Source organism: Tachysurus vachellii, chromosome 3, assembly GCF_030014155.1.
Source record: "Tachysurus vachellii isolate PV-2020 chromosome 3, HZAU_Pvac_v1, whole genome shotgun sequence".
Taxonomy (NCBI): Eukaryota; Metazoa; Chordata; class Actinopteri; order Siluriformes; family Bagridae; genus Tachysurus; species Tachysurus vachellii.
In genome coordinates, this window is record NC_083462.1 from 21746248 (window position 1) to 21818336 (window position 72089).

General features: G+C 36.2%; 3 protein-coding genes and 1 long non-coding RNA gene across 4 annotated transcripts; 1 reads left to right on the forward strand and 3 right to left on the reverse strand.

Annotated features, from left to right (window-relative positions):
• Window positions 1–4248: 4248 nt before the first annotated feature.
• Window positions 4249–10010, reverse strand: pax1b (paired box 1b). Its single transcript, XM_060866273.1, has 5 exons — window positions 9871–10010; window positions 8680–9294; window positions 6640–6770; window positions 5801–5960; window positions 4249–5527 (listed from the first exon to the last, which is right to left on the reverse strand). Exons 1-5 carry the CDS (start codon window positions 9872–9874, stop codon window positions 5427–5429), a joined length of 1011 nt encoding a protein of 336 aa, XP_060722256.1. The 5' UTR covers window positions 9875–10010; the 3' UTR covers window positions 4249–5426.
• Window positions 10011–21880: 11870 nt separating this feature from the next.
• Window positions 21881–23590, forward strand: nkx2.4b (NK2 homeobox 4b). The gene is made up of 2 exons (XM_060864976.1): window positions 21881–22265; window positions 22962–23590. Exons 1-2 carry the CDS (start codon window positions 21881–21883, stop codon window positions 23588–23590), a joined length of 1014 nt encoding a protein of 337 aa, XP_060720959.1.
• Window positions 23591–24846: 1256 nt separating this feature from the next.
• On the reverse strand, window positions 24847–45737 carry xrn2 (5'-3' exoribonuclease 2). Its single transcript, XM_060866274.1, has 31 exons — window positions 45487–45737; window positions 44048–44175; window positions 43818–43929; window positions 43042–43153; window positions 42769–42827; window positions 41288–41377; window positions 41133–41205; window positions 40623–40673; window positions 39570–39727; window positions 39417–39491; window positions 39132–39265; window positions 38813–38870; window positions 38613–38720; window positions 38431–38475; window positions 37349–37492; window positions 37100–37144; window positions 36689–36783; window positions 36023–36158; window positions 34694–34801; window positions 34487–34576; window positions 34325–34397; window positions 34067–34150; window positions 33439–33536; window positions 33175–33254; window positions 33011–33067; window positions 32756–32824; window positions 32466–32594; window positions 31589–31740; window positions 28311–28371; window positions 25277–25412; window positions 24847–25097 (listed from the first exon to the last, which is right to left on the reverse strand). Exons 1-31 carry the CDS (start codon window positions 45559–45561, stop codon window positions 25035–25037), a joined length of 2898 nt encoding a protein of 965 aa, XP_060722257.1. The 5' UTR covers window positions 45562–45737; the 3' UTR covers window positions 24847–25034.
• Window positions 45738–58523: 12786 nt separating this feature from the next.
• LOC132843148 (uncharacterized) lies at window positions 58524–66852 on the reverse strand. The gene is made up of 3 exons (XR_009648103.1): window positions 66673–66852; window positions 62733–62918; window positions 58524–62201 (listed from the first exon to the last, which is right to left on the reverse strand). It is a non-coding gene; the product is annotated as an uncharacterized LOC132843148 (long non-coding RNA).
• Between the last annotated feature and the right edge of the window lie 5237 nt (window positions 66853–72089).

Consider the following 72089-nt stretch of genomic DNA (forward strand, 5'->3'; position numbering starts at 1 on the left):
CCACTACGTCTGACACACTGTGTCCACACATCTGGGAGTGACGCTGTCTGTTAGATTTAATAATGTATGAATTGATTCTGATTAAACACGTGTGAGCTCAAAGGTGTGGGGAACAATCATATGAACAGCATGCATGCTGTAATACCTCACAATTAAAATGTCTGTCTTTGAAACATCCTCTTTGTTAAGGTGCTGTCAGTTTGTTCTTTTGCTGATAATTAATCATTACTGTGTGTAAGAGTGACAGCTTTCTTTCAGCCAAACACACACTAAACCTGTTTGCTACACAACTGGTATTAAGGAGATCAAGCCTTTCACACTGTCTGCACTTCTTAAAAAAGTACAAACCTGCTCTTTAAATCCATTGATGAAATCTTAACTGGTGTGGAATTTGTGCAGAGCTGAACTCAACTGAGTAGGATGATAGGAGCTTATAGGAAAATAATAACTGGTTAATAATAAAAACAAGGATTAAAGACAATGCCAAAAAAATTACTGTTGCAAAGTTTGATTTAAGAAAATAAAAACGTTTTAATAAAAATGTGGTTTACATCACAGACACTGTATGACCAACAGTGGCATAGCCTTGGATGAGAAAATAGGCAAAATATTTCACCACATGATAAACATCACGTGCTCATGGATTTCGAGTGCATGCCAGACAGTAGCAAATGGTGTGTTTTTTTTTTTTTTTTTTGCATTATTTAATCCATGATCCACAATCGACCAATCTTGCCATACTAATCAATTTAATTTTATAAAATAAAATACCCTAATGCAGGTCCAATTTCAGTTTGTTTTTCTCCTTCAGTAAATCTTCAGCACTTTATGGTCTCAGAGTGTAGATGACTGGCTTGTAGTGACTTGCTATCCATCCTGTTTCTCAAAATAGCAGCTGGAAGCTAATTAAATGTAATTATACTGATCACCTCATTGTCTTTATAACACTATAAGAAACATACTATGCAAAATGTTGTTTGACATGGACTATGTAATGTAGTAGTGCTTCGAATGTGTTATGGAAACCCGCCACAACTATACAGGCTCCACCCCACATATTTTATTTTTTTCTAGAATAGCTTTAAAAGAAATTAGCATAAATCTACAATTCAACAGTCTAGGTTGTATCTAGCTAATAGGATTTTTGCTAATCAGCTAATTAGGTTGAGAGTTTGGAGTCTGACAGAGAACACATGGAAGCTAAATGAATATGAGTTTCTAGTTACAAACTTGTTGTTGCAGTTCTTTGGCTGCTCCCTGTTTGGGGTCACCACAGCAGAGCAACCAATATAGATATTTTACTTTATGCGCATTAACCTTCCTGATACAACCTTCCCATTTTAGCTAGGTTCGGTACCAACACCTAGAGTTAAACCTTGAGGGTCTGGGCAGGTTCTCTGCCTGGCGGGCTGAGAGCAAGATCCTGTCACTGGACCACCAGGGACTTAATATTAGCCACACTGTATGGCCAAAAGTATGCTCACTGAGCATATTTTTATAAAAGCATTAATACGGAGTTGATTTCCCTTTCCTACACTTCACTTTCTGAAAAGGCTTTTTGGATTGTGCTGTTGCTGTTTACTTTTGATCAATCAGCCACGTTAGGCACCACGTGTGAATCGTGGTGCAAAATTGGTGCTCATTCCAAAGGTCTTCAGTGGGGTTGAGGTGACGGCTCAGTGCATGACACTCAAGTTCTTCCACTTCAACCTTTCAACCATGACTTTATCAGAGACTTGTCATGCTGGAACAGGCTTGGGCCTCTTAGTTACAGTTAAACGAATTGTTAATGCAAAAGCAAAGACATTCTACTGTATACAATTGTGCACTTCTATCTTTGTGACAGCCCTCATATACATAAAGGTGTTATGTGTCCACATTCTGTATGCTTGGCCAAATAGTGCATAACGGAAATTTAATTAATTCTATTTGTCACTTTGCTGTATTATAACACTCAATAATACACAAACATAAACACAAGAGGTAGCTCAGTGGCTGAGATGTTAGACTGCTTCAAATCCCGGTAATGCCATGCTGCCATTGCTGGGTCCTTAACCCTCAACTTCTCAGCTGTATAAAAAATAAATATAAGTCTATCTAAATAAGGGCATCTGCCAAAATGCTGTACATGTACAATTAAATGTAGCACACAGACACACTAGCAGTGCATTTTAATTATTCATTAGTCAATTAATCTACTCTAAATTAAAACATGAAAATATGACTATCAGGTTTTGTTAAAAGAGATTCTTTATTTTCTAGCATTTCTTAAATGGCTGACAGTCTATAAGAGCACAAACAAGAAATCAGAATTAAATGTTCTTAAATTAATTTTCTAAAGATTTGATCTTTAAATTTATAGCATTAATTATATGTATTAATAATTTGTACATAGTTCAAAATAAAGCATGGTGTGCAAAATAAACATTGCAGAATCTTGATTTAAAAATACAAAATTTTTTTTAAATGGCATGGTATATTAAATAAAAAGATTGCACATACACTCATAAAGTTACCTGCATAAAAAATGCATGAAAAAAATGAAGAAGAAAAAAAGCAATTCATGCAAACCTCAAATCTTATACGTTATTATGCAATAACACTTATTAATCAGACCTTTAACACAAATTTTCCAAAGCTTGTCTAAGCAAAGAATACACAAAAGCACTGCAATTCTCATTTTTCACAACTAACTGTAAAATAACTGTAGACTGTAAAATTTAACACAGTGTAGGTTATTTAAATGACAAACAAGGATCTCAAATTTTGATATTGCTATATTACAAATTCTCAAATCACGCTCTGTATTCTTAGTAGATCAGCAGTTATTTACACTGGGATTCCAAAGTAACATAATCTGCATTAGTCATAACCTTATTGTGCTGTTTCCTATTTCGGAGCCATTATTTACCTGGGCTTTCTTTGCCATGTCTACATTCAGTTTGAGCTGTTTACTCGGGTCAGTTTACACCTCCCATTAGCTAGAGTTGTCAGAACAAACACACAGTTGACCTTTGAGAGCCTGAAGAATAGAGCTTGAGGAATTACTTCCTCCTGTTCAAGTTAACAAACACAACGAGTCTGAAGTGTTTTTGATGTCGTATGTGATTTATAAAATGTTGAAATTTGACTAATGTTTATAATGTTAAATATTATAAATAGAAAGATTCCCTACATTTTCTCTTTCTACAGTTGTGTGTTTTTGACACTTTCTACAAGTATATACAATTCTATTTTGTTTTTTAAATGATATCAACTAAACATGAATTCTAAATTCTACTTCATTCTGTTGAACTATTCTGAATTTAACACTATACAATTTCAGAAATGCATTTTATGTGTAAAGCCTAGACCATACCAAGAGTAAAGTCTGTGTTTAAGCCTAATTAAAGACTTCTTATCAGACTTGCCTAATAAAGCCTACTAACACTGTGTCTCTGTTTGTCTTTTGCAGTGAATTAAAGCACAATGTGAGAGTGCGTGTGAACGCGCGCCTGCGTATATGCGTGTGTTCTCACTATTAAAGCTTCCTCTCCCCTCATTCCACTCTGTGTGTAAAAAACACCTGCATGGCTGTATGTGGGACAATACTTGTTTTTTTCTTATTTAAACATAATGCCAGATCCAAGAGTGTGACAAAAAGCGATATAAAAGCTGCATTCGGCAAAACGTTCCTTGATTTCAGCAAGGCGCAAATTTTCACCTTTTCCACATTTAATTTAACTGCTTCTATAAAGTACTCAGACAAATATAATAAAACAACCGATTATTATTGCAAAATTCTGATAAATTCCGTTTCATTGCAAAACGCGCACAAACAAATAAAATAAAAAATAATAGAGAACTGATCATTATTTTGCTTCTTCTTCTTCATCATCATCATCATCATCATCATCATCTTCTTCTTCTTCTTCTTCTTCTTCTTCTTCTTATTATTATTATTATTATTATTATTATTATTATTATTATTATTATTAGGAGTAGTAGTAGTAGTAGTAGTAGTAGTAGTAGTATATTTAGATGGTTTACAGCACTGTCTCATTCTTATACTTATTATAACCTGTAATATTATAAATATTACACTACTTGTACTCCATAAAATCTTTTTTTTCTATAAATGATTTTGGTATAATTTTATTCGAAATAGAAAATGACTTTAAATGAAAATCGACAGAATTGTAGCTTAAAATAAAATATTAACTTTTCATTGTATAATTTTGTGAGAAAATAAAACCAAACAAAAGTCAATTTCTTTTGAACATGCTTTTATTAGACACAGATGAATTTTGACTATAAATAATGTATCTAGGATTTGTGGGCATCACAATAAAAAAAAGTTTCACCTTTGTCATTGCATTTTGAATTCAGCCTACAATTATTAATATAAGGTATATATTTATGCTTAATTGTATAATTAATAATAGTTTTAGGTAAATAAAAAAATCCATATTCACAAGACATAGGCTGCCAGAGATTTACCATTTTTTAACACAACAATTTCATTGTATTTTTTAGGTTTATCATTTATTGTTAATTAAAAGTATAAAATTAAATGTCATTACACTGTCCAAAGAAACAAAACTGACTGCAAATATTGCAGAAATCACCTGTGGTCCACAGTTCCAGCAATTAAAATTAAATTAATAACCGATTTTAACCCATTTCAAACTTTCTATACAATTAAAGTTATACTAGTATAATAACCCACTTTTTCCTGAACTTTCCCTCTGATAGAGACAGGAATCAAGGATGCTATGTTAAATTAAGCCAAATGTTAAAAATCCTCAATAATCCAACACCACCCAGAACAGACTGTAACTTTTAAATGAATTTTTAGAAAATATCACGAATATTCGATATTACTTTATTACTTTTACGTTATAGCTGCAGGCTGACATATACTTTTGTTTCCTGAGTTTTATTTAGAAACAATAGCAGTTGGTTGGAGCATCAGGCTCAATTACTATAAATACCTAGTTAACGAATGTTTTGATGCTTTTTACAAGTTTTCAAGTAATGCAATCATAAACATTAAAATAACCTTAAGTATATAACTAGATAAAATTACTCATTTTGTCATGTTTGCCAAAGCTTTCAATATTCGAAATGTACATTTTTAATTGTTTTAAAGATTATCAATTAATTATTGTAAAAACTTTTTTTTGTCCTGTAATAGCAATTTAAATGAGTGAGGTGACCAATTTCATGACGCACTTATGTCATTTCAGGAGAAGTTCATTACACGCACTTGACCTTCACAATTAAAATATTTTTCCAAGTTATATAACAACCTGCGCTCGTGTTTTTTTTTTTCTTTTTACCAGTTTAGAATTTCACTGAACATTTACGGCGTAGCTTTACTTACTATTTTAAAATAGGACAACAGGAGATGCGTTCATTTGAACTGTGTGGGCGTGTGTCCGTGTTTATGAGGCTGAAGTGGGTAAGACCAGGTTGTGAACGCTGCTCAGTGCCTCATGCTGCTGCTGCTGCTTAATCAGAGTACTCGGGGGTTTTCTGTCTGCCACTGCAAACCAGATGTTGGCGAAGTTTAGAGAAATAAATACATCTTTCATTTCTTCCGTGTTTGTCTAAACCAAACCCACACACTGAGCTAACAGCAGCCCGATATTGTCTGCTTGCTGCATTAAAAGCAAGATGGATTAGGTGCGTTAGGCACACAGAGGAGTCTCCTGCTGAATTAACATGCATTATCCAGCAACATTAAAAGCACATTTACCACTAAATGTTGAACAGACCTGTATATAATCCAACCAAACCACTATGTATTAGAACTCACCATTTGATGTAGGTTTGAAGTTCATGGCAGTGTGAAGGTGTGAGTCGTTGTGCGCCAGACCTGTTCCCTGAGGCTGCCAGTGATGCCCATAGTTTCCCCCGTAATGACTGGGGGAAGAATAGGGGCAGGGGGGCATATATCCGCTAAGACTCGACGGAGACTGTCAGAGACACGAATACAGCATTAGTTTGAGTTTAGAAAGCTTAAATAAGGTCAAGAGATCGTGAATAGGTGAAAAGTTAAAACTAATAACGGGGTCAGCAGTATAAGCTACTAACATCTTAAAATACCGGTAAGGTATCCAGTTGGATTAGAAAAACAAAATAGGGCAAGATGAATGTCTAGAGAGCATTTAAACAAGTCTAGATTAACAATCATGCAGGGTTTCCAGTAATCAAGCCATGAATTATTACTAGAAAACCTCAACAATAACATATCATGTCATGAGGACAAAGGAACCACAAAAAGCAGATATAACTCCTTATGTAATGTCATGTAATTATGGAAAATTATAGAAAAATGATAGAGAAATTCAGCAGGTGACTTGTTTTCTTAATAAAAATCAATTCCCACATTATAACCTCGAATGTCATATTAATTTATCTCGAGTTGTTGAGGTAATACTGAAGTCATACTTTTAGCAGCATAGCAGAATAATTGCATTTACTTATGTCCGTCATATTCATACCATTTGTTTTTTTTTTGACAATTTTACTGTTCATTCTGCGGTGTTAGAATTAAGCTTATATAACTTGTAATTCTCACCAATTTGCCGTGAAATGGCTCACTTAACAGGACAGAGCAAATAGATATACTACATATTCAGATGCATTAAATACCTGATTGTATTTTATATCTGTGTCTATAGATGATCTGTCAATGCCGTTAACTGTATGCGGGGGAAATGAAGTTCTGTTTACGCATGGCCACTCCTCCATTTTCTGCTGATATCCCTCGGGTCCAGCGATGGCTACGGGGAGAATCAGGAAACTTTAAGTTCAATAATATGTGGCCTCCAATAAGTGCATAGTTAAAATGCATTATTGTGAACTATGCCATATTAAATACAGACTCACTGCTGAAACGATAATTACAATAATAAATCAGTAATAATGATACACATATTAGCTACTACTAAAAAAAACAGTAAATAATAATAAATAATAGGACTTTAAAACCTAATCAAAACGCTATGATGTTTTTCACAATATACAATCATTCATAAAATTAATGAAGGTCATTCGAATCGCTCATCTAATGGTTACTGAAGCTACTATTATTTATTTCACATTTGTAACATATTTATTATTTGTTGTTTATTTTTGTCATCTAGAATCAACTGGAGTAGCTATAGTAGCTGTTACTAGTAATAACTGTTTTATTTGCATCACAGTTTATTAGAGTTATTACATTAATTGCAACTGATTATTGCATAAATTGCAGAAAATTGGTAATGAAACAAAAAGCCAAATCAATGATGTTTATCGTACGGAAAAATTCATTCAATCCTTTACTGATTATTATGATGATGAGATAAGCCTATAGACAAAAACCATATTAAAGTGAAATGATATAGGCTATTATTTAATATCAGATAAAACAAGGGGCACATAGCCTTGTCACCTAAACATATTTATTTGTTTTCTTTTGTTTTCTTTTATTAACCATAGAAAGAAATGTAACCATGCTAGACCAGGCCTAGATTAAAACAAATAAAAATGATAAAAAATAGTAAGCGTAAAGTTAAGTAAAGTCAATAAGCGGGTATGAGGTGGCAATACAGTGAGACGCAGAATGTACACACACACACACACACACACACACACACACACACACACACACACACACACACACACACACAGGGAATTTCGTTGCCCTACCTTACTTTTCAAAAAGTCTTCTTAGCTATGTTTAAATGCTAGCCTATATTGCCTTTTATTTCGAAATTAATTAATTACTTATCTGTTGTTAATATTACATGACCATTAATATTTTGCCATGATGTAAAAAATTTTTTAAAGTTTCTTATACCTTAATACAGAGCCCAATATACTTAACACACTTTTTCCTATTACTTCCCTGTCACATTAACACATTGTTGATATGGTTTACAACTAACACGCCTTTCCTAGCACCTACTAAACTGCAAATGATCACCTAACACACATTCCAATATTAGCCACACAGTGCTCCTGTAATAATCCATGTCACTGTAGCAAATGATTTACTCTAATTACATTTTCTCAGTTCCATTATGGTATAAACCACATAATCAGTTCTTACTGTATACCATATTACCTGGACATATTCATTTGCTTGCTGACCCATATTACATTAACAACACGCTACATAGATCCTGCATAGGATCACAGAATGCATCCTACATCCATAGGCACCAATTCCTTTTTATATACAGCATCGCACAGTATTACTTAAGATACAATAATAATAATAATAATAATAATAATAATAATAATAATAATAATGATAATAATAATAATAATAATAAATGCAATCAATTTATATTTTGTTTGAAAATCTGTCAAATTAATATTTTCACATTTTATTAACAATCACAGTTTCATTACTTTGTTTATATTATTTATATTGTTATATTATTTATATTGAGTAGATGTTTTATTTTTCGTTTTATATTTTGTGTTTATTTTGCATTCTTTTTGCATTTCTTTGTACTTGTTATTTTTTTTATTTTTTTATTTATTTATTTATTTATTTATTTATTTATTTATTTATTTATTTATCTTTGGATTTTCTGCATTCTGGATTCGTCTGTGTATTTTAAAGTAATAAGACTCTGGTCTCAGATTTATTTCCTGCTTTAAAAAATGAAGAAACCACTAAAGAAGTTGGTTAATTACCTGAAGGGTCCATGAAAGCTCGTATCCCTAAAATATTGCTGACGGTGTGCACTGAAGGCCAGGCCCGAGACAGACCGACACCGACACCAGGAGGGCCGCCGAGTTTTGTGCCAGTAGGGGAGATGGCGTTGGGGTAGGGATAAGCGCACATCGGACTGTAAGGAATCGGCGGGGCGTGAGGTTTTACGCCGGTCTCGTGCTGTCCGGGCTGCGACAGGTTCCCAATCTTATTCCTCAGGATGCGACTGATGGAGCTCACCGACGGCACGTTATACTTGTCGCACACACCGTCGGCCAGCAGCCGGTCTCGAATCTCCCAGGCGAACATACCCGGGTCCGCGCGCTTATACTCCCGTATGCTTTTCACCACGTTGGGTGTGGTCACGCGCGGCTTGCTGCCGCCTATTGCACCCGGCAGCACCGAACCTGTCTCGTGGTAACGTGCCAGGATCTTGCTCACGCAGCCGTGAGAGACCCGCAACTGCCGGCTGATATCGCACGGTCGAATACCGAGCTGCGCGAGCTCCACGATGCGCACGCGAATGGCGTTCGGTAGAGGCCTCCCGTTCACAAACACGCCGCCCAGCTGATTCACCTCGCCGTAGGACGGTTGCTCTGTAATAATAATAATAAGAATAATAAGAATAAGAATAAGAATAATAATAGGAAGAAGAAGAAACTCCACGTACTGCATATGCTTAATATAAAAATGTAGACATCAACTTGTAAAATACTGGAGTAATAATTTACTATATTATCAAAGGTCTTGCATGAATAATTCAATGCCTTTTATAATTTAAGTTCATTAATTTGCAGATTGGTAGAATAACTAAAATTACTGATCTTATCAGTATGCACGAATAGAAGTTTATTCATCTCCATATTGACTTCACGTGTATAAAACAATATTTGCAAGATATGTTTTTATTAAAGACTACACAGTACAAAAATCTCTATTTGCATTTATTAAAATAAGTAAGTTATTATTATAAAAAATATTAAAATGTTACAGCCCAAGGAAATAAAACTGTGGGCTCAGGCAGTGTGTCTCTAAACTAGGAATAAAATAATGTAGTTATTGGACGCATAAAATTATTTTGAAAAGCCAACAATTTCTCACGTGTAAACTGCCTATTTAAAATATTTTCCTTTTCATCTCTATATTTTCAACAGAATATACAATACACTTACCCATTTGCAGAGACTTCACGATGTTCACTCTTTACTCTGACCTTGTCCACATTGGAAAAGCAATTTCTTCGTCTCCCGTTTACATCTGACCTCCACTTTCCACTGAATGAGAGTACAGAGGAACTGCACACATCTCCCTGCACAACTTCTGGTTTGTGTTTGCGTGGATTAAACTCCTCCCTTTAGCTTAAGCTATTCATCACACTTCCTATTGCATGCTGCTCCAAAAACATAGGTTCATGCAGCAGAAACAAGGACAACCACTGGGTATTAACCAGCTCAGTTTTTCCCCACAGACAAAAGTAGCCTTGGTCATTAGACATCATTTATATCTTATTATTAGATATCTTATTATTCGTTCAGAAAAGGCATATAGGTCATTCTTTTCTTATTTATGAAACATCGTACTATATAAACTGCTTATTATCTTTCTGCTCCTATTAATAACACTTTTTACCCAAGTAACAAAAAAATCTCTGTTCCTGTACAAATATTAACTGTATGATCTAACATATCGTCATGCTTTTTGTTTTATTGTTGATGTTTTTGTTTAAATCTAACCAGACTGTACAGCAACTCTATGGGGCAGCATGTTAGTGCATAGGCCACGCTTTCAAAAACCACGCATGCGCAACCTGAAGATCTGTTGTGCTTTCGCTGAAAGCTATATTTTGAAAACGTAAAAGCAGACTCCTAAAAATAAGGAACACGGGGCAATGTTAACAGCTTAAAATGGATATAATAATAATAATAATAATTATTATTATTATTATTATTATTTAAATAAAGTGGTTTAATTAATTTTTATTTTTTTTATTTAAAAAAAATTACAAAAATTACAAAAATTATAAATTTATTTTTATTAATTTTGTTTAAATCAAGTAAATTTAAATAGATTTAGTATTATTAATTATACATTTTAATATACAATTCTATTAAATTAAACTATGTAATGTTAATAATCAATAAAGATAAAATATGTACTGTACAGTTCTTTGTGCATTGACGACCAAACATATAAAGCGTGTCTGACCTCAGATTAAAGATTTTTTTTTTTTCATATTTAGCCAGATGTTAGACATCAATTATTAATTTCCTTTTTTTAAAAATATGTTTTTGAGCATTTTGATGAAGCGGAATCAAAACTTTTCAATATGAAATAAAAAAGCAGTCCAATCTAACAGGTGCTTACACATATACAGTATTTTATTTTTCCCAATGATGTACTATGTTTTTACATGCTTATCAATAAAGTGAAGGAATACCTTAATTGTTATATATTTAGGCTGTGTAAATGTGCAGATTCCGAAAGTAAAGTTGTATTATTTCTCTTTAAATGCAGAAATGAAGCTGGACTGATGTGTTCAATAATAACATTTTCAATAAATTGCTGTAGACTCCTAATAGTGGGAATTTTTCCTTGTATTTTCCCCTAGTGGGATGTGATTTCCTGTGATTTCCTATTTATGATGTGCAATCACAATACTCGAATAACTGTTTTTGACAAATTTGACAAGAATTCTCAGAGAAAATCATTCTAAGTGAAAGGTCAATGAGAATCAATATTTCATGGTTCAGAGGTGAGGAATACCAGAATACCAGATAAATTGTTAAACCACACGTTATACTAGTAAATACATTCTCTTTATCAACGTGCATGCTTTGTAGTGTGTGTATATTTTGCATAATTTCTCACTTTCTTGTTTCGGTCCAGAATTTAAATACTTTCTACCAGGTTTTTCTAGGGCAACACTTACGCTGTACATGTTTTTATTTAATTTAATTTATTTAATAAATTTAATTTATTTTATTTAACAAACAAACAAATAAATAAATAAACAAATAAATAAATAAATAAATAAATAAATAAATAAATAAATAAAAAACAAACAAACAAACAAACAAACAAACAAACAAAAAAACAAACAAATAAATAAATAAATAAATAAATAAATAAATAAATAAATAAATAAATAAATAAAGGATGTTAAATAGAGGATGTTAAGGATCCTATGACCAAAGTCTTATGGTGAAGTGCATAAGCACTTTGCTTTGCAAAGCTGATGAAATTCATTTGTTCTGTGTATTGTCTCTCTACAAACCTTGTGTACTGTACATTTGTTGTATATTTACATACATATGCATGTTTGTGGGTAGGTATAAGAGTATGTTCAAGATTCATGACCTACTTTTGAGGGGTTTATTTGACAAAAGCGTCAATAAAACAAATACTTCAATGAGAAAACAAATACTTTCTTAGGGCAAATATTGGCGTCTGAAGTGTAGCTGAGTTGTAATTGATCAGGCTTCATGCTTCAAGGATTTAAATTGATCAGGCTTCAAGGATTTGCCTTATCCAAATGCTCCCTCGTGTGGACAGAATTATGTCGTGTCACTTTTGCTTTTGTACTGAAAACGTCTGATTCTTCTGAAACTGAACTTTAACACATTTCACCACAAAGAGAGAGAGAGAGAGAGAGAGAGAGAGAGAGAGAGAGAGAGAGAGAGAGAGAATATTTAATAAATATTTACTTATTAAATTACTGTTTTTTGTCTTTCCTCCATTAAGATTGATCATCAGTGGCTTGGACATTCAGGATCGGCTCCAGAGATATACGGTCTATGTGGTCTAAGGTCTGCAGTTGTATACAATGTATTCTTATGCTTTAGCATTAGTTTCCCTTCACTTGGATTAATATGCCCAAACTTGTGCCAGTATGGCAATGCCCATGTACACAAAGTGAGCTTCCTGATGACATGCTTTAATGATGATTCATTCAATTAATCAATTAATCAATCAATCAATCAATCAATCAATCAAAAAACTGTTGGAGAGGTACTGGTCATTTCCCAAAGGTGTTATACTATTTATAGGCATATTAAAATTAATCTAGATTACATCCTAAAAAGTTTGAATTAGGCATAGTGCTGATTATTATGTAGCTATTATGCTACATCACTGTAAAGATTTGAAGACAGTTTGCTTTGTAAATTAGACTGTCAGAGCCGATCGGCCCTATACGCTCACTACGCAAGTTGCGTAGGGCCCCGCAAATTACGCAGGGCCCCGCCTCCCCTGCCTCATTTTACAGCGCGTGTTAATTTTACTGTATAGGTGACAACATGAAGCGGAGCTGTCCATCTGGCCATGAAAAGAAAAAAGAAACAAAATGAGAGTGAAATGCGAGAACAGCAATCAGGTAAACTTGTGTTCTCTTCAAGTTTGATGTCAGCAAGAGCAAAACAGTAAAGTTAAGTTGATGTGATTCTGTCTCTATCTGACTAGCTAAATTAGCTGTGCAGTGCTGCCGGTGCATCTCTTGCTCTGTCTGTCTGTCACACAACAATTTATTGCGTGAACATTCGCGTGAATAAACGCCCAAGGGCAACGGTGATTATAAACGGCAGCTCGATAACCGCGCCGCGCGTGAACATGCGTTCATATGCGCGTGCAATCGTGCACGAAATGTCACGCGCGCTTTCCAGCAGCAACATCTGTGTGGGTACCAGTACAAAAAGTAGCGTGATATCACTCCTAAATGACAATGTTTATAGTCTCTCAATCAAGGTTACAACAACGTTAATGCAATATGGAAACCATTGGATTTTATACATTCACATGATATGGATTTTTGATATCAATAATTCAGTTTTCAATACTTAAAATGTAAATATTAAGAGTGTGATTTCTAGTAGTAACCATATTTTTGATATCAGAAATTACATTTAAATTCAATTGCTAATATTCAACTCAAAATTCTATTTAAAATATTCCGTTCAATAAAGATTTATACCTCATTCAATTCTGTATTGTTTTACTCTTTGACTGAGAGATGGAGTAAACTTTTTTAAAAGGAGGGAGGTTTGTAGTGGGAGCAGTAGGGTGTCAAGTGTGAATGTGTGGCAAATGGTTTACATGGCTCACGGGTCAGGTAAGAGGGCCCCTTAGCAAAATTTTGCTTAGGGCCCCAGGGAGGTCAGGATCGGCTCTGCTAACCGTAATAATCCAGCCAGTATATATATTGTGACTGTACTTGGTTCCTTGTTGTTTTATGTAACTTTATGTCTTTATGTATAACTAACTTTCTGTAGGAACGTTGTTTCATGTTACTGTTTATGGTACTGCACCAGCTATGGTTAAATGGCTATAAAAACTGAACTTGAACTAATTCTGCAATGCCGAGACCCACCACGTGATGGCAGCAATGTTCCTTATTCAGATTCATTCATTCATTCATTCATTCATTCATTTTCTACCGCTTATCCGAACTACCTCGGGTCACGGGGAGCCTGTGCCTCAGGCGTCATTGGGCATCAAGGCAGGATTATTCAGATTCAGTTACTATATTTATAATATAACAATGTGTTTCCAAAATAAGTAAAACGTGAGGCAATTTCTTTTGTGCGTTATATTGTGTATGAATACAATGAGTAAACATAAGTACTTAACACATCCAATAAAACAAACATTCGTGTTTTAAAATAAATTTGTATCTAGAAACCTTTTTCCCTCTAAATATATATCTAAAATCTGTTTAATTTTAAAGTAAACATAATCTTTAATCATACTGCTGCATTACCTTTAATTGACTGTGCATTAGTCTGAATGCTCTGCATGAAATGATTTATTTCTTTAAATGGTGTTTATAGAGACTATGAATTAATAAGTCTACATAGAGTGAGACTTTAACTAATCATTTATAATAAATTACTACTACTACTACTTTTATAATAATAATAATAATAATAATAATAATAAGGTTGTATAATTAGTAAAGGGGTTGTACTTAGAACCTTCTATGAATGGTAGCCTTATATACATTTGTAGAGAAAAAAAAAAAGTAAAAATAAAGCACATAACTCATAGAATGGATACACAGAAGAACCCTTTATAGTTCAGGTTCAGGGTTCATCTGACCTACCTTTGCAAAATTACCAGTGTGATAAATAACAAGCCCAAGTGGCAACATCATATTTCATAAAATATAATCCTCCAGTAGGTTATTAACACAGTGTACATTTATTTATTTATTTATTTATTTATTTATTTATTTATTTATTTATTTATATTTTCACTCCCTAACAAGTTGAACATAAAGAACCCCAGTGAAGAAATTTAGCATATAATCAGATTTCTTTATTAGATATAATAATGATGGATGACAACAATAAATTCATGATTTTTTTATTTTATTTTTTATTTTCATTATCATGAATTTGATCCTAGTCAGCAGCAATGGTGACAAACCCATTAATACTACTACTTATAATAATAATAATAATAATAATAATAATAATAATAATAATAATAATAATAATAATGTTTCATATCATAGTTGTTTGTACACTTGTATTCAAGAAAAGACAGATAAAAGAAAAAAAATGAAACAGATTTTTATACAATAAATTGGCTATCAGGAACGTTCTGTCATATTCTATACATAATACCTTTAAGACTACCTCAGAAAGACACACCAAGACCAAAACACACTTCATCTTTGGGTGATACATTAAAATTTATATGTTGTCATTTATGAGGGAGTAAAACAGTTCACTACAATCATCACTTATTACAGAGACATTTAGTACACTATAACACAAACTCCAGAATCATTGCACATTTTGTAGCTATATTCTAATCTTAGGACTTCAACATTTAGGCATTTGTTCCTTATGTTTTTTCTGAATACTGTTCTAGCTGTGCAAAATATACTGTAGAATCATTTTATCTACATCAGCTCTGTGTAGATTCACATTATTGATAGCTGGCATTGTTTTTCCACGATGCTTTATGTGTATTACAAATATGATGTTTCAGTATTGAAATGCATTATTATACAAAATAAAAATGAATTTCCTTTTTTTTTTGGAGAACAACTTCAGCAGAAATCACATAAGCATATGTGTTAAAAAGAAAAAAATATTTGAAAAAAAAAGGTGAACCAGACACAAAAAAGAGTAGTTTTTACTTATAGACAACTAACTAATAATATTTTATGTTTTCATTGCTAAAATTAATGTATTCTTGTAACGTATTGTGGGTAATATGTACTGTCCCTCAGTCCTCATGTTCTACAGTATCTGTACTAATATTTGGGACAGTCCTTGGATGAAGTTCAATATTTCCTAAACATAAAAAACATAGCAGAATAAACCCATACTGTTCCAAGAATACATAATGAACATATTTAGAAAACACACATACTGTAGATTTATACAGATTTAATACATAGATCAGAACAGTAATGTGAAAGGACAATAAACCTGCTTGGCTTCAAGAGAAAGAAAGAGATCTGGAGCTAAACTACCTGTCAATAGCTACTATAATGTAAGTGACAACAGTAACTAACTTGTTTCATGGATATTCCACAACATTAACCACATTAATTAATAAATAAATAATAAATATACAATCGTTGGCAGACTGATGTGAAGTACTTTGGCACATGCTGATATAAGAAAATAACCTATTTTTGAATTTATAACTTCATTCATTTTTCCCTATAACACCATTCCCTGTTGTGTTGCATTCTATACTTAAGTAATTCAATCAGCAGTTCATGGTTTAATTATTATTTTTTTGATATTAGATTCATATTCATTTATATATTTAAATATGTTCTTGTTTCTGCGATCACAACTTACACAGCGACGCATGCTGGACACTCCACATATTAAACTGTTAGTGTCGAGTTATATACTGGTTAAAATACTATTTAATTAATAAAAATTTACAGTCTAGCATTCTGGGGATGTTTTCTGTTAATAAATATATAAATGTTCAATGGAATGGTCAATAAGTCTGTCACAGCAAGTTCATGGCAAAGAAACTTGGCAAATTGCTGAGGTATGAGAGCAATAAAACGGTTTGGGAGATGTGATTATTAGCTTTAATTGACTTTGGTGTACCGAGTGTAAATCTGCCATACATCAGAACTCATCACACCACTGTGGTTGATTATTTTCTAATAACAGCACACTAATCATGTTTTATTCCATAGTTAACCAAATCAGTTGAGGCAGAATATAATACAATACAAAACCTCCCATTTACCTTCCAGAGGCTTAATCACTGATTTAGCATTACCCCCATTTTTCCGTTTACTTCTCTAAGTTATATAAACAAAAGTAAATAATAAAGAAATCTATTTGTGGCATGCTATTTTTGTGACATATTATTCTAGTTCTCTGAAGTAAATGAATTAGTTATTTCTGGCATCTGCTGGGACAAACAGGTGGTTTGAATTCTAGCTTTAAAAAGGACATAGTGGGTTCAGGGGAAACACAGCTGCTTGGCCTAGTGCACTTCACAAGTGCTCAGGATTAAACAGAGTGACAGAGAAAAAGAGAGATGAAGAGAATAAGAGAATGGGAGGGAAAGAAAATAAAATTGGGAGGTTGATTAGCGAGTGAGTCAGGAAAAAGGAGGTTAAAATTCATGAATTGTGATATAGATGTAGCTTAATATTTAGCATTAAGATTAGAATAAATTAAATCCAGGCTCCATAAAAAATAAAGTGTACAGATGACTTGGTTGGGGATTGAATGGTAAATGAATGTCAAATGGATATTAAATATACTGTATAGTAAATAGGAAAAGTACACTTCTTGTTTATAAAACTCGACTTTTTAATCGAGTCATAAAGATTGTTATTCATTTTTAATTAGACACACATATAAAAGATGTTCATTGAAGATACATGAAATTTAAATTGACAGAAATGAATGCTGTTATAAAACTAAATATTGATTATGTTATTTCTTTTTTTAAATAATGAAGGCTGTGAATCTTTTTAGGCTAGAAATGGTTTAAGAAATGAATACAATCTTTTGCCTGGCAATAGACAATACAGGACTTCATGGGTCATGGCTTATGGTCCAGCAAATTCCACAACAAACACTCAATTATGGAACTTTTCATTAAGAAGAAACTTGATTAGAATTGCTGAATATGTATATATTTTACTCCATATCGACAGATGGACTTGTGTCATGTAGAGAACTGTGGGTTAATCGGGTGGTTGTTTCTTATTAATTCTCTAACTGGGTCGCTAAAAAAAACATGTACATATAGTGTTTCATAATAGTGTGGAAGAAGTCATTCAATCAAAAAGCCGTGGCTTTGGAAAGAAAAAGTGGCGATTTGTTTATTTATAAGAAACAAATCATCCATCATAAAAGATTCAATTCAAGTCAATTCAAGTTCATTTCGATCATAATGGGACTGAAAGATTATGGCAGAGTCTGCAGGGTTTAATTAAGCCTGTATTACATTGGGGCATTAATAGCAACCCAGACAGCAAAATCTACATCCAGTGTTCGAATGATGTCTGAAGTATTGAATACACTCTTTATACAGTGTTTACTTGAAATTATGAGAAAAATCAATCGTTTTTTTGTTTTTTTTACAATAAAATCATTTTAATCTAGCAATTTAATATATGAGACACCGATGTCTCCAATTATCAAATCAAGAAATATGAATTGAGTTTAAAATATCAGCAAAACCTGAAAAAGAGGCGCGTTTTTTTGGTGCTTCCATTAGCATCAGACTCGATCCTTAAATCACATTAACTGCTGGAGAAAAGGAGGAGGACGGAAAAGAGAAAAGCGCACTGAAGTGGCGGCCATGCGCGCGCTCGACCTTTTCACCCCATCAGAGAGAGATGAAGCCCACCTGGGCACTTTCACTACACACACACACACACACACACACACACACACACACACATATACACGGGGTGGGGGTGGGGGCAAAAATGCCATTTGAAGTGTATGGAGCGCAAGGACACAAATATCCATCAGCAATTAAACGATCTAATGGAGCTCAACAATGAAATCTAGCATGATTTAACCCCCATCATCAGCTAAGGTCCAAACAATCCATTTTTAATCAGTAATGAACATAAAATCCATTTTCAAAAATCACATTTATACTAAAGACACAGCTCATGACTTCAGCCGATTTTATACCTAAGGGAAAAAAATACAATTTCAGTCGTGAATTTGGTTAAAGTTATATAACACCTAGTTTACTAATGAAAGACTAAAGGCTAAAGTTGATAATCCTGCACCCAAACAAACCAGGTGGTTCGTGTAAATAAGTACAAATATCGAGCAGATGCCCAGCTGTAAAAAAAAATTAAACACTTTTGTCTTGCTTTAAATTATTAAAAAAAATAATAATGTAATAAAAAACATGTGATATCACGTGTCAATACAACAGATGAGAATAGTGTACACTTTATAGCATATACAGTCATACTGCAGAAGGCGGTTCATTCGCGCATTTTTTTCCAAAAATATAGTCTTTATAAGGGGTATGTTTTTATTGCATTTTAAACTATGCAACATTTCTCTAAACCGCTACAAATATTTTAAACTTCACTTCTGATCACAGACTTTTCACCCAAACCACACATCTGGAACCCTGCCTGGAACCTATATATATATTACATCCCCATCCCATATCTCGCGGTATATCCTTTTGCAGTATCTATTTACATTGTGCTTAACTTCTAACATCATTCTATTTATCTGTATTCTACTCTGCATTAATCTAGATAGCTGCAAACTTTACTAGTTGAACTGACAAAGCTTCATCTAAAAAAACATATATAGGTTATATAATTACAGTGCTGGCTGTCCAGTAATGCGTTATGATCTATAAGAGTTTGTTGTTGAATTTTAGGGGCACACGATGGCAACACTAATTAAGCAGTGACGTTACAATGACCAATTAATATGTTAATTCGTAATTAGTCAGCGGCTTAGAAGGTAAATAAATAACGTGCATACATTCGTAGAGAATAATAATAATAATAATAATAATAATAATAATAATAATAATAATAATAATACTTCATGGGTTAAGTATTTACAGCTTCACTTATATGTTTTTACTTAAAACCTATAAAAACATAGAGAAAGATTCATTAAAATAAACAACCTTTACAGGTTTTCTCAAGAGATTACAGGAATATTTTGAGGAAAAAAATATCTAGAACTGATTTGCAAAATTCCAACGAGTACACAGAATTTTGGGTGAAAGTCATACAAAGTTGTAAGAAAAGCTAGCACAGATAAACCATCCCCTAACCAAAACCTGGTAAGTTTCTGTATCGAGGTGTATTGAATGAATTTCTTCATAAATCGCAAATTTGGAGTATAAAGTCAGAAGGGATCAGAAAAGCTGGATTTATTGTAGCTCAGCCATGTAAATTTCTGAGAGTTGAATTATCACGCACAGTAGTTTATCCAAAAGCACACATCAAACACTGTAAAGGGTTTAACACTATTACTAGCAGTTATTTCAGGCTCTAACAGCCTAACAGTCATTTTGCTGTTCATGTTTCTTTTTAACATTACACATTAGGTTTAGCAAACAATGAGAAAACGAAGACTTATAGGCTTATCGTTTGTGATATGGGTTATAAAAAAGATAAATTCAAATCACTTTCATTAGAAACACTTCATAACCTGTAAGACATGGATAAAATCTATATAAAAATACGTACCTGACATTTTTTGCCAATCTATCCAACTTGCTATATGCTATATAACACCAAAACACACAGAGGATTAATTCGTCATGGTTTTGTTCAGCACTGTGTGAAGACTTGGGCGCCATGTGGTCAGTGTGTGTGTGTGTGTGTGTGTGTGTGTGTGTGTGTGGTGTGTGTGTGTGTGTGTTCAGGAGAGCGCACCGCCCTGCACTGCACTGATCAGACTCCCACTTTCTATAGCCTGTAACTAGAAATCCGCACAAGCAGATGTATAACCCAAGTGTTTTCACCGTGAAAAGCCTACACGCTACAACAAACAATAAATAATTATTAGTCATAAACGATACATTAATATAGAATATTATTACATTATTAATACTGTCACATTCATTTATTAGTCTAGTAACTTGTAAAAAGTACATAATAATAATAATAATAATAATAATAATAATAATAATAATAATAATAATAATAATAATAATTAACAACAACAATAATAATAATAATAATACTAATAACAACAACAACAATAATAATAATAAAAAGTAAATAATAATAATAATAACAATAATAATAATAATAATAATAATAAACAATTATTATTATTATTATTGTTATTGTTGTTATTATTATTATTATTATTATTATTATTATTATTATTATTATTATTATTATTATTATAAGTAGTAGTAGTAGTAGTAGTAAGATTTTACCCTACATAAATTATGATAGCATCGGGATACAGTGTATAGATTTTTCAGCTTTATATAAAATTAATTATAGTTATATGTAGGCCTACAAGTAATTTTTCAGTGAAGTAGTAACAGTATTTGAAATTTACCCTAAAAGTGTATTATTTGAAGCAAAACTCTTTCTAACGCCTATTCAAAAGAAGAACAAACAAATAAAAACAAAGAAATGTGTTAGGATCAAGGTTTGTTGGACTAGCTTTGGCTATCTCAGACTGATGCAAACATTTATGCTTCAACATCATTAAATCTGACTGCATGTGAGATAAATATTAAACATTACGGTCTTGCTGATGACTGTTGTAAAGGAGATTAAACTCTACTAACTGATATTGTAACACTGTGGGTGTCCGGGAGGATTTTAACGTGTTGAAGATCAGACAGAATAAATTAGAAACTTTGGTACTTTATAATGTAAAGCATTATGAATGTGTCCTAAATGTAACAAAACGCACGAGGCAGGACCCACGCCATCCTTGGGGGTGGAATGCGCACGGTAGTTTTTTAACTTCCTGTTGCTCCGCCTCCCGTGTTTGTCGTATCCCTCGCGCGCAGTTACGAACCATGCAGTGAGATAAAGACGGCTCTTTCCCTTCCTGTGTCGATCCGCTTGGAGCTTTTTTACCGTGCAAACGAGTAACCGCACAACGCCATCACAGGCGTTCTACAAGGGATTTTCTGGGGTTTTTTATATTGTTGTGTCGGACGGTCGGAGCGCGACCACATACCAATCTTTGCGTGCGCGGGGGCTGAACCATGTCCCTGAGCCCGAAACACTCCACGCCTTTCTCCGTGAACGACATCCTGAGCCCGCTGGAGGAGAGCTGCTTTAAAAAGTTCGCATGCATGGAGGGCGCTTACCGGCAGCCTCCTCCTCCGACTGCACAGGGCGCGCAGCATCAGCACCACCACCACCATCACCAACACCACCACCACCAGCAGCAGCAGCAGCACGGAGTGAGCCACGGAGCTTATCACGTGCCGCACGGCATGTCACAGTTCTCACACGCGGCCGTGGCGGGATACTGTAACGGGAGTCTCGGCGGAGTGGCGGAACTGCCCACTTACCAAGAGAGCGTGAGAAGCGGCGCTGCAACCGCAGCCTGGTACGGAACAAACCCGGAGCCGCGTTACGCAGCCCGTGAGTTCATGCAACAAATCTTATAATTACAACAAATGTTATCATTATTTTTGAATGAAAAAAGCCACCCTTGCATTATTCTATATAACAGCATATTGCTTGTTTAAAGTGGGCTAATTCTGTAAAAGAAAACAAATACCTAGAAACAGCTACATTCTTAAACATGTCAAAGAAGAAAAGTTGAAATTCCTAATAAAATAAAGTAAAAAAGAAAACAAAATAGGCCAACAGAACCGTATTATCATTACATTATTAAGCATTATATATATTATACACACACACACACACACACATATATATATATATATGAATTTTTCAAAAAAATATTTTATTACAAATACAAAAATGTAATTTTAACTAAATACATTTTTTTCCAAATATTTAAATTAGTATTGGTTACAACAAATTGCAAACACAAACTGTACCTGCAGTAACCTATAAAATAGTCAAGGACACTAACAAGGGGAACTTGCTACGAGTTTTATTTAGATTATACTAAGGCAAACGGATTTGAATGTAGTTAAAAGGGTTTTTTAGTTTTAACATTGGTATTTTAACTAATTTATTATTATAATTATGATAGCATGTTGACTCTGACAAATGCACTTGAAAGTTTTATAACGCATCTTAACGAGTCTTAATTTATTTTTGTTGTAATAATAGCCTACTCCTATTAATATCCTGTTTCTTTTGAAGTTCCTAGGTTCATGGGCTCCTCCAGTGCTATGAACATGAATATGGGTGCGCTCGCGGGAATGGACGCCAAATCCATGGTGACTCTCCACGCGGCTCCGCGCAGGAAACGTCGTGTGCTCTTTTCTCAGGCGCAGGTGTATGAACTCGAGCGCAGATTCAAACAGCAGCGCTACCTGTCTGCGCCCGAGCGCGAGCACCTGGCCAGTCTGATCCACCTGACACCGAACCAGGTGAAGATCTGGTTTCAGAACCACCGCTACAAAATGAAACGTCAGGCCAAAGACAAAGCGACACGCGAGCCGCAGCAGCAGGACGGCGGGGACGCGTGTCATCAGCAGCATTCACCAAGGCGCGTCACCGTGCCTGTGCTCGTCAAAGACGGTAAACCCTGTCAGAACGGATCCGACACACAGACTTCAGGCCAAAACGTCGCCATGGCTGCGGGGCCACTTCAGCAGCGTAGCCAAACAGTGGAGACGTTAGCGTCTGCAGCGGATGAGCTTGACGACATGGCACCGAGTCCGCCAGGGCTGCACAGCGCGCACCTCCCCGGCCTGTCTCACCTGGACTCCGCCCTCCTGGAGTACAACATGGCGGGCTCGAACCTGCTCTACGGCAGAACTTGGTAGGCGAATACGCGTTTTGTACGAGAGCCCAGACCAGGAAACGGCCTCTAACGACTCCGGAGAACAACTTAAAACACTAGACAGAAACAAACGCGCATTTCAACATGTACAAATGTGAGGATTTTATTAGATTATATCCATCCAGAAATAATATCTCACGGCTGGAGTTTGTAACCAAGCTGTATTAGGGTGTGGATGGACATGCAGCAAAAAAAAGGCTTGTTATTTTCACACATCTCTCTCTTTCTCTCTATACTATTGTTCATGAAGCTTTTTTAAAAAAATGCTTTTCAACTTGTTAGATGAACTTGATGCAGAAGTATAAAGGACACATTTGACACCGCAAGATTTTATGCTGTTCACGCGAAAACTTTTTGTAATTTAAGAACATTTTAAAGTTTCTTCTGAAACTCCTAAGAATTAAATTTAACAATAAAAACATTCTGAATAATTTGCAGCTTTTTACTAGGCAATGGGAAATTAATCTTTTTATTTTGGGAAAGATATTAAGTTGAAGATTTACAGTACGGGTTTCAATAAATGTTAACACAGCCATTAACGACTCTGATTTGTTTGGTTAATAATCGTCAGGAAATAATACGCACTGCTGCTATAAGAACAGTCCCTGCATCTCTCCTATCACAAAAACTGGTTTATATTTCCAAATATAAACTGATTAACACCATCAGCCAGACTTAATTGATGACAATCTTTTTCAGGGTGAAACTGCAGACTCTCAGTCTTGCTCCATAGGCTGAAAAGCGGTCATTAATTATTTAAATTATTTTATTTAAAGTTTCCTTGCACTATGGCTTTCATGAAAATTCATAATACCACTTTAAACAGCTGCTATCCCATCAGAAGTTTATAATAAATATTTTCTACAACAAATAATTCCTCAAATCAAAGTACATCACAGACATATTTAGGGGGCAAGGTGATAAATATTTAAAACTAGTTTTTATTTTTAACTAAAGCGGGAGAAATGATGCAATCAATTATTTAGCCAAATGTGGAGATGCATCTGAATTCCGATTATTGCGACTATTGTCCATTAACCCAATTATTCTTTTCTCATTTAAAACAGTGTTTTGACTCCGAGATCTACATTTATAATTGTCCATTATAGTGAACCTATGAATATTCAGCTGTGTTTGAACACACTTAATATGTCCACTGTTTGGATTCTCTCTCTTACAAAACACACACACACACACACCCCCCATATGGAATATATAAAAAACAAAAACAAACACGACTGTATTTGATTGTGTATTTCATAAATTTTACAGGAATTACAAAAATCAGTACATAAAAACTGTTATACTGAGTAAAACCAGGTTTTTTTCCTTTTGTTTTAAAACAAATCAACAGCCCACCAAAAACAAGTTAGGTTTGAAGAAAGAAAAAAGAGGGATACAGAATCCTCCTTTGAAAAGGCAATCATTCAGTTCCAGTTGTAGCGTCTTGCAGGTGGAGGAAGACCATAACCTCTCGATGAATTATAACCCTGGGTGGGAAGAGGTTTTTAAAAAAAAAAAAAATTAATTAGCAACATAATTTAAATTATTTTAGGCTCGTTTAAGTACTGGAATTTAAGGAGTTGCACAAAACAACTAACTGAATAATATTGACCAAGACTACTATTAACTAACTATAAAACAAGGAGTTCAATAAACACACACGCACCTCCTGTGGTCTGCGATCATCCTGGGGACGCTGCTGATAGCCACCTGCTCCTCCACGACCTCTATGCATGTTATGCTGGTATGCAGAGACTTGAGACTGCATTGCACGATCCCATCCATGACCACTGTGCTGAGGCCTGGATAAAGAAACATCAAGAAACAAAACCCCTCACACACAAAGAAGTAACTGCAATAAAGATAAATCATTAGCTAAGCTTGGTTTAAGGTAATTATACTAGATATTCTGATTTAGCCTTAGCTAAAGTGCTGAGCTAAGGGTGTGATGTTGAAAATGATTACAGTAAAAGCATTTTTATGATTCATGGAGAAAGTGGGGTGGAAGTTAAAACAACAATCAAACAAATAAACAAACATGATGGATCAATACTGAAGGGGGGAGAAAAAAAAAAAAGAAAGAGCAGACAGGAATTACATTTGAAAAAGAATGTTTAGAGACTTTAGAGAAGATAAAAAAGGGAATAAATATCAGGGTTAGGATACTTAGGAAACACAAAAAACCCCCACACATCAACAACATGGAATGTTTCAATACTAGTGTCAGTAAGACAGTGTGGTATTGTGCCATATTCTTTTTTTTTTATACCAAATGTTTCATGTCTTTGTTCTACTACATGTAGTAACAAGAACCTGGACCTTACTGATAATTTACAGTTATTATTAAAATGTACTGAGTGCCATGGAAGAGGAAAGAAGGGGGAAAAAAAAATGTTTTTTTAAGAAACCCGAATCAGACCTTATCTTTTTTTTATGAACAAATGTGTTGTGTGTGTAATATGTAATAAAAATAAATAAAAAAAAAAAAAAAATGTATATATATATATATATATATATATATATATATATATATATATATATATATATATATATATATATATATATATATATATAAATAAAAATTACACACACTTTAGACTTTAAACAACTAATTGCTGGGGACTGGTTTGCAGATGGCAGTCTTCATCATGTGCTGAGACAACTCTCACTTTAAAGCCTTCAGGAAGCCAGTGGGATTGCATGTGTAAAGTATTACAGGATGTGAGAACACGTTGAATAACAGATTGTTTGAAATTGGCCCTCAGGTTTTTTTAGGTGTTGGAAATTTGACTGTGTAGCAGATTTCAAAGTTGAAATTGAAGGCACTCTCTGCATATTGCACCATTTTGAATTACAAGATGCTGATTTCCCCACAGTTAATCTGCCTTACTGAACAAGTTCAGCATATATTTTGATATTTATTTGGCATTTAACTTTTGTTGCATACAATGGTGATAAAGAAAAACAAGTTTGCATGTGTCAGTAACAAGGCAAATTCTCACATGGTATTAAAGAATGTGTTAAATAAGGAATTGCTGTAGTGGAGCATTTCTATAAAGATCTTTTTGTGATTGTGGACATTACTGATGTAGGTGCTTCTAATCCCATTCAAATTATCATTAGCCCTATGTGAACAGACAAGCAGGTTAACTGATCTTGTCTGCAATTAATTTGATGGAAAGTAGTCCAAAGCTCTAGTGTGAACAGAACTGGGGAAACGTGGGAAGGAAGTCAAAATGTTTATTTCTTAAACCTTAAATAAAATAAGTTAAAAAAAAAACAAAAAAAAAAACAAACAAACAAAAAAAAAAAACCATCTTATTCCATCATGGAGTACCATTTAGTTATTCACCAAAATCCTGTTTTGAACCTACACAAGACTACACAATTCCAGAACATACCGAAAGGATTTTAAAAGCATTTTAGCTCAGATTATTGAGTCACCAGCGCAGCCTTAGCAGAATGAGCATTTCCTTTCTGTTCCACATTCTGGCCTGCAACACTGACAGAAGGACTACTAAACCCTTACAGACTAAATGAAAAGTGCATGAGCAAAACAACTTACAGAGCAAGTGAAAGTAAAAAAAAAAAAATCACAGAAAATGCTACCTTAGATAAGAAATTTATGAGTAAAATGATGGTGGTAGGGAGAGAGGAGAGAGGAAATGGGGGGGAAAAAAAAAAAAAAAAAAAAAAAAAAGGCGATTTTTTTAATACCGTCACCAATCATGTTTATAGACAGGAAACAGCCACAGAAATGTGATGGAGCATTAAAGACTTGTTTTTAACAATATAAATAAATCAAATTAAAATAGGCAATGGGGGGGGTCTGATTCATGTCATTCCCCCACACTTTCTGGTCATTTCCTACAAAGCTCAAAACACTGTTCGTTTCTATGAATAGCAAATCTGCAACATGTGGCAATCCATAAAGCAGGACACCAACGCCACCTCTAATCCAGGCTCTATAAGACTGAGCAGAGAATAAGAAAAGAGGAATCCTAACCATCCCTCATTACTCAACCATGTCACAGCCTTCCCAATGCCTGCCTTAGCAAACAACAGTGGAATCCATAATCCCTCCTCCAGGTTCCTTTATGCATTTCATTTGTGTCTGTCCTGAGTGCTTAAAGGAAATGCGCACAGTCGCCACTAATAACTACTGACCTAAGGTGACACAGGCCTACAATAGGCCTGGCAGGCCTAAAAATTTGAACCCAAAAGAAGCTGATTAGTGCCTGAAGAGGTCTGGAGCCAGAATCAATGGCCGGTCTGTGTGACCGCAGCGGCCCAGCCTCCGAGGCGATATTGGACCAACAGAATTAGTGCTGCCTCATTAAGTCCTGCAAACCTCTTCAGAAGAAAATTTGTTTAGCCTGTGCAAAATAACCAATTCCACCCTAAGCCCTCCCACAGTGGACAGGAAAGGGAGAAAGAGACCAAGTATTACCAGGAAAAAAGGATTTCTATATTCAAAAGAATTCAGTAAAAGTCCCTTTGCAATACATTCTGATCAATCCATGCGGCACTGCTGCATATGTATGAGCAAAAATGTATAGATATTACACGTATGAATAAGTCCTTCAGGAGATGAAATGTATGTGTGATGTCAGAAGGAGCAATCGCTGACCTTAAGCACGAGTGGGGTGAAGTTTAAACATGGTGAATATGGAACAGATTGAATAAAGTTGGAAACTTACCATGGACTCTGCTGTGAGTGAGATGGCGGTGCATTTCTCAGAAATCCCTGCTGCCTGGAATCTATTAAGAAAGCAAAGTGTATATTATTTATATGCCACACAAGGTCATGAAAAAATGATTTCCTATACAACGGCATGTAAGAAAAAAGCATCGTATTTTCAGTCTGACTGAGGCTTTAAATCAGTTCATTTCAGATTTACTGGTTGCAATCAAAATATTGAAAGCCAAGCGATTTCAGAGATACAATTAAGCAGGAGTGATTCTAATGACAGCAGTACCTGAGGGGGTGGAGGGGTTGGGGGTTTTAGGTCTGCATTTGCATTTCTTCCCCTACAAAATGAACTAAGCATTCATCTGGCGACATTGTGCCGAGCTCAAGTGCTCTAGTTCCAGCGAGGCAAACCCCTCGACAAAGGCACACTTTCAAAAAAAAAAAAAAAGTAGCGAGTGGCTTCGACCCAATCTCTCGTTGCCAAGGCAATAACCAGCTGCAGAGCTCAGACTTGTTTGTTTTATAGTAGAAGACTTGGTGAGTGGCTGAGACCGAGTAGAGGGAGAGAGAGAGAGAGAGAGAGATGTAGGGGGAAGCAGGGAGTAAAGACGAGAACTTCGGCTGTCATTTACAAACATAGGTTCCAATCTGCTCTAGAGGGAGGGGGAAAAAAGGAAACGTTGCCATGTTTGTTATAATCAGTTACACCTGCAAATGGACGGTGTCCTATTCTGGATGCAAATGACAGCGTTAAGGCTTGCAAAGACGCTGTCCAATTCTCTCAGGTTCAGAGATACTGACCAGAAAAAGGAAAAACAAAAGGGACCACCCACTATTAGCCTAATTATCTTCCAACACCCCCACTTGGGCTGAGCTCTGTATACATCCTAAAAGACGGCGTTACAATCAGTTCATCCATAATAAACCCAGACTAGACTTAGAGGACAGAGGCGCAGAAAGGATCTGAACACCAGGTGACAAATGGGATTACATCAGCAATCCTCTGTAAACTGTCTCGTCATTAACTTAACACTGGGATTACACTGTCCCAATGCACATCTTGTAAACACAGACATACTGCTAGCTCTGTAATAGACCCACAATGATGGCAATACCAGTTCTATACACTGAATACAATAGTGTCACGTTTACAGGGTCTGATGACCTTCAGTGAATCAACAGAATCAGTGTTAAAATTAAAAATTAAAATTTAAAAATTAAAATTAAAACAGCATATCTAAACCCATCATTTTAATTTTCCTATATAAAAAACATGGAGGAATAATCACCCATATTCTATTCTATAAGTGATTGGTAAAATAATCTTAGCAGTTTAGCTAGCGCTCCTGCATTTTTTTTAATGAAGGGTTTTCAGATAGTGGCTAGGCTAGTGCTTGCCATCATTTTCAAAAGATGAAACTATAGCATGTTGTTAAACATTCTAACAAGATTTAATTTGAACCAAGCTACCTCTTTAGGGACATGAACGTTCCTGGTTGTGTTGCTGTGGATGTTTTTTTCTCCAGCATTTTGCGACAAAATGCAACTGTTAGCAAAACAGACTCATTAGACTCATGACTGAACCTACTGATCGTAATTCACTACTTTACCACCAGCTGTTTCAATTAGTCAATAAAAGCCAGCAGTCTGTCTTTAACTCCACACTGATCTGGCTCCACAGGAGGTGATGGTCCAGTGAAAGGGGAATGTTAACTAGGGTTTTACCCCTCTCATGGCACTACTCAAACATACTCCCTCAGAGCCAACACAACCAAAACTGTGTGCAACGATGGTTCACAGATATTGGCTACTCTCAGAAGTGAGAAAGCTTCAAGCCCTACTGATCCGAGTCAGAGGTCAAGGCCTGAGAACCGTACACTTAAATATGTTAGACACTGAGCAGAGAATTTTAAATATGTAAAATGATTATTAGTATTTATTATTAATTAAAACACACAATTTTAGTTACACCAAATGTAGTTAAATCAGCAAAGACTTCAGCAAGGATGGATGTGTCCATAAAGTAAAGAGTTTTCTATTTAACCACCTAAATCAAGGGAAAACTCAGATTCCTAAAATGGAGGTGTTTCTGTGAAACCATTGTCCTTCTCCTCTCCTGATCATATTTTTAATGGCCAAGTCTTTATTTACAAGCTGATACAATGGCCAGAATGCATCATTGGGTTGATACAGAAGGTGAATAACAAGCTAACAGTGTGAGGAAACATGAAGGTTTCAACCTTTGACCATACAATCAATGCTGAGTCTAATGTTGACCCCCCACACCACTACATCTCCAGCTTCAATGCCATATAAGAATAGAACATGGTGGATAGTTGGAGATGAGAAGCAGAAACCGAGGTCAAGGAAAAACGTATTTTTCTTTATACACCTTCAACTCGACATGACTACATTTGCATTAATTGCTAGAAGGATGACCTCAGCTTGCACAGAATACATCAGCCACCAGAGGAGATTACTCATCAACTTGCAAATGATGCATCAAAGTGAGCACGGTGAAGCAAGACTGAAGCGAACACCGTTTATTCTCGAGTCATACTCTGCTTCCTCTCCGACAAAGCCAGATGACTTGATAAAACACTGACACTATTAAGATTTCCCTCATACAGAGATATCAAGTACTGTTCAGAATTCAGTGTTATGGAACATCCTAAAACATTATGTGAACAGAAAGACGACAATTACGTGATCTTTGAAAATTACTACATACATGCAGCTGAAGATAAATTATAAATTTAAAATTGGTTGCTATATGAGGCATTTTTTACACCGTTATGGACAATACTGTATGATTTTGGACTGCAATCTTCCTTAAAAGAATTTTAAAATGAGTATTAAATCATCTCTTCAAAATTTCTTCAGATTACTGTACTGTAATCACAAACATGCCATATTATATATATATATATATATATATATATATATATATATATATATATATATATATATATAAAAACCTACCATACTATAATGTATAATTTAGCTTTCATTTATCTGTTTATTGATGGAATGGTTATATAATAGTTTCTCCAAAAGTCTTTGCTTCATTAGAGCTTTAGAACAAAACGATTCTAAGTGTAGTTTGACTCAATAACTATCTGTACGTAAACCTGTTCATAATAGATCAGAAAGTCTTAAAATTAAATTTACAAATCAAAACAGTGCTTTATAGGTAAAATAAAATATAATAAAATAAATAAATAAATAAACAAACCCACCCACCCAAAATTCTGTTCTACATTAGAGCGCGTGTGAGAGACTTACGCTGGTGATCAAGAAGTGGTGGCCGATAGTTCCCTTGGCGATATGTACTGGGGGGTGGGGCAGTGCTGTACTGCCCACCCATGTTCGGGGCAACTCGAGGAGGCCTGTGGCCATGCTGATCTGCTCCATGTTGATGGCTATTTATATGATGGCTGATTGAAGGCAGGGAGGAAAAAACACAGTTTAACACGTATTTACACATGACCTTGCACACCAAATCTGCCAGCATTTCACCTCCCCTATAAATGCAAGAATTATAACTCTGGCTTCTTACTTCACTATAAAAGGCTGTAAGCACCTGTCAATTGGTCTAATTAAACCCAATGATGGCTTTCATTAGGAGATTATGCTTCAGCAAGCAAAAATCTGTGTGACTGCCACACTTGCATGATGCACTGCATAATTCATCATTTCAAACCCAATCCTGATGAATCTGCCAGATGTTTAATTAAAAGTTTTTAAGCAGCCGTACTAGTTTTCAGTGAAACAGACCAGAGACTGACAGAACAATCATGCTTTACCAGTATCGTGGACCTTGCTCTAGTTACATGGAATTGGCTTAATTCACCGGCTCTGAACTAATAATTAAATCAAAAATTCTCCTCCATGCATGAATGTAAACAAGACCACTATCTTCTAAGCCACTTTTGCTCTTTATACATATCTTGTCTGCCTATTCAGCTTACACCACAGCGATAAAGCCAAGAAATACAATTTAACAAACACTTATGCTTGTTATAAAACAAATTATAGCCAGAGACATTCTGTTATAAACAATGAGGACAACCTGCTTAGGACAACCACGTTTTTTCTACATACATAGGGATTTGTTTTTAGATCATCGGTTATAAAATATGCTGTAAAGCCTCACACCTACCCCAGTGTCCTGAAGGAAGACTGGTCCAGGTGCATCTGCTGGCGGTTACGATTAAAGCCCAATTGGGGTCTCCATGGTTGGTGGTTAGACCTTTCCCAGTCACCAGGCTTCAACACTTTATTGGGAATCCTGGAAGCAAACAATAGTTTTTATTTTTATTATATATATATATATATATATATATATATATATATATATATATATATATATATATATATATATATATATATATATATTTTTCGTAATTTAGTAAATTTTCATTTCTAATTAAGAGGAGCATCTGAACATACTTTGCCCCAGAAAGGATGACTGCCTTGAACACATAGTTGTCTTCATACTGTGGATCCATGAACCTGATTCTGAAAACAAAAGATGCATTATTAATAAAAAAAATTAAATATAAAAAGGGAATAAACTCTAGGAAAAGCTTCAATCCTTGGAAGTCAACTGCCAAGGTACTCAATCGTATTCACAAAAGGCCAAAGAGGTTTCTAAATCCTGCAGTAGTGGGGAGCCATTTTTAAAATAAATGCAAAAAAACTTACCCAACTGCACTGCTGCAGGGAATATCCCTCAACATGGGGATTGGAGATTCTACAGGTCTGAGAAAAGAGGGGATGGAAAAAAATGTATTAGAACTGATTCATATAGCTCAGATTAAGAAGCATATACAAGGCTAAGGACTGAAGATACAGCAGGTGCTCCTTACTTGTCTGGTAGAATAGGATCTTCGTCGAGAGATAATGTACCTTGGATACCAAAGCACAGCTCTGGAGGAATCTCAGTGCCCTGAATGAAGATTCAGAGAAATAAAGTGTCAGGATGGACAGCACAGGACAGTGTTCTTTACAGTAGTCTCTGAAGTGATGAACCATAACTTTAGCACTGCATTGTTACAATCGAAAAACCACAACAGCGTTACAACTTCAAATTTTCGTTTAGAAATTCGGTCAAAGGAAAAAACATTTCGTACCTCATTAGTTTCTGACCTATAGAGTTCCTCGATGAAGTCAAACAGAGGGTGGGTTTTGCCCACAAAAAACACATCACTGCCCAGACTATTTCTTCTGACTGGAGGAGAAAAAAATAAATAAACCACCACCACATTCGGTAAAAATCAATCCCAAAATTAGATTAAGACTTTCATTTCATTTAACATTAGCACAAATTAGTCCATTGACATTTAAAATAATTTATCCTAACATTTACAGCATTTGGCAGACGCCCTTATCCAGAGCGACGTACATAAGTGCTTAAATCTCTAGCATTGAATACATTAATGCTGGCTCACTAGGCTACATACATACTTAAGATACCATGAGTTTAAAACATTTGTTCAAAGTTACAATGAAAAAGTTGTAGGCCCCGAGACTTGTCCCTCTAGTGAGAACTCATGTGTGTATTATGTGCTTAACTACCCCAACAATTAGGTTTTCATGACGACTAAAACATGGGACTAGCAACTTTTACTTGGACTGGCTAATGAAATCATGATTTGTCCACCCAACACAACGCTTCTAGATGGGAGCCTTCCCCCCATGGCTAGTAGTAGAAATAGCTTTAGTAATAAAAATGGAAGATAGGAGTCTTTCAGCACTCACCTTCTTCTGGGCTTAAATCAGGATAGACCTTTTCTAAGGCTGCCCGCAGCCTGAGTTCATCAACAAACGGCAACAAAGCAACACCTTTAAATAACAAGGACATGATCACAATCAACAAGAGAGAGAGAGAGAGAGAGAGAGAGAGAGAGAGAGAGAGAGAGAGAGAGAGAGAGAGAGAGAGAGAGAGAGAGAGAGAGAGAGACACAGAGAACGAAGTAAAGTTAGACAATGGCACATTGTGTGCTGAATCTTGGTTACCCTGCCAGGCGTATTTCTTCCCATTCAAATCAATCGCAAAGTCTTCAGGATAGAAGTCAATGATGGGTGAGTCCTGTTTAACACGGATTGCACAACGCTTAATAAATTCATATGAAGTGACAGTGTTTTATATTATATTCACTGTACTGAAAGCGGACTTACTGGGTTGGACATCAGTTCCCTCCATGTTGGTGGCAGAAAGTTCCCACTGGCAGCAGGAAACACACCCATTAGCTGCTCTAGAGGTTTGAACTATGAGCAAAAAATGTAGCCATACACAAAAATGTTATTGTAGCTTTTTGTTATATGTATACATTCATATTTTCAAAAGGCAAAAAAAACACCTTCGTGCTCTCCCGTTCCACCTACCGGCTTGGTCCCTTTTTCAAAGTCTGTGAACATGTCTGTGATATCTTTGAAGTCAGATGCAAACGGTGCATAGTGGAATGGAAAGTACCACTTCCAGGATGCACAGCCCTGTAAAAGAGTCAGGACGTTAATGAACCGTCAATTTGCTTCCAATATAGCAAAATAATGATTTAAACCTCAGCCTTTATGCCTAGCAATGTTTGTTTCCATGGGCTCTGACAATACAAGACACTACAGATGGCACATTTCTGGACACAAAATGACGTGCATCCACACGCTCCATGTATGAATCAAAATAATCCCTCACTTTAGCATAGTTTAAAACTGTTATATTAAAAAAGAAACCATTTTATATGTACATCAATGTAAAAGACTAATCTGTAATTGTTTGCGGATAACATAAAAAAAACTCATACTGATGTAATACCAATAAACCCATGGTTTTAAAAAGTGTACAACCTTCTAAACCCCCCCACATGTGGAAGGTTAAACATAAGCAAACATGCATATTTACTCCTAATACACATAAATGTCCTTCATACACCTTTCAGTAGCCTCGCAAATATACACTCTCCCTCCATATACACGTTTGCAACAAAAAGCATTAATACGTGGCAGAGGGCAGCAGAAGCATCTCCGGCAGTTGTGAGAGCTCAAAATAAATTTTTTCAGCGAATCCCGTAGGAGTGAAGCACGTGGAGGCAAACAAGCCATAGCATGTACATGAGCTCTTATTTACTGCACACAAATCCCTTAGCCAGAACCCTAATCAAACTGGGATCTGCTGGAGATGTGCACAACTAATTATTCAATTTACCGCTAAAGAGCAAGACCTGTATTTTAAACTGACTAAATAATATTGGCCTTTGAAGGTGAAGGCAGACAAAAGGCAATATAATACCATAAAGAGGTGAACAGAAGGCAATCTAGAAGTTAATATTAACAGGAAACAAATACATATTAGTACAACAGTTATAACTTGTTAATTTCTTAAATCAAAGGAAAAAAAAAAGACGGTACTGCAGTTTTCAGATTATAGTATCTGAATGATTATAGTATAGTATGATTAGCCCTGCAAATTAAACACCTACATACAACCTAAGTTGGCCTGTGAGGTTCATTTACAGTCAGCCGCAAAAATATTATCGTCATGACATTACTTTCGATTTGGAAGGACACTTCTAATACATAGATGAATGCATTAACAACCCAATTGTCTGAATTACAGCTGGCAGAGTTAAAAAAAAAAAAAAAGAAAAAAAAAGTGTACCCAGCAAGAAACAGGTAAGTGTAGTATTTATCATTATAAGATCATATTTAGTCACCTACCTGGTAGTAATATCTAAGAACCCAGCAGAGGCCCTCCACATAAGCCTTGACCACCTTTTTACGAAATTCATCATCAGTCTCATCCACGTCAAATTTGCTTTTGTAGTACCGCTGCTTCCAGCCAGACTCCCACAACCTATAAAATATGAAAAATTAAAAATCAGCTGACAGTCTACCTCAAAAAGAAAAGGATAAACTATTCACAACCTACACTCTGAAGCCTGGCTCAAGCCTGGAATTAAAAAAGAGAATACTGAAATAATTTATTTGAATTAACTCAGCTGGGCTGGTTTTGTGAGTCAGAAACATCATGTTTCTTCCATGCATATTCACAACCTCATAAATATTTTTGGCTGGCCCAGAAACACAAATTTGGTGGACTCTAGAAACACAGAAGCACTCCACTCATGTAATCAAGGACGAGCGGCATCTGTCGAGCCGATCCTCAACGCGTCCCCATTGGGGCAAGAAATACTGCTATGAATACCAATTTAGCCCAACGGATTTAACAGTTTTGACAAGTGCATCACAAAGGAATATTCAGTGCATATTCCCCTTTCCATATTAATCACTGGCACTTGTGGAAGAGGCCACCACCGAAGCTGAGCAGGAGGGGGAAGAGGGGGATTAATGAGGTGTAATGGTGGGCAACAATTAGATCATCACCTGACGTTATCTTCAGGCTCTGGCTCACTGTCACTGTTTTCTGCTTTCCTCTTTACACCGTGGCTGTCTGCACTGTTGCTCGGCCCTGGGGGTTCCTGAGAAGAAATTAACAGCGGAAACGTGTTTTCGAAGTATGTACTGTGGTATTAACAGAACAAGACCTATTGAGGCTTATATTACTGTATGACTGCAAAACAATCAATCCAGTCCTTTAAATTCTATATTGACAATTGTATCAAAATTAAAATGTTATACATTAATATATTGAAACTAAGATTAATTAACTGCATGTAAACCGGGATGACGGCAATTATATAGACTACATAAAATGGAGAAAAACGCTTTTAATCAAGGTGGACTATTAAGGCTATACAAAAAAATCCTGCAGATAATAAAAATTTATATACTTGCCTTTCCCCCATTTTTCAACGTGGCTTTTAACGAACTGGCAGCATCCTGCAGGTTTGGGTGGGAAAAAAGGACAAGCAATAAATGTGTGTGTGTGTGTGTGTGTGTGTGTGTGTGTGTGGGGGGGGGGATAGACAGGGATTTAAAATGGAAAACCACATCTTTAAATAAGTTAGATCAGCATTAAGGGACACACGTAAAAAAGTGTGGAGAGAAATATGCACTGGCAGACAGCTCTAGTGTGAGACGTACCTTGTTCTGCTGGTAGTTAATGCCCTGCATCCTCATATCATATGCTGTATGTCGAGCGTTGTGTATAGGCATTGGCTGGTCTCGTCCTCCCAAAGCACGAGGGGCAAACTGGCCTCCTGCGACAAATGCGGGACCTCGTTCTGCCTATGAGACACACACACATGAGACTTTGAATACTGTATACTTTCTCGTTCAACACAAATATTTTGTTTTTTTAATAAACCCAACAACTACATGAGGTGAACCTTGATTTGATACATTAAAAGCATTACTACTGATTGTTCTGCTCTTCAGGAAAAACACTGAAAAGATGGAATTTTTTCTATTAAATAGACGTGATGCTGGTTATACGCTCTCTCACGGCTCAGCAACCTTGCTGCCCACACCAGAGTAAAAAAGTGCCACAGAAAGACATTACAATGCACTGATAGAACTTTAACTAATGTTGGCAAAGAGGCAGTCAGGGGGGGGAAAAAAAAAAAAAAAAAAAAAAAACCTAGAATGTTAAACTGTGGGAAAGTTGATGTGATGAGGTCTAGAAATCTTTTTCTAGGTGCAATAACAGAATTCCTGTTTGGGAAATGGAACAGGTTAATGTTGTTACAGCATTATATTCACACACACGAATATGTAAAATACTAGAAGCCACAGTTTAAATGAGACCGGTTAAGCCGAACACATTTGACGCAAAACAAACGGCTTGTTTAAAAAAAAAAAAATAAATTTCATTCAAATTGGTAAAGGACCCATGTCTAGGTTACGGAATAATACAGTTTAGAGTTTAGAGTTCAGTTTAGACAGAAAAAGAATAATCAACCAATCCATGTCAATTTTATAATAGAATTTACTGGTAATTTTTATCATAAATAACCAGTGAACAATGTAAACATGGCGCAAACAGGAAAAAAGAAGACTAGAGACAAAAGCAATAAGCAAATGTTAAATTCCAGCAGATAAACGATGTTAATGCGGATTTACTGTAGACATGCTGTTATATTCCTCTTGGATGCAGGACAAGTGTGAACATCTGGATTTATATTAAAAAAGTGACATTCAAGAAAGAAGAAATGAAGTCCACTCACCTTCATGCGTTTCTTCTTTTCCTTTGTTCTCCTTTTGAAATTTTCCTACAACAAACAAACAAGCACTCACGTAACCACACAAATGGAATAACAGAGGAATCATGTCAGTGCTAAGAAAGACACATGGGAGAGTGCTGATCAAATCGTTCGTTATTCTCTTGTATTAAAGCCGAATGCTGTACCTCGTCTTCTTTGCGCTTTTTGAATATGTTGTCCTCGGCAACTCCCACAGCCTGCATGATGAGCTCCACTCTCTCTAGGTTGACATAACCATTTTCTGTGAGGTATCCCTGCAGAAAAAGGACCATTTTTATAAAGTGTCTCTCAAGCTATTTTGGCCTGATCACAGTTCTGAAAATATTAAAGGAAAAGTGTTCGTTACCCCAGTCTTGTGCACAACGTCTTTGTAAATACCCACAAGCCGGTCAATGGCACCCTCTCTGAAAGCAACACAAGCGCATCAGGATGAAGTAAATTAAAGCAATTTTTTTCTGGGCTTATACACATTTCTATATAACGGTTTTGTTTGAGCTAAAAACAATATGAACAGAAAACTAAACAAATAAAATCAGTTGAGGCATACTGTACATTTCTTTGCCCTAGATGAAGAATTTGCATTCTACCTGCTGACATGACCAAGTCTGGAAAATACTAGCAAACAGAAAAGGGTGGATAAAAAACGAATAGATATCTTGAGGTACCTGATTTCTAAAGACGGCAAGTGTGGCAGAAAATCATTTCCCACGAAGAAGCACATGAAAACCCAGTCGTCAACACTTCTCTCAAAGTTAAAGGGAAAAGGCAGGCTGGCCATGGTTAACTCTCGCTCCAGATACTGTAGAGAAATGACAGTGATAAAGGCTCAATAAGAAAGGAGCAACAGTGTAAATATGGGAACTCGAGTCAGACTAAAAACGAGTCAGCTACATGTTAACTTGTTTATACTCCAGTATAATTTTCAGTGTGTGGTAAACATGCATACAAACCTCACGCAGGACAGACAATCGAATGAAAATAAACTCCTGCTCAGATGCTGGCATGCTGTCAGCAAATTCATCATGCTGGAGGCAAGAAGTCACCAGATTAGTTGCAGAAAGAACAAAGAGAAGTTCTAAGATTTATTTCTTTATTTGTTTTACCTCTCCTTTCTTCTCCCTGGCAACACCCTGGCACTCTTTAATTTCATGTCCAACCTGTCCACACAGGGAACATGGTCTGGGTTTGTTAGGCTTGAACTCCTCACGGATGATGGTGAAGTTGGGCTCATGCGTTGCCAGACCCAACATAATTAGATCAGCTAGTGAGAAGAAGGTTTACAGCTTATTAAGAAAAAAAAAACAAACCTAGAAATTCTAAGAAAGATTAGAAAGGAAAACTGCCAAGGCAAAATTAGGAAGAGGAAACACAAACCAACCGTTAAAATACTACTGAAGTATTTAAAAGCAATGCTAAAGGTCTACATTTGCAAATTTTATCAGAGGAATGTAATCATTTTTATTTTCTTCTCTATGGGGTTGGTTATGGTGAAGACCCTGCCTGATTGGCTAAACTAAGCTCTTGTTTAGTCTTTGTTCGGTCACATGCACTCAATGAGCTGACCCTCTTATGTGCTCGTTCTTAATCCTCTCCATCCTCGTCACTCCTAAAGAAAACCTCAACATCCTCATCTCTGCTACCTCCAGCTCCTCACTGTTCCAGTCTCTAACCCATACAGCTTAATTGGTCTCACTACTGTCATACACCTTTCCAGTCAGATTCTTGCTGACACTCTTCAATTATGTGTCACACATGCAAATGATAAATGCAGTTATGTTGCACAGCAATAACAGGGACATGAAAGTGCAGTTGAAAGAATTATAAACCTATAAGTTCATTTCAAACCTATCTAGACCCAATATTTTTCCTCTGGCATCCCTCAGCCACAAAGGCATCACACCCCATCGATTGCTACAGTCCTTATCGTTATATTGCATGGCTTCTAATCGCTCCTAATCATAGAAGGTTTTAAGCAATAATAGAGAGTTCAGTACTTCAAGCACCAATAAGTTTATTACAACAATTTCTATCTAGTGTAGACACAAATACAGGGGGGATTTTACTGTGAATCAATGCGTTACAGTACAAAGCTCATCTCTTTGATGGGTGTAATAGTTAAGAGAATAGAACAAATGTAATGAAAAACATTCACTTACCATCAGCACCACAGAGACAGTGGTGTGTATTAGGGTCATGACTGGGTTGAGCTGAGTTTTTAAAAATAAAAATAATAAAAATAAAAATAAAAATAAAAAATAAAAAAAAAAGGAAGAGAGGAAACAAAAACCAAGTCCTGGATTAAAAAAATAGCTAAAAGACAGGAAACATTTATCATGCACCATCAAACAAAATGAAAAAGTAGAGGATCGTTTCAGTACAAGAGATCTGATTAATACTAACTGGGAAAAAGTTTTTTTTTTTTTTTTTTTTAAACGTTAACAGTATGACCATGAGTCTTTACCATGCTACTTGTAATAAATAGTAACTAACAATTAAACGGTAGCCATGTCAACTCTGCACATTGTTCTGTTGATGGGACGGGGCATGATGTTTGCTTTACTGGTCTTCCCAGTAGGAGCATTAATACATTACTAAACTACATTTATACGTAAATAAATAGCAGTCTTTACCTATGCCATTAGTCAGCACTTGGTTCGGAAACCTACCTCTCTGTCTCCTGATGAAATCCATGATTTTATGTTCCCCTTCTCCAGGAACACTGGCATCAGACAGAAAGACCTGCAAAACAAATCAAACCCATGCTGCACTTTAGAGAGGCAATAAATACTATACTGAATACTATAAATGCTGTATAACCTACTGTAACATTCCTCCAGCCGGGATCATTGCTCAGTCTGTCTGCAACGTAGTAGCGCAAACATTTGGCCAAGTTGTCCATGAACTCAGTGCCCTTTACAGGAAAACACAAAACAGTTCTGAAATTTGTTTTATTCGCAATATCAAATTTTGATATTTGATTTTTATAAAAACAATCAAACTAAAATTCTAAACTACACCCCTGTCATGGTCAGTGTTTGTTGTGATAGAGATTCGAGTATTAATTTCAGCAGAAAAATATCTAGGTGCATTTAACAGCAGAAATCAATAAATCCAATCCATCTTCCCCGGACCAGAATTGCCACAATTTTAAAAATAAAAGGTGCAGCAACCTCCGTCCTCTCAATTTTCTTTACGCTCTGTGCTGTTGTGTGGTTAACATGATTGGCTGAGAGGGAGTGTGTATCTGTGTTAGGAGGGTTGGCCAGTAACCAGGTTTCTGTGCTAAGACAGTCAACAGCTTGGGGTTTTCACAAACTCAGATATAACAAACAAAGCGGAGTATTTTAATTGGATGTCGACACAACTGGAAGAAACACGACCAGGAATAGACAGAAAGTTTAGATTTGTTACAAGAATAACACCTAATCAGAAGCAGTGGGAAAATGATGTCAAACCAGCTTCCCCTTACAGCCTAGAGATAACTATATTTTTGTTTGAAATGTCATTGCAATATTTTCATTACTTTACACAGCTTTTTTTAATGATCATTGGACATGTGCATGAGCATAGCTGCACCTTTAATAACTATACTACTGAAAAGCCACCATATTTGCACCATACTGCTGATCTAAATTGATCTCACAATGCTATTACTTTACTTTATTTCTTCTTCAGACGTGGTCATGATTTGATAGGACATATTTTGTTTACCAAAACTGCCAGACACAGGAACAGTTTCTTTCCCCAGGAAATCACCCTGATTAACAACTCACCATAATTCTATTCCCTGCTTCGTATCTATAAGTACTGCATTATCAGAGCTGTCAGTCATCACATCATCCATATCCATATCTATATATATATATATATATATATATATATATATATATATATATATATATATATATATATATATATATATATATATATATATATATATATATATATATATATATTTATTACACACACACTACTGCTGCTGCATATTGTACAAAAAGCATAATACACAATACTGTTATTTGCACTCCGATGCGCTCTCACACTATGTACATAACTAATGTCATAAATTCTGTATTCATATTTAATACCCATACCCGTCTTGTAGAGTCTGTAATATCTTGTATAGTATAGTGTTATTTATGTCTGTACTTTTGAGAGTCACAAACAGCTGGAACCAAAATCCTTGTGTGCGTCAACACACTTGGCTAATAAACCTGATTCTGATGATTTGCATGCAGCTGAAAGCCTGAGAAAATTTCCTCTCTTACACAGAAGTTGAAGACTGAGGCACGCAGGACTTACTGGAGTGATGCAGTTGCTGTCAAACCGCTCTTTTATTTCTTCTGGGGGCAGGTAACCACCTTGTAAAAACAAAAAGCAATATTAACTTTACAAAAAGCAATTATATTCATAAAACTCTCACTCTGAGCACATTTAAACATACAACCGTGGGGAAAAAACTAATGAAGCACACTACAAACAGAATGAAGAGCATCTATAATGATGCTCCAAAAATAAAGTGCAACCAAGCAACAGTGTTGATGAAACAAGAGTTGATGAGCACAAGGTCCATACCTCTATCTAAAACTTCCTCTCTCATTCTCTTTTTTTCTTCCACAAGCTCCACTCCTTCCTTGGAGGCTCGGAATCTTCTGGATCGCTGCTGGTTCATTTTGGCACGAGGAGCCTAACAGAAAGACACACGGCATTGAAAGAAGGGCACGACCATGAAAACCTGTCAGTTGTTTAAATATAACCTTATTTAAAAAAAAAAAAAAAAAAAAAAAAAAAAAAAAATAAATAAATAAATAAATAATAATAAATAAATATATATATATATATATATATATATATATATATATATATATATATATATATATATATATATATATATATATATATATATCTTTCTCCAAGTTTCTCTCATTTTCAGGCATTACTGGCATGACAGGAAATATACATTAATCATAAAAATATAGACTGTGGTTTTAGCCAAAACTTTACTCATTTAACACCCTGGCAAGAAAATGACGGTCACAACAGAGAAGTTCAAAATTAAACAACAAAGACAAGACAAATGTAACAGGATAACAAGTAAATCAGTACTTTATTACATATTTTACTGTTAAATGAAAGAGAACTGTGGGACTCAGACCAAAAGTGCACATGGCTATAGATTAGTTATGAACACGGTATAATCTTTGTTCCCTTTTAAGCCACGGGTAAAAAGCCTGGTTGAATTTTGAGCTGATTTACCTACAATTATTGAATTTCAAAGTCAGTCAAAATTCAACACAATTCAACAAGCAGTCTGACTGGTGAAGGGCCACATGCAGAGTATGAATACTTACAACACCATCGATGGCCATGTAAAGAACTCTTCTTGGACGAATAATGTTGAAGAGCCGGTCGATGTACTCAAAAATAGCGACCATCATTTCATCTTCGTTCTTGGGTGCAGGCCTGGAAAAACAAACAAGATATAAAAAAAAAAACAAACACATCAGTAAATGTCTTGGGGGGGAAAAAAAAAAAAAGACAACATCATTGCTTTAACTTCTATTAAGTGTAGAGTACTCACTTGTCTTCAGGGTGTGTGCATGGGTGGATGATTCCATTCATGTCCAAATAGAGGTTGTCAAACTCCACCTCGTTTGGGTTGGGCTTCGTTGTATCGACAGGTATCCGGACTCCATTGCACTCTTTAGACTGAAAGAAACCCAACAGGCAAATGTAGATTCCTCAGTTTCATTGGGTGACAGAAAATTCCAGCAACAGTGGAACAAAGAACCAGGGATACACATTACACAGACACATGATAAGAGAATAATCTTATAATCGAATTTCCTTTAGTCTGTATTAATGCAATGATTATCCAGTTCTAACAGAGGTTCTACTGAAGCAAGTTTTTACTTTTTAGTATGAAGTTTGGCTACAAGCTGCAGTGTTTACAATACTTGTTTCTGGTTCAAGTTTACTTTTTTCTTCATGTTTAAATGCAAAATATCTTGGTCATTGCAAGAGTTATATGGTGGCTTTGCAATGTCCTTTAGCAGCTTTCAGGGTTTCTACAGACCAGTGGGTTTCTGATTTTTTAAAAGAATGCCTGTCACAGGAATAAATCAGCATAGTTAAAGCCTATAGCAGGCACAATGTCTCACTGACCCTCAAAGCATTGTGTTTTTACAATTACCGCAGCAAATTCACTTAGACGTTCATCTACACACTACTTGCCATTACAGACGTATGTATTTTTTTTTTTTTTACAAAACTAATTGACAGACACCGGAATGAAGTCACAAACATTTTCCATTATGCCAATTTTCTCACTACTTTTGCACCACTGTGTAGAAATAGTTTGTACTGATAAATTATCTCTCTATTGTCTATTCTACATATAATATAAGGCGTCTAATAGTATAAAGCACCATTCTAGATGTGGGGATGTGGTAGAACAGTGGTTAAGGTGTTGGACTACTGATCAGGAGGTCTTGAGTTCTGTTGGGCTCCTGAGCAAGGCCCTTAAACCTGAACTGCTCAGTTTTATAAATAGAAACAAAATGTAAGTATGGATCTAAAATGTACGTATGTCTGCTAAATGCCAGAAATATAAATGTAAAATATAAATATGCTAGCAGCTCATTAAATATTCAAGCAGCTCATTGAATATGCAAATTCGCCCGTGATATCATCTGGCGGCTTTGAATATTACACTGCATCAGTTACTTTCCCCTCGACGTTGGTTATACTGTTATGTTTACACTAACACTAGTTAATCTAACAGAGCGATTTAAACGCGTTAAAATGTCTCGGTTTATAAATACACGTTGTAGATAAGCGTTTCAGATACACGGATCCAATCGTAAATGAGAACAAGAGTAATTTACTAGTCAAACTTTGGTCAAAATAAATAACATTTGATGTTTTGTGATGTTTTGTGAAATCGTAAACACTACACGGGCGCCCGTGCTTAGCTTAGCCGCTTGTTTTGCTAGCTCGCTTGTTAGCATGTTAGCATACCTTCTCCTCCACGCAGTGTACAATTATAGACGGATACTTCCGACTCAGCCAGCGGAAAAATGCGGGGACTCCCATCTTCAGTTAAAATGTCTTGTTTTGTGTTTTTTTTAAAAAAAAAGAGCGTTAAAAACAACTAAAGTGACGCTAGCAACAAAAACCGCCAGCGTTACCACAAATAAATGACAACGCGTTTATTATGTTATCGAATCGGCTACGTTTATAGCATAGCACAAGATTCATGTCCGGGTTCATGATTGAAGATCAGGAAGTCTGGGTAAAGGAACGAGCGCCCCCTAGAGGCGGAAAACAACACTTCGTTCCTGAGGCGAAAGATTTTCAAACTGGTTTAGATTATTAAGTAATATACAAAACAAGTAATACGATTTTAAAAAAGTGCATACAAAAGACAGGATTTTATTTTGTAAAAAAAATGTTTATTTATTCAATTATCTTTAATCTTAAAAAAAAAAAAAAAAAAAAAAGATGCCGGAGAATTCACCCTAGTGGGATACCACTACATCATAGTGCACCAAACAAGTCAAGTCAAGTCAAGTCAGGAAGCTTTTATTGTCATTTCAACCATATATAGCTGTTGCAGTACATAGTGAAATGAGACAATGTTTCTCCAGGATTGTGGTGCTACATAAAACAAAGACAGGGCTAAGGACTTAGTAAGTAGTCCTAGCCACATAAAGTGCAACCTAGTGCAAACAGTGCAGGACAGGACAACAAGACAGTGCAGAACAAAAGACAGTGCAAACAAAAGTTGCAAGACAATACAAAAAATACAAAAAAGACAATAAACAGAAACAGCGCTGACCAGTGTAAATACTGTATGTTCAAACAATATTGCACACTCACATTAATTGCAAGGGAAGATTTAGTATATCCAGTGCTTTTGTGTTTGGACAGTAGGGGGAAAGAACCCTGAAGAACCCAGAGGAAACCCATGCAACGATTGGAGCTGTGAGGCAGCTGTACTAGATAAATAAAAGTCTTAAAAGTTTAAGGGTGACACATGTTCTGAGAGGTATTGTAGGGATTTTCAGAGTAGCAAAGGGTTTCAGAAGAGAAACCGCTTGTGTGGTTTATAAAAAAAACATCAAGTGGTTGTGTTCCATAACTAAAATATAATTATAAATATCAACACCAGTAGTGGAGTGGTTAGTAATTTTTTATTACCTAAGAGCAAAGGCACTATACTGTGTTTATGTATATGAGATATATTGTAGTTTTGCTCATTTTCATGAAATGAAGGATGACTAGTTAAAAGAGGTGGGTTGTAATGAGTTACATTTACTTAGTTACATTTACTTCCGTAAATTCTTTGGGTAACTTGTACTATGTTTGGTTGGAAGATAAAGACTGAAGCAGAGGAAGACGTGTGCGAGTTGTCAGAGGCATATTACCCTTGGCCTCGAGTTCAGTTTATGTTTTCACTCCAAGATGTCAAAAAGAATAGTTTCATAATACGATGCTTGCTGATGCTTGATGGCAGTTTCTGGATTAATTTCAAATATATCTTTCTTATGTAGGGCACCTTAACTTATTTCTTTAACATTTTTTTACATGATTAAATTATTAATTTATTCTCAGATATTCATTTTACTTATGTAGGATATTTAATTTTCTCATATAGGACATATGATTTTATTTATTTAACAGCCTGAAACACAAAATGCACCTTTACATGATTTACGTGTAATCAAGTGGCATATGTGAGATTATTGACAGCTCAGTTGTCTCCAAAGCTTGCATGTGTTTTCCACCTACTCATCTTTCAGTATGAAAGGAAATAAGAGTCCCGTTTTGTTTTACAGTATTATTTTAAAACCTACCTACTAATACAGCGTGATAGTTGCAGAATATCTTATGCTGAAGGAGTTTTTGTCATTCATGATTCAGATGCTGATTTCATTGCACACTTAAGTCAATTAAGGCAGATGAACAGTTCAGCTGTAGGTCAGTGCAATGATTATACATTCAGCAAGGGGTTAATGTGTTTTAATTGCACTTATATTAGTAGGCTGTGTTTCTGTTCTTGTGCTAATAGCAGGCATGAGATGATATACAGGGTTCTTGGTATGAAACTCGTCTCTATGTGGAGGCTTTGATGTAGCCTAATGCATATGTAGTAGATCAGATCTTATCCCCATATTCTCTTTAAAACAGAACATTGTGCACTGTGGTCACATTACTTTCACAAACTAAAAACTAAATTCATTCATGCGTATTATTGCTTGCTCTTTTTAACCACATGGCGCACACTGTTTTATATTAAAACTTAACATTATTATTGAGTCAGCGATGAAAATATAGTATATAAGAATATTGTCCCAGACTTTACTTTTTTCCGATGGACAATAAGTTGTGTTTCATAATATATAAAAAGTGTTTTAAAAAGGAGTTTTTGGTCAGAAAAGACCAAGGTTTTGGGTAAGAAAAGCAAGTGTCTTATTTATATATACATATTTTTGTTGTTTTGTCCCACAAGTCCCCATGAACCTGTGCCCCAAGTTCCCCATGACTCTGTACCCCAAGTCCCCATGACCCTGTGCCCCAAGTTCCCATGACCCTATGCCCCAAGTCTCCATGAACCTGTGCCCCAGTCCTTTCATACAGACTCCAAGTCCCCATGACCCTTTGCCCCAAGTCCCCATGACCCTGTGCCCCAAGTTCCCTCAGACAGACTCCAGGTTCCCCATGACCCTGAGGAGAATAAGCACTACAGAAATTGTTTTCTTGTTTCCCCATTTCTTTCCACTCTTAGGCTGAGAGAGAGAGAGATAGTTTCTAAGTTCCATGGCTGTAATCAAGAATAAAAAAATAAGAATGTATAAATGCACTGGTGTTCTTCTTCTTATTGTTATTATTTTTATTTATTTTTTTCGGTGGGGGTGGGGGGTGGCTGAATGCATTAAAACTACACTTTATTAGAGTGAATACAATGAAAAAGCTCTTGATACACTTCCAGGGCCATTCAGCAGACAACCAATCCTGACCAATCAGACATTCACATTCAGCTCTGATCCTGGATCAGAAAGCCCACTATCAATCCTTGTCTTTATTAATATGTGTGCAAAAGCGGTGCTGATCCTCAGACAGTGTACCTGCTATTGTAGTATCTGTGAACAACGGTCCAACTCTCATTTGTATTCATAACATGTAACACAAGGACAATGTGTATCTCTAAGCCTTCTGAATAGACAACCTTGAAACTCATGTAAACAACCAGGGACCAATTACTTAATGAATCAGCCTTAGACATAATAAGGCGACAAAAAGGAGGATGTAAATGCATTTGCTCATCATCACAGAACATCATTATTTGTGCCTGATTCTTGCTGTGAACTCAAAAAATACTATGCTGGCTATTCAAAGTCAATGTATATTTATTTAATAGGTTTAGCTGTCCATTATCTGGGTCAAGCTCTATTTGACCAATAGCATTTTTATTCTTAGACAAAATTATATTTCAGTATCAAACCAAGTCCACCACTGTCCAAAACCAGCACAAGGTAAGTTTAATGTTACGTTCATGCTCACAGAGACTTGCAATGACATAGTGACCAGAAATCGTTCATTTCATTGAGGGCTGGTGACTAGATGTGGGCGTGTTCAGCGATGCAACAAAATTGAGAAAAATTAAAATTTATGCTAATATGGAGTTTGGTGCTGCGACTATACCAATGGGAGTGAAGTAGAACACACATGATCTGTGAAAACAGCACACACTGCTTCTCCTTCATCAGAATCAGAATCAGGTTTATTAGCCAAGTGTGTTGACACACACAAGGAATTTGGTTCCAGCTCTTTGTGACTCTCAAAAGTACAGACATAAATAGCACTATACTATACAAGACAAGATGATACAGACTATACAAGACAATGCAGATGATGTGATACAATTTAGACATTATGAGTATTAAATATGAATACAGAATTTATGACTGATCAGTTATGTACATAAAGTGTGAGAGCGCATGGGAGTGCAAATAACAGTATTGTGCAATATTATGCTTTTGTACAATATGCAGCAGCAGTAGTGTGTGTAATATATACGGATGATGTGATGACTGACAGTTCTGATAATGCAGTACTTATAGATACAAAGCAGGGAATAGAATTATGATGAGTTGTTAATCAGGGTGATTTCCTGGGGAAACTGTTCCTGTGTCTGGCAGTTTTGGTAAACAAAGCTCTGTAGCGCCTGCCAGAAGGGCATCTTATATTATTGGTGAATTTTATATCCAAACACCAAATTGTGGGGGGCACGGTGGCTTATTGGTTAGCACGTTCGCCTCACACCTCCAGGGTCGGGGTTCGATTCCCGCCTCCACCTTGTGTGTGTGGAGTTTGCATGTTCTCCCCGTGCCTCGGGGGTTTCCTCTGGGTACTCCGGTTTCCTCCCCTGGTCCAAAGACATGCATGGTAGGTTGATTGGCATCTCTGGAAAATTGTCCCTAGTGTGTGATTGCGTGAGTGACTGAGTGTGTGTGTGCCCTGCGATGGGTTGGCACTCTGTCCAGGGTGTATCCTGCCTTGATGCCCGATGACGCCTGAGATAGGCACAGGCTCCCTGTAACCCGAGGTAGTTCGGATAAACGGTAGAAGATGAATGAATGAATGAACACCAAATTGTCTTCAGTATATATCAATTTAGCAGTAAGAAAACTGATTTGTTGTCATCTGTTGTCAAATGCTAGTTGCACCGCTCACTTATGGATATTATTATTGTGGCAATCAGTAGTAGGGACGCTTACAGTCTACTTCACAGTACAGCAACTGGAGACTTCAAGTGATAAAATCGCAACAACTGTGAACATAGCTTTAGTCAAGACAAAATCTTATAGTGGTTGAGGTCAAGTAAAGATTAAGTCCAAATGAAAGCAAGCCTGACTAAAGATCAAGACGGAAAAGCACCATGATTGGCTTATTTCATACACTGCTTAAATAATTAAGCTGTTTTCTATAAGAAGAAAATACTCCTTGTCATACTATGTCCATGTGAAAATAAAAGCCAACACAAATGTTTACAAAAGACGGTCAAGTTCAAAACCAAGAAAAGTCCAAAAATTCAATGCAGTAAACTAGTTCATTCCCATTGGAGTGCAGCATTAAAGCCTTGTTATTTCAAACAGAGGTAACTGAACAATACTTCTCATTGTAGGTGTGTATATATTATGAAAGTAATCCAACGCCAGTCAATAATGTAGACAGCAATATCAACAATTTGAAATGATGCATATTTAATTCGTATTCATTTTTGTAGATTATGTTTTAGTTTATCCATACGTGTTAATTAATATATGAACTAACTAATGTGTGCATAAATTAATGAGATTCATGTCATATGTAAATATTAAAATGTAGCTCGTCATTAGTTTGTGATTAGTCATCATTAGTTTATATTTATGTAAGAATAAATTCAGGTATTGGTGCATGATTATTCATGTATATTTGTTGTAAAGTGTTTAAAAAAAGTGAACGAATAAATGAAAAAAATGATCAGTGTGTCTTTTTGTTTTGTTTTATTTTTAGAAACTAGCAGTGTTAATAAGCTCTAAGGCTTGTTGATGTGTTTATTGGCCATGAAACAGTGTTATGTGTACTTTAATCACCAAATAAATTCAGTTGTTTGCTACACAAGCCGTTATTCATGGTCCTTCTTTCTATGTTGTGATTAGAAACAGTTTGGGATGCATGAAAAGCTCAACATGAAAAGCTTAAGATGAATTCAAATAGCACAAAAGATCGATTTACACCTCCGAGGATCAGCCAGGGTCATGAACCGTGGGCCTCTTTGAAGAGCACCTTCTTTTAGCCTGCTTTGTTGAGGAAAGAGAATGAGCACCATTATCTTCCATGGCTGAAATTCATACACAATCACAGTTGGCTTAGTTGACTGTCTCAGAGATTCTGCATTATCTCATTATGACAAAAGGGTCCAAGATTCCTCATCTACTGTAATGTAGGTCTATTCAATGTGCTCTTATGGGACAGTTATAATAATCTGGGGGAAATATCGGAATAATTGTATCAGATCAATAATTGTATTAGAAGCTAAAAGAAATGTGGAAAGAGTTGAAGGTTTCTATTTTTTAATGGGTTTTTAATGGGTTGGAATAAAAATTATTAAAATGATATGTGGTATTTCCTGTATGTGTTTTAATGTGTAAATAAATGCTGAAGGCTTTCTGGGTAAAGTTTAGGTGACTAAAATTAAAATCAATGTACATAAGTTGGGAATTATATATATAGTTGGGAAATATATATCTCGCTGTAAACACAAAGCTTAGGCATCAAAAACACAGGTAAAGATTGGTATTGTTGGTGTGGACTATTTGCATCATATCCAAGATTTTTTGGCAGCTACGATGCCTCGTCTTATGCTAACCACAGGTTCTAAACATATTGGAAAAAACCCCAAAAGGACATTGTGGATGTCCTTGACCTGCCTCTATTTTTATTCCACACTTAGAATTCAGGATTTCAATTAGATTTTTTCAAATGAATTTTGTTGTTCAAGATAGAGATATTTGTTTAAGGGTTTTTAATGGTTTTTAATGGGCTTTAATGGGTTTTTAATGGTTTTTAATGGGATGTGGTAGCCTAATGGTTAAGGTGTTGGGCTACCAATTGGAAGGTTGTGAGTTTGATTCCTACATCCACCAAGCTGCCACTGCTTGGCCCTTAACCCTCAGTTGTATAAAAAATTAGATAAAAAGGTAAGTTGCTCTGGATAAGGGCGTCTGCTAAATGCTGTAAATGTAATGGTTTGGAATGGATTGATGAGGTATTGATTATAGTATTTCAATACCTCATCAAGCTGCTGCTATTACTGTACATAAGTGTGTATATGTTTACTTGAACCCTCTTTGTTTGGATTCTTATATTTTTGCCATTTTATTGTATAATTTACAGAATGCACACAGGTTGGTGCTATTTTATATTTTTTGTATTTGTCCTCTAGTGATTTGTTTTGTCTGTCTGCACTGTCATTTGTCTTCATTGTTTGCATTAGGTTGCATACGATGCACTTTATGTGGCCAGGACAACTTAAGTCCTTAGCTCTGCGTTGTTTTATGTAGAACATCTGAGCTTGTGTATTGTGTAAGTAATATAATGCAATATGGAAGTAAACTACTATTATTGTTCTTGCTTGATACATTTTCATACTCTCTTTACTCCGTTAAATAAGGATTCTCTGTTTAAAAGCATATTTCAGGAATCAAAACAGACCCAACGTCATGTAATTAATCCTAATATTAGACAAGAAAAAAATTGTTTTGATGGCCACTAATGGTTAAGGTGCTTCACATAATAGTACACTAATACCAGTAATTGACTTAGACTGAACTGGCCACAATTTGCTACAAAAATGGCTTTTATCGTCCATTAATCCGATCATTTAATATCTGATAATGGAACCATGCAGGACAGTGAACTGAAGGACAGAACAGGATTAGCATTCAGGTTGGGGGTACAGGGGCAATCAGTGTTGCTGGTAGGATTTGAAACTTACAAAGGATATTCTACAGCACAACCTGACAAACAAAGCCTTAAATGTTTATCCATCCATCCATTGGTTTTGTGTGTATCCTTCTAGGGGCCAGTGTTGGGCAGTAACGCGTTACTAGTAACACGTTACTGTAACGCAGTTACATTTGACAGTAACGGATACTCTAACGCATTACCTTTTAAATAAAGTAACTCCGTTACCGTTACCATACAGTATGGTGCGTTTGTCCGTTACTTTTTTAAATTATTTCATTTTGGCTAAAGTGTAGCCTACAGCCTAACCTGTTTACAGCAGTGACGCATTGTAGGATTGGTGGATACAACCACTGTAAACATGAAGAAGACGCACTGTGGGTGTGTTTCCGTTTATTCATGTATGTGCGGCAGTAATGGCGAGTCAAGGCGAGAGCAAGACGAGTTTCTCAAAGTGGAAATATGCTCATTATTAAAGAACGTTCTTTAAAAAAGTAACTAAAAAGTTACTTTTAACAGTAACGCGACTTTTTAGTGTAAGTAATCAACAAAGTAATTGATTACTTTTTGAATGAAGTAACTAGTAACTGTAACTAGTTACTATTTCTTAGTAACTAGCACAACACTGCTCAGGGCCACATGAAACCTGGAGCCTATACCAAGGAACTTGGGGCCCAAGGCAGAGGACACCATGGACTGGGTGCCAAGTCATCTCAGGGCACCAATCAGCCAATAATGCATGTCTTTGGACAGAGAGAGGAAACTGGAGTACTACAATGAAACCACCAAAGCGGTGGAGGGTGGAGACAAATGTTTTAATAATATGTACTCTATAGGCAATGAGTATAGCTAGCGCTCAGCTGTTGATATGTGCTAAAACAAATAACCAACCAACCAACCAACCAACCAACTCTTGATTGATGATACTCCAGCTATATTAGTGCACGTGTACTGTTGTCACAGTGCTGTGATTTATTTGAAATTCAAGACAGTAAAAATAAAGTAAAAGGAAAGAGAACATACGAAAGGTGTTGTAGCCGTTATTGTTATGCCAGGACGTCCTCACTAAAGGCTAAAATGAAATTCAAGAAGCCAAATAACAGAAAATATTCTCAAAATTTCATTGCATCATGGAAACTGGGATCTTTTTCCTTTGGCCTAATTGAAAGGAGTGGGTTGAAACACAGCTCTAAAGCACTCTCGGTGGATGCGGCATGGTTTAATTGGCCTAAATTGATGTGAATTGAAAGCACTCTGTAAAAAGCAAGACAACGCGCTGGCGGTCGGCCTGATATAGCCCATAATATGAGAGCGTGAGGGCCCTTAGCCTCCCATTAGCATGGAAATGCAGAGAATGAGCATCCGGCATAAAGGATTTTAATAAACGCGCTTCCTCCCGGTAGCCTCAAGCTGGAGAGGGATTCAGTTATTTTCTGAGGCTGATTGTTGGCATTTGTGCTGTGTACGAGAGTGCTTTAGCCAATTTCTCCTAGTTTTGGAAGGAGCATAATCAAACTTTGGCTAAAATGTATCACTTAACTAAGTAGGCATTTAGCTAAGCAGAGCTTGCAGTAGATAGTCAGCTTTAACCTTGCATTCCTGACCATGGTTATTTTGTGAGACTCCCACTCAGTGTGCGCTGACCAACGAATCATTGCATCGGGGTAACTAATGTTCTATTATTTCTTCTGTCCTGCATATTTACATAAGCATGCACTGATACTTCTGTTTTTATGTTAACAAATAGTGTCTTGTTCACATAACCATGTCGTTAGCTAAGCTATGTGTAAATGCCTGTGTGTACATGGTGTCCTGGGATGTACCAATGTCCCATCCAGGGTCTTTCCACCTCACATCCGGGGTGGGCATCATTGGGTCTGGATCCACCACAACCCTCATTTGAATAAAGTGACTGACTTAAGGGAGAGTGAGGTTTAAAGAAAGACCAATATTATGGGGTAAACCAGCATTTTCCCATTTTACTGTATGTAGTTGATCAGCTAAGGCATGTTTGAGGATGTAAGTTTTACCAGCTTCCAATTTATCATTGCATTATTGAATTCTGGATTCTGATTGGTCACAAGATGTTGACTGATTTTGTCATACAGCAGCTCTGACGGTAGCACAGCTGCAAATCACAGGCTTATATTCAAGCACTTGTTCTAATACGTTATTGTTTCTAGGGAGAATAGGTGTAAAAGTGTTTCTTAATAAAGTAAGGAGTAAATGATATTACATGAACAGGAACTCAAATGGGCACAGGGTGTAGTAGATTTTGGAGTGCTTGGCATTTTTCTGTGGAGGCATGAATACTGACGGGGTCATTGCACAATTGAAAGACAGAACAATTTTATTTTACAGATAACAGTCCTGGCCTTGGTTTTTGCAGTGTGGTGTTTTCAGAAGGTTCCAGAAGCCTTTAGAAATGTATTTGTTTTCAGAAGTGAAAGGACGTGGAGCTAAATATTTTTACAACTGAGCTTTGTTGTCATATTAATTTTCTCATCGCTTTGCTGCTCCTTTCCAGCCAAAATGAAGCACAGCAGGTGAGGACAGAAAGATAAGTGCAGCTGCCCACTCAAAAAAATCTCATTTACTCTACGGGGCAGTCATAGCTGAGTAGCAAGAACTGATTCAAGATGTCGGTGGACTAGTTCAGCTTCTCACAATGTGTTAACCTTGGGACACACGGCAGATGGAGGAGAGCAAATCCATTAGGACTTTCTTTTCTATTTCAGCAGGAGTGCCTCAAATGAGAGGGTCCTGGCCATCAGAATGACAACCTGAAACCTATAATTTCGAGAGGGTTACGTGTCAATTTACACTTTAGCTCTTCAAAGCTCTGTATTTTGTTGCTACTCTGTGTGTTATGGTGACGCTTCTGAGACAGAAAGGAGAAGCCTGGTCAAAAGATGTGACAGTTAAAATGATAGCGTATTATTGATGGTGGTATCTTACTATGCATTCTTCTTTTTAAAAGCCTTATGCTATCAGTGATGGTCTTTAAACTAAGAGCAGCATAATGGAGGTTGTATGGAGGACCACCCATTGGTATGTGATTTTCTCGGTCATTGATCACTCTTTTTATTCATTATACAGCAGCACACCTTTTCACATGATATTCCCTGCTACTGAAAATTAATTAACTACATGCTAACTTAATTTAACTTTATTTTAGATAAAATTGTTTCCTGTTAGATAAAACAATCCCCTCAGAAAGTATTAGAAAAGCACAGACAATTCTTTTTTTTACGTTATAAGACAGTTTTAGGGCTTGGTGGCATAGTGATATGCATTTTTATCACATACCTCCAGAATTGGGGACTCAAGTCTCGCCCTGGCACACAAGGCCACCCTGTCCCGAGTGTCCCCTGCCTTTTACCCTGAGACCCCTGCGATAGACTCCAGGTTGCCCATGACCATGTCTAGTACAAGTGGTTAGGAAAATGGATGAATGATGAAGACAATTGAGTTCCATCATCAATAAAGATCGATGAGCCTGTTCCAAAAGCTCACACTTTGGCCTTTCCATCATTTTGGTAGTGGTTAATCTTGGTTCCAGAACTTTTGTGCCTTCACACCAACCAGCTTAAATCAAAAGTAGACACTGAGCACTATTTATTATTTAAGAAATCAGTCTAAGGCCTGTAAGTCACATATTACAGTATGTTTGGTGGGCTGAAACAAAAGGTGCTAAGTTATTTAACACTCATCATAACAATATCAGCAAATTAAACCTATCACCTTTTCATCATCTTTTAGACTTAACCCAAAATGTCTACATTGTAAAGCACAAAGAATGAAAATATGCTCACTGTTCCAAAATGTCTGGAAGAAGTCATATATAAATACTCACTACTATTATATTCAGCACACTAACTGTCTGCCTGCTTTACAGTGGCTCTGTTAATGGATAGCCTGAATGTAACAAATAGCATCAGTATGTTTGTCAAAGATATTGAAATTCCAGTGGAAAATTGAGATGACAAAAAAAAAAAAAAATGAATTTTTATCAGCTTAAGGCCAGGCCATTCCACAGTGAACATTTTAGATGCTCTTGAACAGCCCAAGCTACATGTACAGTATAAATGTGGTCTCAGATTATTCAAGTAAGGTAAATATGAAAAATAAATATAAAAATATAAAAGTGTACTGTAATTTTACATATTAGGAAACACATGTATATTAGGAAATATATGTATTTAGCAATACAGCTCAAAATATGTATGTATTGTAAAAATACATGTACTCTTGATTTGAATTCTTGAATATGATATGAAATTAAAATTATGTAAATTATATACAATGTATGTCATAGTCACTAGATACCAAGCCAATTGAACACTAACGGGAATCTCTTATATATATATATTCTTTTTCATCGTGTTTCATCTCTCCAGTACAGTTCCAAAGACTTTTTTGGTGTTTATTATCTGTGTTTGAGAGTTTCAGGGCACCAGACTCAAGAGACTGTATTTGCTCTTACACCAGGTTAACCTTGAATCATAGAAAACCAAATAAACAAACCTTTCTGGGAATATTATTTTAGATATTTTGGTCTGTTAAGACAAACATAAAGGCTAAAACTTTAAATGTTCAGGGTGGTTTGGTGTTATAGTAACTAACACTGTTGTATTCACAACTCCAGGGTTTCGGACTAAATCTAGTTTCATCCTGGGTTTATTCTTGTTTTACACCCAGTGTTCCTGGAACAGGTTCCAACCTTGGTCAAAATAAAGACCCCTTAAAAGCTTAACTCTATACCACCGCAACTGTTGCTGCAAAGACTAATATGCAACAACAACTGTAAAGCCGACCTTCTACTGCCCATTAAATTCATCTTCATACAGGCCCGTTATGGCTGCTTTGTGCAGTGTGGTGGCTTTGGTGGCGAAGACCTTCTCCTCCTTCTCGTAAGAGTGCTCATTTCCATCAAATCCTCTCTGCATGTGCCTACACAGAGGGTTTGTCATAAGGACATAATAATGCATAGTAATTATAGGAGAAGATAAAGAGAAGGGGAATAAGAGAAGATAAGAAAAGGGGGGAAGGTTGTTTACTCAGGTTAACATAGTTTAATTTGATATTTAACTTATGATCCTAACAAGATCTGTCTGTGTAAATAGAATCAGCTACATTAACACATTATGTAAGGTACCAAGGATCTTCCTCGTTTTTTGTGCTTTGTCATGTTGCTTGCTTTTTTCCTCCTGAAGTTGTTCTTTTTAAATAACCTTTCACTTAGTTAAATAATGAAACTTCTTGAGAGCTCTCCCACACAGATTGGTGAAGACTCATCAAGTAAAGAGGACACCGCTCAAGACATCTTCATATTTAAAACATAGCTCCAGGACATTTCATAACACACAAGTTGGCTCTCAAAGCTGAGAGGAAACTGAAGGGGAGGGCTTTGGAAAAAAAAGAAAATGAAAAACTACGAATCAGACAGGACAAGAGGTGGGCAAGTAACCATCATCCCCCTCACACAAAGCTCCATCACTAAATCTACTCTTGACTGATTGCTGTAAAAAGAAAACAGGAAGTTGCTCTTTCAGTCATGTTTTTATTGATTTGTCTACGCACATTAAATATGCACCTGGAGTGTAGTGCATGAAAACATACTGTCTGAAACAGCAAAACAAAATTCAAGATCATTTTATGACTTAACCTCGAAACATAGTGTATTTATATACTGAGTTGCATTTTATTTCATAAGGAATATAAGCTGAAAGTCTGAAGATATGAATGTTAGGACAATATTCATAAGCTGAAAGTCAATAGTGAAGATAACTCATGCAAAAAATTGTCATCTTTAATACTTTTTTGAATTTTTAATCCATCTGACAGTCATCTACTCAAGATCTCGCAAATTTTAGCACAGACCATTCTTTCCGTTTTTCTTTTGGCACATATCAAACCGAATCTCAGTGAGTATTATTAGACATTTTTGCACAATGTCACAAATATGCTGTGGATTTCAAATTTAGTATTCTAATACTATTTAGTTGCAAGAAAGTAAATTGTGGCATAATTTTTTGATGAACAGACATAAAAAAAAAAACCCTCTGTCTTGGAGGGTGTTAATCTGTGTTAATCTCATGTGACTTATATCAGGCATGTTACAGCAGATCAGTGTACACATTAATAGCCATGATACAAAGCAATACATGAGGAGGATATGGCAGACAGAGAGAGAGAGAGAGAGAGAGAGAGAGAGAGAGAGCGCAACAGCGAGTCAGATAATGAAGTGATCAGACTAAAAATACTAATACATTCTCTTTAACACAGAGACCTGGGTTCTGGACACTACTTGGTGAGGAATGTGTGGAATTGTTGATATGATATTCTTAGAATTGCATGATGGGAAAGTGAAAATGAAGCACTATACATACACATATATTATAGCATAGTCCCATAGTCCCATATCTACCTCACACTCTGAGCACCTGCCCTCAGTTACAGTAACCTTTCCCATCAGCCATATACTTTAAGACACATGCAGACGGTGAATGAGCCTGCTGAACATCTCTAATCAACACTGTGTCTCATTAGGAGAGACAGGCCTAAGTGCATGTTGGGGGAACAACAGGATTCTGCCAAATGCAGACTTAAATGGAACTGGCCACAAGTGCTTCAGCACAAAGCTTATTTCTACAGGCATCTCTGGCCTTTTGTTTTGGTGTGTTTGCACAGTCTGGTGGTGGAGAATGTTGACCCCTCTTCCCTCTGGGACTGATTATCTTCCACATTCCCAGTGATCCTGGAGATCAGTGAGGTAAATTGAAAAAGGATTCAGGAACCAGTCTACAGGGAGACATAACGCTTGATAAAGGTCCGAAAAGTATCTGACGATAAGCTCAGTGTCTAGCTCTCCTGTTGGAGAAAGTGTGGGAGATGCTAGCTGAAGAAGAGAAGAAGAATTACAGGAATATTTTCTTTTCCATCTACATATCATGAGGTGGGGAATGTCATAGATGTCATAATAGATATATGAGTCTTGTATAGTAAGTGTTTATGTTGTGTTATAAATATCTGGAAAGTGGAGTTGAAGTGAAGTGAACTGTGGAGGAAAAGTGAGGACCAGAAGATGCCCATCAAGTAATATTGTGTACGTGTGTCACAAATCAATTTCTTTATATTGGTGGTACAATGTGAGATCATGAAGGAACAGTACATATTTTTAATAAGCCAGTCTGTTAAATCTGTTTACAAATGTATTCACACCCTGTTGCTAACGTATTAGAAATTTTACGTATGTTACGTATCTCCAGAAATTTACCACATCCATCAATGGAAACTGACTTCTAATGGACCAAAGATGTTGTATCATATGGAAGTTGGATGCAAACATAATCCTTTTTGAGTTTGAATAAAATACAACCAGAATAAACAAAGTCACTGGAAGATTTATAAACTGAGAAAATCAAAAATCAGGAACATGATTTGCTGCATACAACAAGTGCCGGCAACAACGGTCTGACAAATCAACAGCAAATAAGCTACTATGAGTTGAAAGCGCAGAAGTTGTGCAGGGAGAAAAATCAGGGAGAACAAAAAATAAAATAAAATAAAATAATTGTGATTAACAAAGAAGTCACTGTTCAAAAAACATTGGAGAGTGCCCTCTGATGGCTTGGTAGAGAACCTGACCTGGAATGCAACAGCCTAATGAATCAGCAGTGCAGCTCTGAAATAGTGAACTCTAGTTTCTCTTTTCTTCCATTAAGGTTCTCCTCACTGTGCAGGAAGGGTAGATTAGGGGTATGAAGTATGCTTATGAAATATCAGGAAAGGCCAAATCATAAATCAGTGAGTGTTGCCCAGCATGTTTCCTGGTTCCAGTTCTTGTAAACATTTTGACACTATAAAATCTGGTGTTTGTACTTAGGTCACAATTAACAGATTACATAATATACTGCTATTAGCAGTAGAAATATTTGTAATAAATGATTATATTCTGGCTATGCGTTTTATTTTTCAGAATCTGTTTAACTATGTAGTGACTGCATGCGGTGTTAGCAGGAGGATACAAGGGCACGATATTTTGTCAGAGTAAAGTAAATAATGAAAATGGTAATGTATCCTTAGCCCATTTTCTTTAAGGGTGTTAACTAGACTGACACACAGCTTCAGCATCGTATCATTATACTATTTTTAGCCTGATGTAAAGAAAAAGCAAAATCTTTCCACCATTACTGCACTGCCGTTTTCTCAAGCACCACTTATATTTAAACGTTCCCGATGGGACAGCAGAGGCAAATCAGCCAATGCCTTTAACTAATGTCTCAGAAATTTAGTGTTCTGTGGCAGCTGATGGCCACATAATCATGCTGCCTAAAAGACAAGTGTCTGTTCTTTTGAAGCTCATGTATATATTCAGAGTCTTGCTGATTTCAAGGTCATTTTGGCAGATCTACCTCTGAGCATGCTGAGCAGGAAATTACCAACAGGTTTCTTTTATTACATAATTGTGAAATGTTGAACAGACATGTATCAAGAGCTTATAATTCCTGATGCATTTAATGAGCCCTGCTGATTTATAAGCCGTACTGATTGAAGTACCTGTGATCTGCTTAGGACTTTGCTGGAGGCTGAACTCGAAATGAACATAACTCATTATACAATCACTTTTTTTCTTTTGCATTGCAGTAATAAAATATTAGGTTGTGTAATGCTGTATTGATTCATCTGGGTGCTTTCTCTATTTTCAGAAGTGAACAAAGCGCTTCAGTCTTTCATAATGCCTCATGGTGTCCAATCACATGATCTTTCAACTGATGACCTCATCATTATTTCAATCAATTTGTTTTTGAGAAATTAATTAATTAATCATTAAAAATCTTCATTCAATGCTTGATATGTAAAAGTACAAGAGAACAATTTAAAATAAAGATACTTGTATTACATAGAATTACTGTATATCTAAACTTTCTGTATACACATTATTCTCAGTATTGCATTAAAATAAGTTATGTCTGCTCCTGATGGCTTTTAATAACCAGCTCAGGAAAACCGGTCCTGCTGTCCATCTCTCTGGTAAAGTACAGATCAGTGGCTTCCCCTAGAATCACTTCTGCTGTAGTGAACACTTCCAGGTCACCCAGCACATGACCGCCGACGGTCCGGCCTTCCCTATCAGCGAGGCAGATATGTAGATGAGCTTCTGGGTTTAATGTGCCTACAAGAGATACAATCTCAAAACGCTCCTGCAGCTGAATCACCTACACACACACACACACACACACACACACACACACACACACACACACACGCACACACACCTGTAAACTAAACTGTTCACTGAACAAATTAATTAGTCATAAAATACATTTCTTTGTGCTCGGGTCTTCATCAGTGAACATCTGAAGACTTGGCAAGAAGGAATTAGTATTATGTCTGTAATGATCTCAAAAATTACACTGTGCTGTTAGTTCTTCAGGAACGCTTGGGTGCTTAATTCCACTATACTATAAACCGATGTAGAAAGGAAGTTATTTACATTTGCATTATTTCCTCTCCAGTGTCACCCAAATGAGGACATGGTTCCATTTTGAGTCTAGTTCCTCTCAAGGTTTCTTCCTCATATCATCTCATTCTCTTTCTATACTTCTGTAAAGCTGCTCTGAGACAATCTCAATTGTTAAATAAATTGAATTGAATTACATTTATAAGTATTTTGAGAACCTCAAGGCTCCAAAACTAAAGAAGCATCTCAGTATCTCAACTGTATTTGTTATATTTGTGATATAGACCTGATTAGTGTTGTCTGCCGTTGCGTTGGCCAGCCGTAGTTTTGCCTTTGTCACGCTTCCCACGCATGTGATGATGAACGGTGCTTTGAGCTGCTTCTCCTCTACAAATGCCTGCAGAGACGAGAGTAACTCCTGTCCTGGACCCAGACGCAGGGCAAACACACTCAGAGATGAGCTTGATGCAGCCTACACACAAACACACAAAGAAACAAAGATTGTGAAGGGAGAGAAAAAGAGAGAGAGAGAGAGAGAGAGAGAGAGAGAGAGAGAGAGAGAGAGAGAGAGAGAGAGAGAGAGACTCCATGACTGCTAGATAAGACTCAAGAAAACATGTAGTGACTACAAGACATAAACAATTTATAAGATTAAATAAAAAAAATCCACCATTGATCCATAGTGTATCCAAGCAATGTGTAAATATGTATAATAGCACCATAACATGAGGTGATATAAGCATGCATGTGCTTTGTAACACTTTTGCTAACACTAATAAAGAAATAAAAAAATGTATTATATTATATACATATAATTCTATTCTAATAGAATTCACACATTTAAAATTCACCAATCTGATTGATGTTCTGGTGTTATGGTGGTGAAGCAGGTAGAAATCTCACAACTACAAATTACTTAGTGGAACATGTGCGAATTCTTGGACCACTTGGATTGTTGAATCTAACTTGTCCCTTGGTGTAAATGATGGTAAAATATCCACCTGGTATCATGAATGACGTGGTCAGTCAGTCCTATGGTGGAATGGTTTGGTTCCTCATGATATTCTAACATGACATTCACACTGTTAAGGCACCAATGCTGCTGATGGCTTTGCACGTTTGGAATTGTATTTTATGCTCTTTATATTTTTTACTGGTATCAAAATATTATATATTGCTTATTTTTGTGTCATTATGAGAATTGACTTTGAATATAATGCATATATGATAGAGGCTGACAGTTGTTTTTCACATCTGTTTTTCACAACTACACAAACTTCATGTTGTTAAAATTCAAAACGTTGAATGTGGTAGCTTAGTTGTTAAGGTGTTGGGCTACTGTTTGAAAGGTTTGCGAGTTTGAATCCCAGGTCCTCTAAGCCACTGCTGTCCCCCTGAGCAAGCACCTTAACCCTCAATTGCTTAGCTCAAAAAAAAAAAAAAAAAAGAGATAAAATATATAAGTTGCTCTGTATAAGGGCATATGATGTAAAAGCAATTACTTTGTTACATCAGAGGCAAAACAGTAAGATTTAGTTCAGCTTTAATATCAGAATTCCAGAGTCTTTTGGAAAGAGTCTGGAAGAGTCTAGAAATGACTTTAAAAAGCTTTAGATTGTAGAAGTGGGAGTCATTTAGTTAGGAGCCATTTCCTAACAACTGCAAGTACCACAAGCCTGCAAAACTAAAACTCTTCTGATCACACAGACTATATTTGGAAAGAGGCACAAAATAACTTCCTTGGATGAACAACATTTGGTCAACTGAACCTTAAGGTAACAAATAAAATGGTGAAGGAGTTGGAATCATCAACTATGAAATGTACATCCGTTATTAAGAGAGTACATTTCTATAACCTGTTATAGCCTGTTGTAGAAAGAAGCAACCGCTATTCCGAGACCTGTGTAAAAAAACAGGCTGAAGTTTGCAGAAGATCAACATGATGAAGATCTCGCCTTTTTGAAGAGTGTTTTCTAGGTAGAACAGAAAACTGTTCTGGTTGGGCCATGATGATCATGGAGGTGAAAGGTGGTGTTACTTCAGTGGTTACAATGCTAATTAAGCTCCTGATCAGTAGGCTGTGATTTCAGATCCCAAGACTACTAAGGTTCTACAGCTGGGTCCTTGAGCAAGAGCCATCAAATCACTCTGGATAAGAATATCTGCCAAATTACATAAATGTAGTATTGGAGGCATATTGCAAGGCCACTTCTTTTAACAAACATTATATGTTCTTGTTTCCTCCCTTTCTTTCCTTGTGTCCTCTCCTCAGAACGAGGAGCTTGGAAAAATGCACTAGAAACAATGAAGAATTTAAAGAAATTACAAACCTTTAGTTATCAAAAAATAAATATGAGCTGCATCGTGAGCCTGTTTTATGCTGTGCTGTCTCACATTTGTCTCACATCTGACCCATTGAGTGAAATTATTTAATGGGACACGGTTATAGTGAGACAATATTGTTAGGTGTCTGAGAGAGGAGTAAACCTCGGACAGGAGCGGCTGCAGATCTGGAATTTCACAAAATGCGCTCAGTGTTTTGTGTAGCCTCTAAAGAAACTGTGAGGTTGTGTATCTGTCAGCAGAAGAAGGCTTCGGCAGTGTGTCCTTTTCTCATTACACACCGCATGCTGTGAATGCACTAGAGCTTTTGCACAGTTTGTGTTTTGTGTTCCATGGGTCAGCGCATCCATTCAGTGTGTCTTTCTCTCGTATGTCTTTATCTGCCTCTAATTCTCTTTCTCCTGCGGACTGGCTTCTCTGTCTGTATAGGCTGCACACACCCACCGTCTTTCTGTGTCTCTCTATCTCTCTGTTTCAATGAACTCTTCATGGGGCTCAAAGGGGCACAGTGGACACCTGTAGGCTCTGTGGGGGCTTTTTTTTAAGGCCTGGGCCTCCTGACACTAGCCAGCTGGAGCATTTTTAAATTCAGACTGTTTCCCGGATGAAACAGAATTGTTTGGATAAAATATAAGCAGACAGCCAGGACATGTTTGGTGTCTGAAGTGTCCTTGTAATGAAAGATTTAGATTTAAAGCAGTTTAGCATTGTGCAAACTGCATGTCTGAATTCTTACATGATCTCAAAAGACATCATTTACCTCAATTATGTTAAAACAGTGTGAAAAATCAGAATAAAAAAGTATGTACACATTAATCATGTTTTTTTTCTTTCTCTGCAGCTTAGTTAACACTTACAACATTTCAAGATGGTTAAACCTAAAAAAATTCAATTTCACCTGCTCCCTTAATTAAGATCGTGACTAAACTTGATATCCTTGGTTTCAACTCACAAGTAGTCAAGACTACGGATCAGTTCTATTCAATTTTTGAGTTAAAAAGAAGACAATAGTACATATAACTTTACAGGGCTATCATGTTTTACAGTGCATTTCAGAATCTACCTTTTAGATTTAAGGACACCTTGATGTGCTTTTAAAATTTACACATGCAGTAAGCGTTATGCTAATTCCTCTCTTTCTTGATGATCCTAGTTCTGTCAGAAAACAGGACAGTGGTGGATCAAGCGGTTAAAGCTTAAAGAGTTGTTGATCGGAGAATTGGTGTTCAAACTGCTGGGCCCTTGAGGGTCGCTTTGCCTTTAACCCTCTCAGCTCCAGGGAGGCTGTATCATGTCTGACCCTGCGTTCTGACCCCAACCTCCAAAAGTTGGGATATGCAAAGAAAGAATTTCACTGTGCTGTAATGTATTTGTGACCAAATAAAGGCTTGCATGTCTGTCACATTGCTTTAATTTTTTACTAAACTGCATGGAGAAAATACTAATTAAACTCTGTACACTACAGCACAGACACAACAGGACAGGCTACTTTTCTGTTCGGTATTCTGTTCACATGAACACTTAAAGTATATCATGCAACTGTTAAATTCAAGGGTTATCATTTTCCATAACAAGAGCTCCGGTCTCCGGACAAATCACATATTTATATTAATGCACTCTTTAACTAATAGGTTATTGTGCTCTAATGTTGTGTTCAGATATGTTTCTATAGTAACAGAATGGTGGATTCTCTGCATAAATTAAAGTTATACTGTGAGAACATGTTTGTGTTTGAATGGAGTCTTCTTCCCTGATAGTGTTTTTGATTTTTTTTAACAATAAAGCTAAAACACTCACATGCACATACAAGCACAGATAGTATGTGCTATCCCACTGTAGCAACCAACAGCGTTATTAAATTTATAGTTTATAAGTAAGCTTACCATTAGGTCTCTGGAAAAGCTGCTGCCTTAATGTATTTCTTTACTCTGAACACGAGATCCCTCTTGGAACCAGGAAAAATATAAAAGATGACAGTTACAAAGCAATAAACAGAATAATGTGAGAAAAGTACAACGTATAACTCAGGTAGAATGTGCTGTAGGAGACAAAGAATGTTCAATCAATAACAAGTGGAATGGGAGCAAAGGTCAAAGCTCATGATGTGGAATGTCCTTAAACCAACAACACATTCAGCTTAAATTGCTTCACATGTTTGTTGTATTGAATTGAAATTTTAATACAGAAAAAAACATACAGGCAAAGTGACTTTTAAGATGTCATGATGAGTGACAGACAGATGCATTACAAATAAAACTGCAAAATGTATTGACAGCATTTGTTTAAACATAAAGCAAATGTTATCTAATGAACAATGAGTGGTCTGCTATGGCCACCTGCTGGTCAATACCAATACATACTGATAGGTATAGTTCAGAATAATTCTTTTGGTGGCCAGAAAGTCCCATTTAACCCCTTAAATGCACGATTAAACAAAATATACTAACTCATTTTTTCCTCATCTATTTTTTTGCCATTAATGGATGAAAAGAATTTCATCTATATTGCTTATAACTGAATATGTGCAATATTCTAATATAAATATTACAATTGTAGTGCTGTAATAAATTTAAATAGAAGAAGTGAAGCAGAAGAAATCTATTTTTGTTACAAATACATTACAGCACTCTTTCTTCATGTATTCCGACTTTGGAGGCTGGGGTTAGCACTTATACAGCACTCGTGGAGCAGAGACGGTTAAAGGCCTTGCTCAAGGGACCGACAGTAGCAGCTTTGCAGTGCTGGGGCTTGAACACCAATCTTCTGATCAACAACCCAGACAATTAGCTGCTTGAGCCCCCAAACAAACAAACAAACATTGCTAATGAGCAGAACATTGTATTTTAGTATTTATCCACATATTGTTTCTCATCATAATTCATTATAACTCAGCATCATGTGTCTTCAAGCAGAGAAAGCACACAGCAGTTCAAGATTAATAAAATAACCAGGACAGAAATACATTAAAGAAAAAAACAAACAAACAAACAAACAAACAAACAAACAAACAAGCAAACAACAAACTGGACTTAATAATATTTCTGATTTAGATGTTCCATTTCATTCTGAGGAACATGACCATTTAATAAGATCTGAAATAGCTTTTCTACAGGTAAAAGTAGGTCACATGAAAGCTGATGTAAAGCAGATCAAGAAAATCATTATTTGTTCTCTGATCCAATTTCCTCCATCGTTCCTAAGCTATAGATTGCTAGAGAGAATGTCCTTTCACTATAAAAAAAATCACATGAAGAATGATCCTTTTTTAACATGTCTATCATTGTTCCTGTTCAAGCGTGGATAAAGATGCATAACCCACATCCACAAGTGTCTCTCTTATAAAGAAAAGGTTTCCGAGAGCCATTTCAGTCCTATATCTGTGGCCTTGCTTTTCCTTCAGGCACTTGATGTTGAAGAATACAAACCAATTTCAAATGTGACTAGGGGAGAACTGGGATTTGTAAGCAGTGGAAACTGAAAACTCAAAAGCAATTTTTACAATTTTTTTTTTTAGTTTACAATGCCTGTTCAGTATATAGAAAGTTGATTTGTAGCTTCTAGTGTTTTTTTTATATCACTTGATATGAGGGTCTTTAATTCGTTAATAAATATGCATATTAAAGTAACATAATCATTATAAAATATCACATATTACGCTCGGTTTAATTGACTTAATTGATATTGGGCCAATGATAAATTCTGTGTCTGACTCCATTTCCCAGAATGCAACTCAAACTACCAACATGCAGTTCACATGCTCATGTTCAACTGAATGCTAATTAGACACAATCAGGACCTAGTCACAACCACACAATTATATAAACACAGACACTGGATACAGATTTTGTGAAATGTTCATTCAGGTCTTTTTCTCCCCTGTGCCACATCAAGCCATTGATTCAGGTTTGGTTTATAACCATGTTTTCTTTCTTCTTCTGGCTGAAACCACAAAGTGGGTTTATAAATTATTACAGTATACAGTTGTACAAAAGTAAAGACAAACAGTACTAAAAGTGTTGAAAGAATGCTCAGTACCAGCAGCTGAATATAAGTCCTGGGTTAAAGTTTATCTCATTCATGCGATCTCATTACAGTATCTATTTGAGATTATCCACTGATGGTAAGATTTGGACTAACCCTTACAAATCTGTAAGGTACACAAGTGCAGAAGGAGCGAGTGAAAAGGACCAAAAACTAAAGATAGAGTTATTGTGTTGTACTGTAACTCAGCATTTGACAGACGCCCTTATCAAGAGCGACTTACATTAACTCATTTTCTTATTATACAACTGAGCAATTGACGGTTCAGGGCCTTGCTCACAGGCCCAACAGTGGCAGCTTGGTGGACCTGTGATTGAACTCACAACCTTCTGATTATTCACCCAACACCTTAACCATTAGGCTACCCCACACCATCTTTAAACATGCCATTGCTGGAAAATCATATTGATAGCATTTGGGAAGTGGACAAGTGTCTACTACACTGTCACGATCAAGAGAACCGTCTGGAAGCCAGAAAAGAAAGAGAAAACATGAAGAAGAGTAAAAGACAAAGCAGGCCTGTGTTAATTGGTGGAGATAATCTAACAATAAAATAATTAAATGTGACTATACGTGTGGGCTAAGCCATAAAGTTAAGTAAAGTAAAGTAATGCTAGCCCAACGTCATCTGACAAGCAAGAAGCTAGATTGGAGGAAGCGCTTGCTTTTGCACAATGTTAAGTGTAATTGTTAATTATTAAGATAGCTTTCTTGGTAGAATTTCTGCTTCATTATAAATGTCTTGTCTAATCGTGATGTTTGGTATAGCTTTACACCTAGCATGCAGAAAATATCGCATTGTATTTTCCCTCCTGTGACCCCCACAGTCCCAAGAATCACCTCTGTCCTTTTGGATCTCACATCCATTTGGTTATTTCACTTAATTAATGCCATGAATGCACTGGTCTGATAGCCTTCGGTGAACACTGGGTGGCGCAAATGCGTCAATTTTTCATCATCTCCCAAGAAGTTGTTGTACTAATCTGTATATCATGGATATCATGTCAAACTCAGATCAGTTAATTGCTTAGCATTTTCCTGCCGTTTGTTTATTTCGTGGAATGAGTAGTTGTCAATTAGACATTTCAGCTTCCCATAATTGAGTGCAACTGTGAGCTGAGATTAGATGAGCTGAGAAATCTTTATACACAAATCCAGTATATGTACAAAAAAAGGGCACTGAGAGCACAACACAGAAGATAAAGTGAGCGAATAGACAATAAAATAAATATACAATGAATACAATATAAGGCCATGTCTTTTTTATTGGGACTGTCAGATACAAAGGTCATGCCTCATTCACTAAGAGCGACAGACACAGAGGCCACGCCTCCTTTACTGAGGCTGACAGACACAGAGGCCACGCCTCCTTTACTGAGACTGACAGACACAGAGGCCACACCTCCTTCACTGATACTGACCAATACAGAGGCCACACCTCCTTCACTAGGATTTACAGATACAGAGGCCACACTTCTTTCACTAAGACTCACAGACACAGAGACCACGCCTCCTTCACTGAGACTGACAGACACAGACCACGCCTCCTTCATTGAGACTGACAGACACAGAGGCTACGCCTGCATCACTAGGACTTACAGGCATGAGATTGGGACTTAAAGGCCATGTCTCCTTCTGTAATACAATCTTGAAAAATGTTATCACATTATTATATCATTACATATGTCCTTGACGTAGCACTTTAACCTGATCTGATGGAAAGGTCTCAGTATCTGTCTCAAAGCTCTGTGTCTGTGTGTAAAGCTCTCCCTCATGTTTGGCACCGGTTCTAAATGCTTGGCTACAGGCCACCACAAATGGCTCCGTTTTTCATACAACACTTGTCTCCTATTTGAGACCATGGCTGAGGGAGAAACATAATGGCAGTTCAATTACCTGCTTTATTAGCACATGATCTGTCCTTTCTGCCTGCACACATTTTGATTTGTCCCACCTTGTGCATACACTGGCAGCACTCTATACAGAGCCTTGGCAAAGAAGTGCTGGCTCGCCTGGGCCCATGTGAACCTGCTCGGTTTGTGTGGGAAGGAAGCAGGTGACACCTATTCATTAACCATTAGCACCCGGCGTCTGCGCCAGGCCAGCTGGCCTTCGTGCGCTCCTTCACCCAATTCACTCATATTTCTCTAAGGAAGGAGCTTTTAATAGAGGACAAAACAAAATGAATGAATTTGCTGCTTCAAAGCATGCCGCAGATGTGAATGATGGACAACGGACATATACACACAGACACAAATTTTTACCTCCTCTCGCAGACACCTTCAAAGTCATGACCTGAGCATGGGACATTAGACTGAGATTATATTATGGACTATGTAAATGAGGTTAAAGTCACAGTCTATGAGTCTTTTTTCATGCTGAAACTTCTCGACCTAGTACGACACAAAGTAGTTAACACACAGCATTTTGTATTCCCTTTGTCATTGTTCTTTTCTTTCTTTATACAATCTATTGTGACGTTCAGTATACCATCTGGTGGTGGTCTTCAGGTCTGTTAGCAATAATGTAACATGAGTTATTTACACAACCTACAAAGTTACCGCATATAACTGATCAAGCAACATATGACTAGTGTTCACTTTTTTCTTTTCAATTTCAGCATAAAAGTGAACCTGGTTCACTTTTAGAAGTGAAATATGTGTGGTTTGAAATCTGAAAGCAGTTTTCTCCTTTTTCATTTAAAAAAGATGACATTTGATTAGCGTGAACATATGACAAGCAGGTTTTATTAAACTATAAAATAAAACAGACAATGAGGATCCGATCCAGGCCATGTAACAGTTTACCTAGGGAATATTTACTGCGTTTCTACGCTGCATGTTCATAGTATCAGGATTGTATAACTCTAAATCTATTTATTATTCGAATGGAGGACAACGAATGGTAACAGAAAGGATTTTTAAATAGTTTTGAAGAGGAATTTATTTTTCCTTCTCTCCTGCCCCAGTGCTGCCCATCTTTAGGACCTTTAGAACAAGAGCAAATAAAGATGATTGATTTTCCAGGTGCTTTCGCTGCACAGCCAGGCAGATATTTACAGAAGAGGCAGTAAAAGTGTGTCATGTTTAACCAGCCTGATTTGTGCAGACAACTCTGTGTGTGTGTGTGTGTGTGTGTGTGTGTGTGTGTGTGTGTGTAGGAGACAGATGCTGTGAGATAGATACAGCACACAGATAAGAGGACTTTCAGTCTTGCCTGAAGAGAGATGTGCTCATGAAGGCACAGTCATTCACAGGCC

Excerpts from the sequence above, each read along its gene's own strand:
- xrn2 (XM_060866274.1), bottom strand. The coding sequence starts at position 45,561 with ATGGGAGTCCCCGCATTTTTCCGCTGGCTGAGTCGGAAGTATCCGTCT. Across the intron at positions 28,372-31,588 it reads ACCACTTCTTGATCACCAGC|ATTCCAGGCAGCAGGGATTT; the intron begins GTAAGTCTCTCA and ends CTTTCTTAATAG. Across the intron at positions 25,098-25,276 it reads ATGATCGCAGACCACAGGAG|GGTTATAATTCATCGAGAGG; the intron begins GTGCGTGTGTGT and ends CTTCCCACCCAG.
- nkx2.4b (XM_060864976.1), top strand. The coding sequence starts at position 21,881 with ATGTCCCTGAGCCCGAAACACTCCACGCCTTTCTCCGTGAACGACATC. Across the intron at positions 22,266-22,961 it reads GGAGCCGCGTTACGCAGCCC|TTCCTAGGTTCATGGGCTCC; the intron begins GTGAGTTCATGC and ends TTTCTTTTGAAG.
- pax1b (XM_060866273.1), bottom strand. Across the intron at positions 6,771-8,679 it reads AGCTTTCATGGACCCTTCAG|CCATCGCTGGACCCGAGGGA; the intron begins GTAATTAACCAA and ends TTCTCCCCGTAG. Across the intron at positions 5,961-6,639 it reads CAGATATAAAATACAATCAG|TCTCCGTCGAGTCTTAGCGG; the intron begins GTATTTAATGCA and ends TGTCTCTGACAG.